This window comes from Phacochoerus africanus, chromosome 3 (genome assembly GCF_016906955.1).
Source record: "Phacochoerus africanus isolate WHEZ1 chromosome 3, ROS_Pafr_v1, whole genome shotgun sequence".
Classification (NCBI taxonomy): domain Eukaryota; kingdom Metazoa; phylum Chordata; class Mammalia; order Artiodactyla; family Suidae; genus Phacochoerus; species Phacochoerus africanus.
Window position 1 is genome coordinate 80,566,391 of NC_062546.1, and position 64,005 is coordinate 80,630,395.

Genomic DNA, 64,005 nt, shown 5'->3' on the forward strand with positions numbered 1-64,005 from the left:
CAAAGCCAAGGACATTTAGTTTCTCCTCAAGGACTATAGATAATATTCTGAGGCATATCCTTTGAGCTGTTTTGCAGATACTGAAACCTCCACCCAGGCAGAAAAAGTTAACTGCATACTGACCACAAGCACATACACCCCACACAGGTTGGAACCAGGTGGCTGATGGTATTAACTTCTGACTGCTTACGACTTTGATCATAAGACTGTCTACAAGTTGATCTTGTACTCTGAAACCTTGTCCCTCACCCTATCTTTAAAAACCTTTCCCTAAAAGTCATCAGAATTTAGGCTTTTTGAACATTAGCTGCTTTTGCTACTTGTTTTCTCCTGCAGTGAACACTGTGCTTTCCTTCACCACAACCAGTATTAGTAGATTGCCTTTAACGCACAGAAGTAAGTGGACTCAATTGGTCCAGTAACAAAAACAGTGTTGAAAGTGCTTACCCTAGGAAGGGGAGGGGGTGGGGGAGGGGGGAACTAGAAAGCTTTCACATATATATTTATATTGTTTGAATCTTTTACAACCTGTGTTCATTTACTTATTTTTAAAGGAGGAAAAAAGTTTGGTGAGGACCTAACTTGTGTTCCGCTATGTAAACAAATTTTAAGATAATTTGTAAGAAAGGCAAAAATGTGGACAAGTTTTTTCCTTCAGATGCTTTCCATTTCCTCTGCTTAAATTGCGTGAGAAGTTTGAGGTTTTTGTGTTATCTTTTATGGTTTTTAAATTTTTTGATATTTCATTGAACTATGTACTAATTTTATTATCACAGATAACCCAGTTACATATTAAGTGTTAGTAATCACCTAGTATTTTATAACCTCAGTTGTCGTTATAAAGTAAGTATTCCACATACCTCCTAACAGTTCCTTGAAGATGGAGCTGGCTTGGCATTTAGTCTCTATTGTCCTCCTAAGTTTTTCTTGCTGGGGATTAGACTGGGAATCTGATAGAAACTTCATTTTAGCTGCTGGTCCTCTAACCACTGACTTGCTATACGACCTGAGGGGTCCACTGGGACACCAGGATTCTCACCTTGGAGCAGGAGACAAAGGTATTTATGTGTGTCGCCAGCCGCTGCCTGCTTTCTTGCCAGAGTATTTTAGCAGTGTTCGTGCCAGTATGATCACCCACTATAAGGTATTTCTACCTTGGGCACAACTTCTCCCAGAAGGAAGCTCCAAGAACCCAGACAAGGGAATGGTGCAGTGCTACCGGCAACTCCTTGAGGCCCTTGAGACTGCTCAACTTCAGCCCCTGGTGGTCCTGCACCACCAGACCCTCCCTGCCAGCACCGTCCAGAGAAGTGAGGCCTTTGCTGATCTCTTTGCTGACTATGCCTCCTTCGTCTTCCACTCTTTTGGGGACCTAGTTAAGATCTGGTTCACTTTTAGTGACTTGGAGGAGGTGATAACAGAACTTCCCCACCAGGAATCAAGAGCATCACATCTCCAGATCCTCGCTGAGGCCCATAGAAAAGCCTATGAAATTTACCATGAAAAATATTCTTCTCAAGGTGAGTACACATAACCCTGATGGCTGACCCACTGCCAGTCTTCATGGCCCACCTTCCCCCACCCTCCTTAAAGCAGGACTCAGCAATTCTTCCCACTTACCTTCATCAGTCCCCTCTTCTCTATTCATTAGTGAAAAATTAATACTGTGCCAAAGATTTCCCAGTGGAGGTACATAGGTGGGGGTGGCTTATAATGGTCTTTTAGGTTCCCACCATGTGAGTAGATCATAATGTTTAAAATATACTCTCATTTTTATACATAGTTTATTTAATTTTCACTATTAAAATTTTTTTTTGCATTGACCATTCCAATGCATAAATGCTTGTTTAATTTCTGAGAAATTATTTGGGATAGATTCTTAGAACTGAAATTCGTGGGTCCAAAAATGTGTATTCCTTAAAACTTTAAATCATGTTGCTAAATTATTTTCCAGAAAAGTCAGAGTAGTTTATCCTAACAGTTATAAAATTGTTCTTCTGACCCTACTCAGCCTGTTTTCAATGACGTCATTACTTTTATTGTTGGTGTCAAAATGGAAACAATCCATAGCCAATCTACAATAAGAATAGAAGATAGTTTTATTCGAACCAAACTGAGAACCATATCCTGGGAGGCAGCCTCTCAGATAGCTATTGAGGAACTGCTCCAGAGAAGCCTGGTTTTCATTACAGTTTTACATTTTGTCAGAACAAAGAACATCAACCATAACAGGGCTGCCTTTCTTCAAAGTTTTGAAAAAAGACAGATTAGCATATACACAAGCAATTCAGTATGGTCTTGCTGCCTGGGAAGGAAGCCTTATCATCCATGTGGTGTTAGCATTGATGTTCCAGGCAGGGAAGCATTCATTTCTATTTTCAAAATGGGCATTGTTCACATCTTCATAATGCACTCTATTCTTCAGTGGTTAAAGAAGGTATATAATGTATGTTTATAAACCACAAAACAAGCCGTTCTAGTTAGCATAAAGTTAAATCATGTATAAGCCTGAATAAATTCTCTATGCCTCAATACATGAAAATTTCTTCTGTCATTAGTATCTTGACAGCTGAAAATTAATATGTCCTTATATTTTTTATTTGCATGTATTTGATTATAGAGCAATTAAACACTTTCTTCATGTTTAAGAGAAAATCAAGCAAGGTAAGAAAGAGTGTGAGTGTGGTGCAGCTGTTTTAGATATTGTTGTCAAAAAGACTGTCCTCAGGCCACCTTCTGAGCCAAGTGGAATGAGGGAGGGAGCAACCATGGGATCTGGAGGACTGCAGGCCTTGGGATAAGTGCAAAGCCCTGGTGAGGGAACGGTAAGAGGTCCTGCCAACAGTGTCATGAACTGTAGAGCGTGGAAGATGAGGAGATGCCAGAGTAGAAACTGGATTCTTTGGAAAACCTATCATAGGGTGAGTGAGAAAATAAATGAATGTTTGTTGTTGTTGGCTTTTATATACATATAAATATTTATAATTATTTATATGATATAGTATTTATATATAATTATATTATTGTACTATATTATATATTTAATATATATTTATTGTATTGTAACATGTTTATATAATATATAATATATAAATAAATGTTGAAGCTTTGAGTAAAATGAATTTTGAAAGAAGGCAAAGCTGAACTTGGATCATTTGAAATAAAGGGAAATCTATCTTATTTGAGGACAGATTCCATAGAATTATTTAAATTATAAAACTAGGTGTACATGTTTATAGAAAACTATATATACTGTATGTGCATGTTTATTAAAATGTGTTGCACATCTCATTTTTAATCTCCACTGGGTTACTAAAGACTATTTCTCTCTCTCTTTTTTTCTTTTTTTTGTTTTTTTTTAAGGCCACACCTGTGGCATATGGAAATTCCCAGGCTAGGGTTTGAATCAGAGCTGTAGTGCTGGCCTATACCACAGCCACAGCAACACCAGATCTGAGCCGCGCCTGTGACCTACACCACAGCGTATGGCAGCAGAGTATGGATCCTTAAGTCACTGAGCAAGGCCAGAGATCAAACCTGTATCCTCATCAATATCAGTCTGGTTCGTTACTGCTGAACCACAATGGGAACTCTGACTATTTCTCTTTTAAAAACATATTTCCCTTCTCTTCTTTTTCTGTTCATTCTTCCCATTTTTCATTTCATGTTTCATCAGTGTCGATACATTATCTGCCCTCAATATAATGCAGGATGCAAAATAAATCCTCTTTTTTATTCCAAAAAATAGTTTTCCTTCTTTCTCTCTCTCATTCTCCCCTCCCTTTTCAGTGCGATCCTATAGTTTTGTTGTTTTTTTGTAAAATATATTATTTAATATACACAAGAAAGATATATAACATATGTTGGTTAAAAGCAAAATACTATAACTTTTCAAAGGTAGGGATATTGAATAATACACCCCAAACCGAGAAGGAACTTTGAGACTGGAAAACAAAGCAGACAGCTCCATAAAGTGCAATCATGATGCTTATTGTGGATAACTTATATACAGGTGAGGCCTAAGTGAACAGTGATCCAGAAGCATTCTCAGCTGCCCTCCGAACTGCTGAAAGGGTTTCAGGGGAATTTAGAAGGGCCTAAGCTAAAGGTAGAATCTGTCTATTAAAAAAGAAGCATGTCTGACAGGAACAAGGTTTTTTCCTCCTCCCTTAGAGGGTCTATTGCCCATTATTCCTCATGGACCTTTAAGCACCTGCATTACCAAAAGGACATTCTAATAATACTAAAGACCACTGAATCATATTCTTCAAGGGATGAATTTTATGATATATCAATTGTATTACAATTTTAATGTTAAAAAAATAAATGGGAGGTTGAGGATTTATAAACAAAACAAACCAACCATCTACAAATACCTCTACAAATACATCTACTTGTATGTTCTTCCTTATCTCAGCTCCCATTCTCCACCCTACCCAGGTTACCACTATGCTAAATATTCTGTCCATCTTTTATTCCTTTATGGCTTTTCCTCCCATTTGGTGTCTGCAATAACTTAATGGTACAACGCCAAACATTTTAAATAAAAATATTTTAATTACAGAAAAGGTGGTTATTAGCAAATAAATTTTAGCAAAAACATTCCCTGTGTTTAAAAATATGTTTAAAAATTAAATTCCTGCTATACAGTGGGAAAAAATTTTTTTTAATTTAAAAAAATTAAATTCCCTTTTATTGCTGATTAAAAAATGAGCAATGTGAATGTAGTTCTGCTTTTTCCCTACGAATTTTTTAAATAAGGGTATGATCCTTAGATAGTGAAATGCACAGACCTTAATTTTACAGTTTGATTAGTTTAGAAAATCATGCACATCCCTGTAACCCATACTCTTATCAAGATATAAGACATTAACACCTACAAAAATCCCTTTCCCAATCAATAGTATCCCTTCGTAATGAATCTCTACCTCTAGGAACAACCACTGATCAGATTTCCATTAGCATAAATATGAATGAAATCATACAGGACTTAATTTTTGTGCTTGTCTTGTTTCATTCAGCATGTTTGTGGAATTCATCCATTTTGTTGCTGTAATTAGTAATTACATTACTTTGGTAATTTGCTCTTTGTTTCTTTCAAGTCATATTCTATTGTGGTTGTATCAGAGTTGAGGGTCATTTGGGCTATTTTCAGTTTTTATATATTATAGATAAGTTGCCATAAATGGTCTTGTACAAGTTTTTGTATGAACACGCATTTTCATTTCTCTTAAATAAATAAGTGGGAGTAGAATTGCTAGGTCATAGGGTAGAGATGTGTTTGACTTTCTGAGAAACTACCAGTTTTCCAAAGCACTTGTTCCATTTTTCATGCCCACTAGCTGTGTGTGAGAGTTTCAGTGGCCTCACATCCTCACCAGTGTTTAGCATTTTCATCTTTTCTATTTTAGCCATTCTGATAATATTGCATTGAGATTTCAGTAATTTTTAAAAGCATAACTTCTATCTCAAGTGCATATATGCTTAAACAATGTAGTATTCAATTTTGCTTGGCTTTGTTTTGAGCACCATGAAAAAGTATTGTACTTTTTGTAGTCCTCTAGAATATCCCTTTTTTTGCAAACAAAATGGTTTCCAAGGTTTATTCACCTTGTTGAATATAGCTATAGTATCTTCTTTTCACTGATATATAGTATTTCATTGTGTGACTAAGCCACGTTTTATTAATTCATTATCCTGCTTACAGCCATTCTCACTGTTCTTAAGTTTTGCTGTTTTGAATACAGCTGTTATGAACATTCTTGCACGTGTTTCTTTCTATACATGTTCTAGAATTTTACATGTGTGTTAATACACATGTGATTGCTAATTGCAAATGTTTAGCTTTAGGAGATAAAGTAAATGGTTTTCCACTGTGGTTGTACCAATTTACATTTCCTTGGGCAATGTACGAGTTCTTGTTGACCCCATCCAATATTTGTAATTGCCATAATTATAAACTTTGCCAATCTAATGGATTTTAAAATATGTCTTTATGATCTCACTTACCTGATTCCTATTCAGATTGAGCAGGTTTTCATGGGTTTATTATATATTTGTTTATTATATATTTGTTTCCTCGCCTATAAATTTTTTATGTCCATTATCTATTAATACATTGACTTGCTGGAGTAATTTATGCATTCTTTAATTTGTATTGGTTATATGTGATGATAATATTTTTCAAATTTTTCTCTTTCTTTTGTTTTTTCAATCTTTTTATGGAGTCTGATGAACAGAATTTCTCTTAACACAAACTTATCAATCTTTTCTTTGGGTTGATTTTTTTGATATATTTTTATTGGCACTTGTTATAATTATTTAAATTCATTTCTTCATTGTTTATAATTTCTAGTTTCCAAATGTTTTTACCCCTTTCCCCTCCCCTGGTGAAACTTGAAGTTCTTAGGTAGTTATATATCTTTTCCTCACCCAATTTGGAGGGGGTCATTTTGTGTCATTGCTATGATATTTCTTAATGATTTAGGGGCAATCATTAAAAAGTCAGAGATGGAGTTGGCTGGTGAACTAACAGGATTCTGCATTTTCACTGCTATGGCTCAGGTTTAATCCCAGGACCAGGAACTTCAACATGGCACAGGCACAGCAAAAAAAAAAAAAAAAAAAAAAGGTCAAAGATAATCTGAAAAACTGAGAACCATTCTTAGTTTGTAAGAATTTTTTTCCTTTCTAACAAAGTTTTTAAAAAGTAAAACTTTATTTTTTAGAATAGGTTAGATGTATAGAAAAATTAACAGGTGATTAGGTTCCTATATGTCCCTCTTCCTTAACTTTCTCCTAATATTAACATCTTACATTATTATGGTATATATGTTATAATTAACAAACCAACATTAATGCATTAGTATTGTAATTATTAAATAAGTCCATTTTTTACTCAGATTCCCATAGTTTTTCCTGAATGTCTTGTTTCTATTCCATCATTTCATCTGGGATACCATATTACATTTAGTTGTCATGTCTCCTTAGGTTCCTCTTATCTGTGACAGTGTCTCAGAACTTCTTTGTGTTTGAAAACTAGTAGATGGTTTTGAGTAGTCTTGGCCAGGTATTTTGTAAGGCACCCCTTTTTACAAAGTATTTCATTGAGATGCAAATACCATGCGTTTACATACCATGCAATTCACTCACAGAAAGTGTACAACTCAGTGAGGTTTTAGTATATGCACAGATGTGTACAACCACCACCATTGTCAATTTAGAATACTGTCATCAGCTCAAGAAGAAATCTTGCATCCTCTAGCTATCACCTTCTTATCCGCTCATTTTCCTCCCCCATCCTAGCCCTAAGCAACCACTAATTTACTTTCTATCTCTGTAGATTTCTTTGTTTTGGAATGAAATAATATAATATATAGTCTTTCATGACTGCTTCTATTTGGGATTTGCTTTGTGTTTTCTTTATGGTTAGACTGGGATTATGAGCCTGACGGGGGAGGATAACAGATTATATGCCATTTCATCATGTCGCATTAACTGTATGTGCCATCAACATAACTTATGACTGTTGCTGTTAACCTTGATCATCTGGCTGAGGTAGGGTTTGTCAGGTACCTCCACTGTAAAGTTTCTCATTTTTCCTCCTCTCCATAATGTACTCCTTGGAAGGAAGTCACTATACATAGTCCCTGCTTAAGGAGAGAGAGTTATGCTCCCTCTAATACTTTTTAAAGTTCTTTTATTTTTTTAAATGATTTTTATTTTTTCCATCATAGCTGGTTTACAATAAAAGTTTTTTTTCTAAACTAAGCAAAAGACTGAAAATTACAAATCACTGTTGAGAGAAATTAAAGAAAACAAAAATTAGTGGAAACACATCCCTTATTCATGGGCTGAAAGGCTTAATATTGTTCAGATCACAATGCTACCCAAAGTGATCTACAGATTCAGCGAAATCCCTATCAAAATATCAATGACTTTTTATTTTGCAAAAATATAAAAATCCACCCTTACATACATATAAAATCTCAAGGGACCCCAAATAGCCAGAATGATCTTGAATGAGAAGAACAGGGTTGGAGGGCTACATTTCTTGACTTCAAAACTTATTATAAAGCTACAGTCATCAAAACAAGGTGGTACTGGCCTAAGGATGGATATATGGACCAATGAAATAAAATATAAAGCCCAGAAATATACCTCACCTATACAGTCAAATGATTTTCAACAAAAGAACCAAGACCATTCAATGGAGGAAAAAGTCTTTTTCACAAATGGTCCTGGGAAAACTGAATAACACATATGCAAAAGAATGATGATGGTCCATTATCTTACATCATATACAAAAATTAACTCAAAGTAGATAAAAGACCTAAATATAAGAGCTAAAACTATAAAACTCTTAGAAGAAAACATAGCGGGAAAGATTTTATGACACTGCAGTTGGTGATGATTTTTTTAGCAATGACACTAAAAGCATAAGCAACAAACCATAAGGTAGATACATTACACTACATCAAAAGTTAAAACTTTGGAGCATCAAAGGACCCTATCCAAAACAAAGGACACTATCAACAAAGGGAAATATAGTCCATAGGATGGGAGAATATATTTACAAATATATTTGATAAGAGATGAATATCCAAAACATCTGAAGAACTCTTAACAATACCAAAACAAAAAAGCCTGTTTAAAAAAAACGGGCAAGGACTTGAATTGACATTCCAAAAAAGAGGCCAATAAACAAAGAACACAGGAGAAGATGCTCTACATCAACCAATGGTCATTAGGGTGCAAATCCAAGCTAAAATGAGACACTATCTCATACACACTATGATAGCTTTTTTTTTTTTTTTTTTTTTTTTTTTTTTTTTTTTTGTCTAGGGCTGCATTTGCAGCATGTGGAAGCTCCCAGGCTAGGGGCTGAACCGGAGCCACAGCTGACAGCCTCAGCAATGCCAGATCTGAGCAGCGTCTGCCACCTATACCACAGCTACTGACAACACCAGATCCTTAACCCACTGAGCAAGTCCAGGGATTGAACTGGCATCCTCATGGATACTTGTAGGGTTCTTAACCCGCTGAACCACAAAGGAAACTCCTGGTGGCTAATATTTTTCATTTTTAAAATTTTATTTGTTTATTTATTTATCTTGTCCTCTGTCCTTTTAGGGCCACACCCGCGGCATATATGGAGGTTCCCAGGCTAGGTGTCTAATCAGAGCCATAGCCTATGCCAGAGCCACAGCAATGCCGGATCCGAGCCACATCTGTGACCTACACCACAGCTCATGGCAATGTCGGATCCTTAACCCACTGAGTGAGGCCAGGGATAGAACCTGCAACCTCATGGTTCCTAGTCAGATTTGTTTCTGCTGCGCCACAACGGGAACTCCAGCTGATATTTTTTAAATTCACAGAATCCCAAATGTTGCTGAGGATAGGGAGAAATTATAATCCTTTTGCATTGCTGGTCAGGATATGAATGGTATTAGCCACTGTGGAAAACTGTATGGCAGTTTCTCAAGAATTAAACATAAAGTTACCATATGATCTAACACTTGTGGGTATATATTCAGTAGAATTGAAAGCAGGGACTTGAACAAACATTTGTATACTCATTTTCATAGCAGCATTATTCACAATAGCCAAAATATAGAAATAACCCAAATGCCCATGCAAGGATGCATGGATAAACAAAATGGGTAAACATAATACATTCAGTGGAATATTATTCATTTAATATTTAATGTTATTTTTAAAATGAAATTCTGACACATTTCACAACATAGATGAGATTTGAGGACATTATGCTCAATGAAATAAGCCAAACATAAACAAATATTTTATGATTTGACCTATATGGGGGACCTAGAATAACCAAATGTACAGTAACAGCAAGTAGAATAATCGTTAACTAGGTACTGGGAGGAGGGAGAAATGGGAGTTACTGTTTAAGATATACAGAGTTTCAGTTTGAGATAATGGAAAAATTTTGGAGGTGGATGGTGGTGACAGTTGCACAACATTGTGGATGTACTTCAAGCCACTGACCTTTTTTAATGGTAAATTTTATGTTACATGTTTTTACCCCAATTTTTGCAAAGTTCTTGTCTAATCTTTCTAAGTGTGTTAATATAAACCTCCTCTTGATGTGTTCAGTGTGCTACCATGAGAAGGATACAAAAGAAGATTCTTGGGAGAGAGTTGGAGGGAGGGGAAGAGAGTGAACATCACTCTCACAGGAAGAGTAGAATTGCACCCAGCATCCTCCACTTGCACAACACTGGGTCACAGTCTAGGGCAACACTAGTCACCCCAACAACCTCTTGAAGCACTGGCAGTGCAGTACTGGCCAGATTACTTTTATTGAAGCATTTGGGACCACAGGGAAAGGAGCAAATGGAAAGGGGCTATTTTGTGTGGACAACAGCAATGGTTTTTGTCTTTTTTTTTTTTTTTTTTTTTTTTTTTGCTATTTCTTAGGCCGCTCCCGTGGCATATGGAGACTCCCAGGCTAGGGGTCGAATCGGAGCCGTAGCCACCAGCCTATGCCAGAGCCACAGCAACGCGGGATCCGAGCCGCATCTGCAACCTACACCACAGCCCACGGCAACGCTGGATCCTTAACCCACTGAGCAAGGGCAGGGATCAAACCCGCAACCTCATGGTTCCTAGTCGGATTCGTTAACCACTGCGCCACGACGGGAACTCCAGCAATGGTTTTTGAATGAATGAATCGAGGTTATCCTTAGTGAGGTCTAGTCATGCCTGTGAGGGACATGAACTCACACAGTGCTATGCAGTGATTTTCTACACAGGCTTAAAAGAGTTAATTTTCAACCCATAGCAAATACTGGCTTTGATTTCTGAGGACAAGAACCCTGATCTCTAACCATATCCAGCACAAATAACAAGATAAATTATCTTACGCCAGAGCAATTACCACATCCCCCTTTTCAGTTACATAGAAAATGTGAACTGCAACCTAAAAGAATCTAGCTTTGAGTAATCTGCATTTTACATTATTTTAAGAAGTACGGTTTGCGCATGCACTGGGAACAAGTTGGGAACTGTATTTGGAAGTTTAATTATTTTGTATGGTATGAAAATTTCTGGAATTTCTGGTACCTCTGTTCACTCTAACTCTAAAAAGATCTTGGAAAATCAAATAGAAGTGATTTATCAGTCAGTGGTGCTTGGGGATTAGCTGTACGTTTTGTGTCATGGCATTGATCTAGAGATGATACTAAATTGTACATTTTTAAATGTTCAGCACAGGTTGAGAAATATGTTCTATATGTGCTGACACAGTGTTAGACTAAAGCATGGAAATCTGTGGAAGGTGAAATGGCTCCATCAGGCACAATCATTGAATAACTGGAAAATAGCATTATCTTACCAGAATAAGGACTAAATGTCTCTGAGTGATATTCCCTGCTCAGAGGATTTCAAAGTTCCATTATGCTTATCAAAGTAAGCACTTTGGTAATTGGCAGTGGTTGTTGGTAGATTCATTGGCTGGGGAGATCTTTCCCCTGTAGAGAATGTGGATGTAGAAATGAAGTCAGAAATACAGCCTTACTGGAGTTCTTGTGGCACAGTGGAAATGAATCTGATTGGGACCATGAGTTTGTGGGTTTGATCCCTGGCCTCACTCAGTGGGTTAAGGATATAGCATTGCCATGAGCTGTGGTGTGGGTCACGAATGTGGCTCAGATCTGCTGTTGCTGTGGCCGTGGCTTAGGCTGGCAGCTTTAGCTCCGATTCAACCCCTAGCCTGGGAATCTCCGTATGCTGTGGGTGCAGCCCTAAAAAAACAAAAAGAAAAAGAAATACAGTCCTTCAGTTTAAGTCTCAAACTCTGCTTTTATTCCATTTTTGTTTACTCTTTCCAAAGCACAAATCTGAACACTTGCTGTGCACTCAGTCTGCAGCTTGTTATTTGGAGGGACTAGTTTAAGTTTTGCTCCTCAAGTAGCACACAATCCAGCAGGGTAAAAATAATTAAGTGAATCGTAGAGTCAGATGACACTGCCAACAAGTCCACAGTAGCATGTCTCCCACTGCGGTCTAAGCACCACTGTATCAGAGACACCCAGGCAGCATGTTAAAAGGTACTCCTGGGCCCACCCCAGTCTCCTGATAGGCAGAGCAGGTGATTCTGATGCACACAGGCTTGAGCAGCACTGTTAGGTGATCAAGTGTCAATGCAAGTGGGTATAAGCTGCACATTTTATATCTCCTTTGTGTTCCCCTCACTGTGCAGTAAGGGTCATACAGTTAATAAAGACAAGTAGCAGAGGTCCCCTAGAGCACCTTGCCTTTCAAAAGTCTCTCCCCACGTGAAACCCTTAGCTGTTTAGACCAGAAGTTCCTAAGCTTTGGTGTGTATCAGAATCACCTGGAGAGCTAATAAAGCACGCAGAAGCCAAGCCTCATTAGGAACTCAGGAGGTGGTTCTCTCCTTTCTGCCTTTCACCTTATAGGGTGGGGTAGCACGAGGCAGGGCGGGCTGGGACAGGTGTGAGGGAGGGAAGGGAACTGCTTTTTTTTTCTTTTAAAAGACTGTAGGTATCCTGCATTCACCTCAGCCCTTCCTCTGTTGGTCTCAGGCGGAAAGCTCTCTGTGGTCCTACAAGCTGAAGCAGTCTCCCAGCTCCTGCCAGAACCATCCACGTCTGTCCTTGCCAAGGTGATAACAGCCTAAAGAAATAGCATCTGTAACTTCTCAGGAAAGTTGTGGTTTTAATTTCTAAAAGCAAGAAGTTTTGTTTGTTGGCTTGAGATTCTTAAATGTCTTAAAATTGGCCTCTTCTGAGTGTGATACCTTCTCTAGATTTATAACACATTTAAAACAAAATCTTATTTGTTGAGCTCAGCTCTTGCTTGGTCAACTGTGAACTTTCGATACGCAAAGTCAAATGCCTGTTTGCTCCTTTTTTTTTTTTCCCTGTCTTTTTAGGTCCACACCCGCAATATATGGAGATTCCCAGGCTAGGGGTTGAATTGGAGCTGTAGCCACCAGCCTACGCCACAGCAATGTGGGATCTGACCCTCCTCTTCGACCTACACCACAGCTCATGGCAACGCCGGATCCATAACCCACTGAGTGAAAAAAGGGATTGAACCCATAGCCTCATGGGTCCTAGTCAGATTTGTTAACCGCTGAGCCACGAAGGGAACTCCTAAGTATAATTCTTAAAAGAAAAGTTAAAACATCTAAAAACTAAACAGCTTTGGCCCTTGTAACATTGGCATCTGGGCAATGCAGAAAGCCCTCAGAAAAGAGCTTTTTTCTGTAGTTTTGTGGCACTGACAGTGCTTTACAGACACTTGACTGCTGTATGACAGCCACTGGTAATCTGTGCTATGACGGAGGCCCAATATGTCAGGATCCAGGAAGTTAAAATCCAGACTTGATATCTGTAAAACTAGCTCCAAGACTGATTGTATGGCCAGAATGCCTATTAATTTACAAGGGGTGATAACTGCTATTAAGTGTGAGCTCAGGAGATGAATGTTCTTAGCAGGAAATTATAGACTTTGAACAATAGCCTTTGAACTGGTCTCTCCTGCCCCAGGTCATGCCAGGCAACGCTTCTGGATCATCTTCCAAAAGCAGTTTTTTGTTTGGTTTTATTTCAATTACCTACTGAGAAGATGCACGCCCCTGAGTTAGTGAAATTCCTCGGGGTCTTTCAGAGTGCAGCTCATTCAGGCTCTCCTGTGCTCTCTCTGGCCTCGCCTCCTTTTTTCTCAGCGTGTATGCTATGCTTTCTTTCTGCTTTCCTGCATTCCCTACCTGAAGTCCTACTTATCCTCCTAGTCTTCCTCAAATCTCTTCTAACAAAATTCTTCCCATTTTTCACATCCATGTGAGTGTGCCTCCATCAGCAGGCCTCTGTTAATAATACTCCCTCACTGAATCTGGCATGGTCTCTCCCCACTGGGAACCCTTAGCTGTTTGTTTAGACCAGTCAGATACAAGCCTTGGTTGTATCAGAACCACATGGGGAGCTAGCAAAGAACACAGAGGCCATGGCTTAATGTGGAGGGACAGCCCTGGTTCCCTCCCAAGTTCCAAGGTGAGTCTAATCCCCACCACGATTTGAGGACCACTGGTGTGGACTTTTCTTATAGCACTACAATTAGAACAAAACCTCAGACCCCAGGATCTGCAGAAATTACTCACTGGCCTGTGGGTGGCTAAGGGCTCTACTGCCTCCATCCTGCAAAATGGAAAGTCTATGAGGAGGGTGGTGCCCAGGGCAGCTCTGGCCTCTGACTCCCTTCCTTAGTGCTCACCCACTTGGTGGAAACTCACCATTTCTGGCATAAGATACTTCATTCAGTCACACATGCCTTCAGTCATACACATTTATTGAGCACTTCCAGTGTACCTATCACTCTGCTGGGTACATAGCTGATATATTCCCCACAACACATAGGCACCCCCCCCACACACAATCAAAATGTGTCCCAGCTTTCCCTCATTATGCTTTTCCATTGGAATGTCCAACTTTGGGGTTGTTTGTTTGGGCTGCACCTATAGCACATGGAAGTTCCCCAGACCAGGGATGGAATCTGAGCTGCAGCTGCAACCTGTGGCCCAGTTGTAGCAACAACTGATCCTTAATCCACTGCCCCACAGCAGGAACTCCTGGAAAATGATCCTTTGGAATATTCCATTTAGTAATAAGGAAAGGAACAAAAAAGAATCCTTCTGAGCAGTTTTGTCTTGAAATTGTTTATGCTCTAAAGACCCGGTTTACTTATTTCTAGGATGCAGTTGATTTTCTCTCTCTTGATTTGTCTTCTGAATGTCAAGAAAGTGAGACAAGTTTACCACAGAAGCTGAGAAAATTGCAGGTAATTTGAACTATTTTCTATATTGATGATGAATGGCAAAGTTCCCGAGAGCATATTAGATATTTGATGCTTGAGATGATGGGTAAATTGAATTTCCACCAAGAGGCATCGACTTGCAGAGCTGCCTCTGGGGAGATTTCCATAGACAGCCTCACTAGACAGTCTTCCCTGGAAAGGATAATGAGGGTTGGCTTGTTAAGGTAAGTATTTCCATGGATTCTCTGCTCTCTTATATAGCAAGCTACAGAGAATCAAAATTCCAGCATTCATTCTGAGATTAAAATGGGACATTTCCTGGATGGTGGTCATGTAAATACGCACACACACTTTTCGCTTTTTAGGGCCGCACCCGCAGCATATGGAGGTTCCCAGGCTAGTGCTCTAATTGGAGCTACAGTTGCTGGCCTACACCACAGCCACAGCAATGATGGGATCTAAGCCTCATCTGCGACCTACACCACAACACCGGATCCTTAACCCACTGAACGAATCCACAAATTCATGGTTACTAGTCGGATTTGTTTCCACTGCACCACAACAGAAACTCCTGGTCGTGTAAATATTGACCCTAACAAACCAAGCTTCATTATGCCTCCACTCTCCCCAGAGTACCTGCACACCCCTCCCTTAGCCTCAGCTGCCACTCCCTCTGGCCCAGAGGTGTCTTCAGACCTGAGGAGCCACAGCACACGCACAGGTTCTGAATCCTTCAGGAGGTGCAGATCAGGGTCCCACATCCCTTTATCACAAGAGGCTCTGCTCACCAGGGAGTGCCCCACTCAGCAGAAGGCTCCTCCAGCTCTCCAGTCCTGTGATAGATAGCTCAGGCTGCCTCAGTATTGACTTTTCAGGAAGGAGAGAGCCCTGGGATCCCTTGGTAGTTTGGCTTTTCTGCATTGACCCGGCACAGGGAAAGGACAAACAAGGCTGTGTGAGTTCCAGCTTCACTAAGTGGTCCTGAGCAACTTAGCTTATCAGAGCTCAAGGCACCTCTTTGTTACCGGTAGCTCTAAGAAAATCAAGAACATGCCTGGCTCCTTTTTAAGTAGTTGCTGTTGGTATTTCACGGTGGCCTTTAACGACTCAGAGCAAGGAAAAACTAGTGTGGGAAAAATAACCAAACCCAACCTTCCCCCAAAAGGTAACTTAAAGTGAAGTCAAACAGCATGTCTGCCTAAAGATGTTTCTTTTGACACTGAAATGGCTAGAAATGGGAGAAAAAATCACAGCTGCCCCCGTATTAAGGAAGATCGCTCCTTTTAACTTTCCTCTTGGAAAATATCAGACCTGGCGAAAGGGAGAAAGAAAAGTATGATGAAGCCATCCCCAGGTTCAAAATCTACCAACTCCTGAATGATCCTATTTCATCTGTACCCTACCTTCTCCCTCCCAAACCAGAATGTTTTGAAGCAAACCCTGGACACCCATAAATACAGTGATGGTGGCAAGTGATTAACCTTCTTGTGGCAAGCAGGCCCCTGACATGAGCAGACCACCTTGTTCCTGATCCTCATACTGTGTGCCTGGTTCTAGGAGGTACCTCGGAGCCTGAGATGATGGCCTAGTGAGCCTGTCTCTTTGGAATTCGGTCGGGAGATGGCCTATGGTACTGAACAGTGTGAAGACTTTTTTTTTTACCCTCAGAGTCTAGACCAGCTCTCCTCATTGACTGAGAGGATGAGCCATCATTTCCAAATCCAGACTGCGTGTTGCGGCTTCTCATCTTGAAAATCTGTCCCTGTTAACAAAAGCCTTATTCTAGGCAGCTTCAGTTCACTTGCTGGCCTGTATCTTTTCCAGACCATTGAGCCAAATGTGAAACTTTTCATCTTCAATCTGAAACTCCAGGACTGCCTCTCCACCAGGAAGAACCCAGCCGATGTGCTCTTCAGCCTTCTCAAAGGTGAGTGGACCATCACTGGAGAGGTTTGGAGTGGCGCTGGGAGCACTGGCTGGTGAGGTAGCTATCTTGAAAGGCTGGATTTCCAACAGGAGGAGTGGCTGGAGGAGGGCTCGCCTGAGAGCACACTCCAGATGAGTTTAGTGTCCCTGGCCTTCTTAGTGTTGGTCCCTTAGCTCCTACTGGCCCAAGAAAGAAGAGAGGTTCTGTCCAAGGATGTTCAGGATGCCTTGGTCTTAAGGAAATAAAGACCATCAGGCCTCAGATGTCGTGTGTAAGCATGCCAACTGCTCGGTGCCTGTCTGTCCTCTGCCATTACCCCTCTGTCTAAGGTCTCTCATCTCTGCTCCCCCTTGGCAGGACTGCCTCCCCACCCCAGCCACCTTACTTGTTCATGTCGCCATCACCTGATCAAAACCTTCAGGTGTAGGGCCCACAGCTCATGGTCCATCTCCTCGGTGTCTTTCAGTTCAGACTCTTGAGCGTGAATCTGACTGGCAGGCCATGCATCACAAGATTTCTCCTGGTCCAGTTCAGTCAAGGGAAAGTGGGGTAGGCCAAAGCCTCAGGGGCTGAGGACCACCAGACCCTCTGCAGGAAGGGGCTGAGCGGCACACTCCTGGGTGCCCTGGTACCCAGTCCAGTCTCTGTGTGAGGTCCGAATATAGGAGAAGTTGGTAACCAGGGCTGAGCTGGCTCTACAGACCTCATGAACCACATCCATGGATGCCGCTTAACCTTCCTTTCAACTCACCTTTGATGGCATAACGAATTCTGTTCTTAAATTCCACCCCTTTCTAAATGGTTAATGTGCTCAGTTTTATGTTTATGCATAGTTTAGCACAATAAAAAAGAAAGCCTCCCCTTGCTGATGTCTTGAGTTCTTCTGAATCAGTTGTTCTCCGTGTTTGGTCTCCAGACAAGCATCATCAGCATCACCTGGGAGCTTGTTGGCCCTTCACATTGTAGAGCCCACCTCAGATCAGAAACTCAGATAAGAAATAGAGGAGAAACGCTGGAGCAGACCTAGCAATCTGTGCTTAACAAGCTCTGCAGGTGATGCTGATGCATGTGGAGGTTTGAGAGCGACTGTGAACTAAGCAGGAAAAAAATCACTTCTGCCCTCCTTACATCTTAAGCCCGTGGAATTTTCCACAGGGGCTTGGAATCATTGCTTGGAGTATGGTTGTGGTGTGTAAGTGAGGAAAAGTGTTGACGGCAGTCATGGTATTGTTGGTTGGTTGTGAATTAAACTCCTTCTCTTACAGCCCTAAATGAAGACCAAGTGTTCACCATTGGGTTTGATATTAATACATTCCTGAGCTGTTCTTCAAGTTCCAAGAAAAGGTAATGTTAGATTTCCTGTGGACTCTCAGTAAGTGGTATTTGCAGACTACCACTTGCAAATACTGTTCTTTGACACGAATGATCTCAGGGGACTGTGGCCATTCTCCTCTCGGGCCAGTGAGTTTATTGTGGCCGTTCTAGAGGTCCATCTTCAGGGCCTCACATGGCTCTGACATTCTCACCAGTCAGTCAGTCACCTTGCAGTTCACCCAAGTGCACTCAGCCAGCAGAACTGAGGTTTGAGCCCCTGCCTGCTAGTTGAAGATCTTGTTGGAGGCAGCATGAGACTGTGGGAAAACAGGCTGGGTTAATGATAGATCCACCCATCTCTGAGGTTACATGATCTGAGTAAGTGAAGTGAGCTCTCTGCCCCATTTCTTCACATGAAATGTGAAACGATTTCCCAATGAGGAGACAAGGTAGACCGGAAAGCTAGCTATGCAGCAGGGCAGAAGTCCAGTTTGACCGTTTCCAGGACGAAGTTTTTAAATTAGCGTAGGGTTGGAAATAATTTCTTAGCACATGACCAAAGTACCAAAGTTTGTAAGTGCTATGCTAAAAGAAAAATTTAGAGCAGACTTTAGGTTATCTGTGTAATTGTATCACTCTCATGTTCCCGTATTCCACTGTGCTTCTCAAGTCAGTGAGAAAAGGATGGTGTGGAAGCCAGTGGATTTCCCCGCACCACTTTTCTAGTAAATGCAGATGAGTTTATGTTTTAGAAAACAGGAAGAGCTTGGGTTGTGAAGCCCAGACCACACTTCATGGCAGGGAGGTCCCTCTGTAGCGTCCCTGTCCTTTCTACCAGTTCTGCACCCTGAACCAACCTTGAATAAGTGTCAGGCCCTCTCCATATGATGGCCCTAGGACAGGGAGATGCTCTTGTACTCTCCCCTCTTTCCCATGCTTGTTCCCTTCTCCAGGCCAAAGACACCCACCTATACCAACCCTTCCTCAAGGTTGCACTCTACTGGTGTAACTTGTGCACGTTATCATACACTGTTTTCCAGCCTGGGGGACAGGACTCAGGGAGGGAGGGGGGGAGGGAGGAGAGAGAAGGAGAAAAACAGACTAGAATTAAATAGAATATATCAGATGTTATTGCATACGAAAGTAGCATTTTTATATTGTGTTTTATTTCAGCTATATTTCTGATATGTGTCTTTCAGGTATATTTAACTGAAAGAAAACATAAAAAGACATCTATGCACATAAATGTTTTCACCTCTACACACATACAAAGTGACATGTGGTTAAAAGCACAAACGCCTTGCTCTACCATTTGCAACCTGTATGATCAAGGAGAAGTTCTCATTTAAAAAAGAAAAAAGATGTATGTATGTTTACATGAGTATATGAGTAAAGGAAGCCTGGAGATGGACAGTGGAGAGTGCGTAAAATCAGCAGGAATCTAGGCTCCTACTTTGGTGCTTTGTCATCCTTAAAAACATTTCTACCTCGTGGTCCAGAATGGGTGGTTGAGCTCATGCCATTAAGGACATACTCAAGGCAGCATGAAGAAGAAAGGAAGTTGTAGGCAGGGTTGATGTTGAAGTGGTCCACAGTTCGTTTACTGAAATACTCTGCACAGGATGGGAAATAGTTGCTGGCCGCATGATGCCCAGAAGTTACTTATACCTTCAAGTCTCACTTTCCTTAGGAGGATTATTGTAATTATAGTACCTATCTCATACATTCATTTTAAGATGGAAGTGAGATTCTATGCATTTATTTTTATTACAGTGATGAGCACAAAATCAAGAGGCTCAGTAGGAGCTCCCACCAAAGTGCAGCGGGTTAAGAATCCACTTCCAGCAGCTTGGGTTGCTGCAGAAGCGTGGGTTTGACACCCAGCACAGTGCAGTGGCTTAAAAGGATCCGGTGTTGCCACAGCTGCGGCTTGGATTCAGTCCCTGGCCTGGGAACTCTCATATGCCACTGGTGCAGCCATAAAATCTTCTAAAAAGAGGCTTGATAAGTTGAGGTTATTGGTATTATTCTGTTTTATAAAGCATACATTATAAGAAGAAAAATCTTCGTCACCGCTCCGGATAGTCTTCAAAGGTGATTGAATACAGAGAACCGTAGCAACAGTACAGTACTTTTTCTGATGTTGGAGCAATGATAACTCATCTAAGAAGGGGCAAGGATAATAACTTTCCCACTTACCAGTCAAATCCTGCCCCCGACTTTAGGGATATGGCTTTCGACTTAGAGTTTCCAGAATCTTTCCTGATTAAGTAGATTGCTGCCATTCGTCAGTATGGGCATTTGTAACTCAGAGTGTGCACTTACAATGTCCCTTTATGTCACCTTCCTCCCACAGCAGGTCTTGTTCTCTGACTGACAACCTGACGCTTCAGGCTGCCCTGCAGCTGGACCCGGAGACAGCAGTAGACTCCCCACCGCCCCGCTCGGCTTATCAGGCCGTCTGGGAGACGTTTGCCAACCAGTCCAGGGCAGAACGGGATGCTCTCCTGCAGGGTGTTTTTCCCGAAGGCTTCCTCTGGGGCGTCTCCACAGGAGCCTTTAACGTGGAAGGAGGCTGGGCTGAGGACGGAAGAGGGGCAAGCGTCTGGGACAGACTCGGGCACCAGGACACCGCCAAAGGCCAAGCGACGCCGGAGGTGGCCAGTGACAGTTACCACAAGGTGGACACTGACGTGGCCCTGCTTCGTGGCCTCCGGGCCCAGGTGTACAAGTTCTCCATCTCCTGGTCCCGCATCTTCCCCTCTGGGCAGGGGCACAGCCCCAACCTCCAGGGCGTCGCCTACTACAACAAGCTCATCGACAGCCTGCTGGACTCCCACATCGAGCCGATGGCCACCCTGTTCCACTGGGACCTGCCTCAGGCCCTGCAGGATCGTGGGGGGTGGCAGAATGAGAGTGTGGTGGATGCCTTCCTGGACTACGCGGCCTTCTGCTTCTCCGCTTTTGGGGACCGTGTGAAGATGTGGGTGACCTTCCACGAGCCGTGGGTGATGAGCTATGCAGGCTACGGCACCGGTCAACATGCGCCAGGCATCTCTGACCCAGGGGTGGCCTCTTTTAAGGTACTTCCCATCATGGCAGTGCCTATTCCTTGGAGGAGAGAGGATATGTGGTTGGGAAAAAGGTCATTTTACCTTCCCATCAGCAAGTCTTTCCTTTTGTTCCTTTAGAGGAGATCAGAGGGAGGGAAGGAACCATAAATTGTTAATAACTTTACTTGTCCAAACGCTGTTATGACATTTTAAAAATGGCTACTACATCCTCAGAACAGCTCTGATGGATGAGGGAAGGGGGCTCAGGAGGAGGAGAAGTTAAGTCGTGATGACATCGCTAGTGGGTTAAGCAGTTTGAAGCCAATATTTGAGCCCAAGTCTACTTGACTCCAAAGCAAGTTTTCCGTGTTAGCCAGGACTCTTAATTGCAAGTGACAGAAAACCCAACCCAGGACATTCCTTTATGGTGCAGTGGCTTAAGGATCTAGCGTTGCTGCCACTCTGGCTGAGGTCGCAACTGTGGCGTGGGTTAGACCTCTGGCCTGGGAACTTCCACATGCCACAGGTGTGGCAAGAAAAAAAGGAGACAGACAAGAGTGAGAAAGATTGAGGGAAAGGAAAGAGAAAGGGAAGGAAAAGGGAGAGAAAAAAAGGAAGAAAAAATAACCCAATTGACTTAAGCAAGGAGGGCATTTTTGAGTTTAGGAAACTTAAAAGTCGTGGTTTCAGGTGATCAAAATGGAGCTTGCTCAGGCTACAGGTGATGTTACCAGGACCCAATTTTTCCTCTTCTCTTGTTCCCCTCTTTGGCTTTATTCTTGAACCACCTCGTAGCCAGATGGCCTCAATCTTTCACATATTTCAAGACCAGCAGCAAGCAGAAAAGACAGCTTGCCTCTGTTCTGGCATTCCCAGTGAAAGTCTCCTCATGGTCATATTTCAACCCTGTACCAGTCACCAGGTCTAGGCTAGGGACCTATGTGACACTGATTGATTTTGTCTAAGAAAACTCACTTCCTGGAGACATAATTACTCACTTTCTGCAGACAAGGAGTTTGAGAGGGAAGACGGTTTGAGTTTACTGAGGATGTTAGTGATAGAGTCAAGACAGATTTCTGGGCTTGCTTTACTCCAGACACCCTGCTTTTGCCCAGTTTCTCATGGTATTCCAAGGAAAGGTGTTGACTTTTGTGAGACCATGAGTTAAATCTACACAAAGATCCTGGTTGTGATTTCTCCTTCTAGATTTCATTCCGTGGAATGGAGAACAGGTGGGCTAGAAAGAATTGTCCCCTCCTTTGTGTGTTAACTGAAATGATCCCCTCCCTCTACGGCCAATCAGTTGTTGATTAGTCAGTAAATAGTTACTGAGGCAGAATAGCACTATGGGTGACAATACAGGCCTAAGGTCAGACTACCTGTGTTCTCTCCCCTCTGGATCTTGTGTTCTTCATCTGAATTGTGATATCAGTAACTGTACTTGCCACATAAGTGAGGCTCACGGGAAAGAGGTCAAAACACCTGTTCTTGTTAATATGGTTGTAATGCTGCTGCTAGTGACCTGGTGATGGTGGTGGTGACTTGTCGACACTGTTGTGGATGTTGTTGACTTGTTCAGGCTGTGGTCCATGTTATTGATGTTGTTGATGTCAGCACTGTCCATGTGGTCACCTTGTTTACATTGTTAGTAAGTATCAGTCTTAGCTTCTTGGTGGTGGTGTTGACTTGTTGATGTTTTGCTGACATTGTTAACTTGTTGATGACCTGACGACATTAATGATGTTGACATTGTCAGCCTTACTGTTGTCATGAACTTGCCACCGTTTTTGACCTTGGTGTTAACCTGCCAACATTGCTGTTGTTGACTCGTCATGGGCTTGTGGGTGCTGCTGTTGTGACTAAGACCTGTATTTCCTTCTTTCTTCCTCAAAGGTGGCTCACTTGGTCCTCAAGGCTCACGCCAGGGCTTGGCACCACTACAACAGCCACCATCGCCCAAGGCAGCAGGGGCGTGTAGGCATTGTGCTGAACTCTGACTGGGCAGAACCCCTGTCCCCAGAGAGGCCCGAGGACCTGAGAGCATCTGAACGCTTCCTGCACTTCATGCTGGGCTGGTTTGCACACCCCATCTTTGTGGATGGAGACTACCCAGCCACCCTGAGGGCCCAGGTCCAACAGGTGAACAAGGGCTGCCCCAGTCCCGTGGCCCAGCTCCCTGAGTTCACCGAGGTGGAGAAGCAGCTCCTGAAAGGCTCTGCCGACTTTCTAGGCCTGTCCCATTACACTTCCCGCCTCATCAGCAAGGCCCAACAAGACACCTGCATCCCCAGCTATGATACCATCGGAGGCTTCTCCCAACACGTGGACCCCACGTGGCCCCAGACCGCGTCCCCTTGGATCCGTGTGGTGCCCTGGGGTATAAGGAGGCTGTTGCGGTTTGTATCCTTGGAATACACAAGAGGAAAAGTTCCAATCTACCTGGCTGGAAATGGCATGCCCATAGGGGAAGGTGAAGATCTCCTCCATGATTCTTCGAGAGTCACCTACTTCAACCAATATATCAATGAGGTGCTCAAGGGTAAGCATGTGGATATGCTGCTGATTGGAACATGGGTGATACTTCATCAAATCTTCAGAGTTTTGTTTTATGGGACTGACAGTCTCCCAAGGGAATGAGGCCAAAAAGTAGAATTGGTAGTAATAGCGTGAGTGCTTCACATCAGCCTTCTGATTCACTCTCTCCCTCCAAGGCCTTGAGTCTTTGCTTTTATACTCCTGTTCCCTAGAACGCTCCCTTCTACGCTCTGCCCATCGGAGTCCTATCCATCCATCAGGCCTCATCATCTCTCAGTGCATTCAGTTAACAGATAACTATGGAGTGCTCACTGCATGCCAGACATTGTGGATGAAAACAGGGGTACAATATTAAACAAATGCCATCTTTTCCTAGAGGGGACTCAGAGGCCACAGAGGGACTCAGACGGAAAAATGATGATGGCATTACAAGGTGGCTTGAGGACACTTAGGATGGGACTCCAGCCCATCAAATCTTCCTTCATTGCTCCGGCCACATTGATCTCCATGTCCTTTCACTGGGTATAAAATCTGCATTCCACGTCATTCACTTTGATCCACTTAATCCGTTTCTACAGCCTCATTCTCACCTAACATACTGTTTCCTATGTCCTTTTATTCCAAGTAAAACAGAGTGGCAGATAGGTTTCATCTCTCATGGCCATCCTAATGAATTGATAGTAGCTAGTTGTCTGCCTAGAGGGCTACGTTGAGAAGATGTCAAGGGCTTGTCTAGAATCAAAGAGGAAGAGTTGGTGAGTGTCACCTGCCGTGGCACTGCAGTGAGGAATGGAGGCCGACATCCTACTGCTGGTCAGGTCAGCCATCCTCTCTTATACTTTGTGTGTGCTCTTCTCAGCATCAGGGAATCCCTTTCAGACACTCTCTCAAGTGATCCTTTGTGAGTAAGTAGGGGCAGATATTATCTTCACGGGACAACCGTGAAAACTGGTGCTCTGAGAGATTAAAAGATGTGCCCAAACATCCGGTGAGTGGACCCACAATCCTTTCTGTTTCTGGCTTAGCTCTCTGTTCTACCCACTAACCCTGTGAGACTTTTAATTGTGTTCCTAGAGCATACTATAGCAGCCTGGGACAAAGTAAATGCTTACTAAATTGTTTATTGAGTGAATGGGCAATACTGCCTAAATCTTAGACTGTCATCTATATCATTGCTCTGATTGTTGGTTGGCTCGCTGGACCATTTTTCTCTAGCCCAGAAGTCCCAACTCAAGATGTTACTAAAGACACTCTCCTTCTAGAAGCTCTAAGGGAGAATCCTTCCTTGCCTCTTCCAGCTTCTGGAGGCTCTAGGCCTTCCTTAGCAGGGTGTTTATCACTGTAATCTCTACTTTCATCTTCACATGGCCTTCTCCCTTATGTCGTTTATAAAGACACTTGTCATTGAAATAAGCGCACACCTGGTTAATCCAGGATGGCCTCATTTTGAGAATTCTCCACTTGGTGAATTACAGCTGCAAAACCTCTTTTTCCAAATAAGTTTACATTCTAGGGTTAACATGTGGACATATCTTTCGAGGGACCACCATTCAAGCTACTGTATCAGGGAATATATTTCTTTAGGCTTTATTTCTCCTTTTTAAATCAACTACATCTACATAGGAGACCCTCCAAGACCCGCAAGTAGATCTGGCCCAGATGCTTATGGTGTCCCTCTTTGCCCTAGGACCCAGTGCACTGTAGACTACCAAGGTGAAACCTTGTGACCACCCCTCCAAGAGCAGAGTCTCTGTTTCCCCCGTCCTGTTGAGTTTCTATGCTCAAGCCCTGCTGGCTTCCAATGCCACATGCTCGTGAGGTTTCTCTTCCCAAGGTCAGACACCCAAGCCGGGGAACCTGATGTGCGGTTTGGAGCTACCACTCCTCTGGAAGAGCCTCTGCTATATAGTTATTTTCCAATTTGTGGGTTGCTCACACAGCAGGTATGGGGTTTCTTACATCACAAAACTCCCTTGCGTGAGCACCATCTCACTGTGGCTTGTCTTTTGAGTGCAGGATATCTTTTTTGGTAGTTTACAGTCTATTTTGTCAATAGTTGTTATACATTTAGTTATAACTTTTGTGTTTTTTTTTCCCTCCACCATCTTCAGGGATACGATAACCTTAGGCTTTATTTCTCCTTTTTAAATGGAATATGGGATTATTGTAGTCAATATTGCTAAACATAAAGAAGAAAAAAAAGCACACTTTTTTTTTAAAGATTCGATGATTCATGTATTCTGTTTTAAACCAAGAAGTCCTGATACTAGCAGGACTGAGATTTATGGCCATACATGTGGCCTAATGTTTTGGACAGGTTTTGTGCATTTTTCATTTGCTCATTATGAGGAGAAAAAAAGGTTAATATTTTGAAGATAACCCAAGTTACCTCCAAAACTTTGATGTCTAAAGGAAAGCCTTTGAAAGCCCATGTGCAATTATGTAACCATCTCAGACCCCAAGCAATCCTTCCTTCACCAGCCCCCTTTTTTTTGCCAGGCACAATCATAATTCTTGACAAGCAATGTATGTGACCTCCCGGGATTTGCCTTTCCACGCTTCCCCCATTTGATTGTGGAATACCATTCAAGTGCTTCTATTTTTGTTTTTGTTTTCTTCAGAGGTTTTTTGTATTTCATTGATGCCTTCTTTATATTTTTATTTTTTGTTTTTTGTCTTTTTAGGGCCGCACCCACGGCATCTGGAGGTTCCCAGGCTAGGGGTCAAATCAGAGCTGTAGCGGCCAGCCTACACCACAGCCAAAGCAATGCCAGATCCAAGCTGCATCTGCAGCCTACACCACAGCTCATGGCAACGCCAGATCCTTAACCCACTGAGCAAGACCAGTGATGGAACCTGCAACCTCATGGTTCCTAGTCGGATTCCTCATGGTTCTAGTCCTCATGGTTCTAGTCCGTTGCACCATGACGGACACTCAACGGCTTCTTGAATCTGTATCTCCTCGGCCACAGTGCTAGCAAACCCCAAATTAATGTCTCTATTTTAAAAATATTAAAAATAAAAAAGCAACATCCGTAACAAAGACTTTACAACAACCCCAATTTTGTTTTTCTCCACAGCTGTCAAGGAGGACTCCGTGGATGTTCGATCTTACATTGCTCGTTCTCTCCTCGATGGCTTCGAAGGCCCCTCTGGGTACAGCCAGAGGTTTGGGCTGTATCACGTCAACTTCAACGACAGCAGCAGGTCAAGGACTCCCAGGAAATCTGCCTACTTTCTCACCAGCATGATTGAAAAGAACAGTCTCCTCAGCAAGGCAGTCAAAGAACAGCCACCACCCAGTAGAGCAGACATCCCCCAGAAAATCAGAGCCTTCGCTTTTCCATCCGAGGTGCCCTCCAAGGCTAAAGTAGTTTGGGAAAAGTTCTCCAACCAGCCCAAGTTTGAGAGGGATTTGTTCTACCATGGCACGTTCCGGGATGACTTTCTGTGGGGCGTGTCCTCATCAGCCTATCAGATTGAAGGAGCTTGGGATGCTGACGGCAAAGGCCCCAGCATCTGGGATAACTTTACCCACACCCCAGGGAGCAATGTGAAAGACAATGCCACTGGAGACGTAGCCTGCGACAGCTATAACCAACTGGATGCCGACCTGAATATGCTTCGAGCTTTGAAGGTGAAGGCCTATCGCTTCTCCATCTCCTGGTCTCGGGTTTTCCCAACCGGGAGAAACAGTTCCATCAACACACGTGGGGTCGATTATTACAACAGGCTGATCGACGGCTTGGTGGCAAACAACATCTCTCCCATGGTGACACTCTTCCACTGGGACCTGCCCCAGGCCCTCCAGGATATTGGAGGCTGGGAGAATCCTGCCTTGATTGAGTTGTTTAACAGCTATGCAGACTTTTGTTTCCAGACCTTTGGTGACAGAGTCAAGTTCTGGATGACTTTTAACGAGCCCACGTATCAGGCGTGGTTGGGGTATGGCTCAGGGGATTTCCCCCCAAACGTGAAGGACCCAGGCTGGGGACCTTACAGGATTGGCCATGCAATCCTCAAAGCTCATGCCACGGTCTATCACACGTACGATGAGAAATACAGGCAAGAGCAGAAGGGGGTCATCTCTTTGAGCCTCAGTACACACTGGGCAGAGCCCCAGTCGCCGGGGGTGCCCAGGGACGTGGAGGCAGCTGACCGGATGCTGCAGTTCTCACTGGGCTGGTTCGCCCACCCCATTTTCCGCAACGGAGACTATCCCGACGCCATGAAGTGGAAAGTGGGCAACAGGAGTGAGCTACAGCACTTAGCCACATCCCGCCTGCCCAGCTTCACTGAGCAAGAGAAGGCCTACATCAGGGCCACGGCCGACGTCTTCTGCCTCAACACCTACTCCTCCAGAATCGTGCAGCATGCAACACCCAGGTTAAACCCGCCCTCCTACGAAGACGACCAGGAGCTGACGGAGAAGGAAGATCCTTCCTGGCCTTCGACAGCAGTGAACAGAGCTGCATCTTGGGGGATGCGAAGACTGCTCAACTGGATCAAGGAAGAGTATGGTGACATCCCCATTTACATCACGGAAAACGGAGTGGGGCTGACAGATCCGGGAGTGGAAGACACCGATAGGATATTTTACCACAAAACCTATATCAACGAAGCTTTGAAAGGTACGTGAAGGTTCATGTCCCCCTTATAGAAGCATCCAATATTCATATGCCGTGGCCTGAAATGGCGGGGCAGAGTGGATTACAAACCACGGTCAAATCTCTGTTTTGTACCCTAATTCCGTGAGTTGTTCCCTGTCAGGGGTTACCTCTCCCTTTGAAGAAAGCGATGGCCACCTCCCCAAATGTACACACAGAGTCCCACAAGAGTATTTTCATGGGCCCATTCATTGATTATTGAGCAGCTACTATGTGACAAGTTCTGTTCTGGGTGCTGGGGAATCTAGCAGTGAACACTGCAAATAACTCTCTGCTGACACAGAGCTTATTTTCTGGTGGGTTCCATGTGCCCCAAAGCAATACTCTTCCCTGATTCACATTTCTGTGTTTGACTTCTAAACTGGGCTGAGACTCGTGAGTTTCAGACATGTCCCTTTACCCCAACGAAGAATTTGATTTTGGAAAGATCAGGCATTAATTCTTGCTGTGGGGGCATCCGTGCTGACACGAAGAAAGAGACTAGTTGATCTGTCTCTCAGGACCGACCTAACTTGTGTGTGCAAATTGAAGGTGCAGGGCTCCCTGAATTGAGGAGCCAGCCCTTGGCTGGGCTTCCAGGGGCCCCTGCCCTCCTGATATAAAGCTCTCCACTGCTCGCTCTGGAATGTTTCCAGCCTACAGGCTCGATGGTGTCGACCTTCGAGGCTATGCAGCATGGTCTCTGATGGACAACTTTGAGTGGCTGAACGGATACACAGTCAAGTTTGGACTGTACCATGTTGATTTCAATAATGTGAACAGACCTCGCACTGCAAGAGCCTCCGCCAGGTACTACACAGAGGTCATCACCAACAATGGCATGCCCCTGCCCGAGGAGGATGAGTTTCTGTATGGCCAGTTTCCCGAGGGCTTCATCTGGAGTGCGGCTACTGCTTCATATCAGGTGAGGAGGAGTTAAGGGCAATTCAACATCTCTTGCATACCTACTGTGTGTCAGGCCCTGGGCTTGGGGTAGGGGTGGGCAGGCCCGAGTGGGGGATTTCCATAGACCTGTGGCAGGAAACGCAGGTGCCTTGGTGGGAGTCTGGGAAGCCTCCTCCCAGTCAGCCTGGCTTCTCCACATCCCCAAATTCAGGTAGGCCAGCACAGATACAAGGGCTGTGCTGAGATGGGTGTTAGCAGGCCAGATGGAGCAGGTGGGGCCTGGCAGAAACGCTTAGGCAAAGACGTGTGGATATGACGATTTTCAGCTTGGATCCCTTTATTTCTCACCTAGGCTCCTGCAAGCAGATAATTTGATCAAAGTGGCTATCGTGTGGGTGTGGGCTTTTCTGATGTCCTAATGACCTCATACTGTTTGTCACTTTATTCATGCTAAATGAAGTTCATTAATGCAGAAAATATGAGAATTTCCTTTTTTTTTTTTCAGAAAAGTAAAAGATATAAAGTGAAGAGTGACTTGCCCAGGCAGTTAGGGGTGGGTCCTTGCTTTACCTATGCTGCCTCCATTTATTTTCTTTGATACAGGAGTGGGGAGTCTGTGTGCTCAGTGTGCAGGGGGCGGGGTCAGTGGTGTGAGCTGACAGGACTTTGGGTTGCTCAGCCTTTGGGTTTTTTTCTGGATGACCTTAGCTGCTAAAAACTTTGCTGAGGAAGGTGAGGGTAGCTGCCCCCAGACGACCTCACTACCAAAGTATAAGGAATTCTTAGACCAATTTCTGCCATGTTAACTCAGCACACAAACACAGAAAGTATCCATGACTTCTTTGCAGAACAGATACTGACTCATGGACTTTGAAAAACGTATGGTTTCCCAAGGAGACAGGTTAGGGGGGTGGGGGGATGGGCTGGGGGTTTGGGATGGAAATGCTATAAAGTTGGGTTGTGAGGATCACCGTACAACTATAAATGTAATACAGTTCATTGAGTAATTAAAGAAAAAAAGAAACTATTCATGTATCCTGTTTCGTGGCCTGAAGAAAACCATAGCTCTTGGACCTCTCTGGTGCTGAGGCCAACGCTATACATGAAAGTTCACTTGAGGAAATGCCAAGATTTCAGAGACCAGATCCTGTTACTCTTCCTTTACGCAAACAGAATCCTGTTCCCAGGTGTTCTTCATCTTGGCCCAGCTGACATTTTTGCCCAATGTCAAGATGTTGTGGGGCTTTCCTGAGGCCTCTTCGATGTTTAGCATCATCCCTGGCTCTGCCCACTAGACGCCAGCAGACTCCTCCCCCAGTTGTAACAACCGAAAATGTCCCCAGACATTGCCAAGTATCTTTTCAGGGACAAAATAGCCCATGGGTGAGAACCCCTACCCCACAGGTTTATAGCTAGACTTGTTCATTCTAGGACTATGGTTAGGGATTTATTCTATGGCACAGGCTACAGGCCTGGATCAGTTACTACTGTGATAGTTGACATGTGATTTTCTATGTTCTTTAGGTGGCATTCACCAGAAAGGTCAAGCTTTGTGTTTTCTCCCACTTATTTAAACACATATTGATCTATATCATCAGTATGGCCTCAAGAAGTCCTTTTTTCCCCAGTGGGTTATACTTTTGCTTTTGCTGTTGTTATGTATTTAGATGCTTAAATTGTCCCATATTTTGCTGGGTGGATTGTGGTTTAACTGGATCCTGGGTCATTTGGACATGACCCATTACTCTTTGACTACCTTCCTAATTCTTTCTGGTGCAACAAGATATTTTGGGCTCGTATCTTTTTGCCCCTTCTCTATAAGCAGCCATTTCACAAATGAGACCTGGATCCTGTTATTGGATCTAGGCATTTAGGGACCAAGCTCTGAATGCTAAGTGTGCTCACTGTTACTGAGGTGTCATTACTTCTAGGTCTTCTCAGTGGACAGAGCTAGGTAACACATGTATGTATGCACACATACATGTGCACTTACATGTATTTCCATGTCTACCCACGTCTTACCTATGTTACGAACAATGAGTTCATTTTGATACATCCAAATCCAGTTCAACTCCACAGGGTTGATAGAAGCCTTCCCACTTTTCATGTTTGTTTCTCCTTTCTCCAGTGGTGAGAAATCTTGTTCCTCATGTCGTCAACATAGTCACTTATGTGCTCAGTCCCCTTTCATTAATTAGTCTCCCAACCAGCTAACCATCACCTCCATCCACATGGCTCACACAGGGTGCCTTCCTGCTGACCCTGGTCTCTGCCACTTTCACAAACACTGCAGGCCAAGCCTGAAAATGCTCTTTTTTTTTTTTTTTTTGGAGGAGGGTGGGGCTGTGGCTTGCAGCAACAGCTTGATGTGTGAGATCTTTGCCCAAACCAGGGATTGAACTTAGACCATAGTGGTGAAAGTGCCAAATCCTAAAACTAGGCCACTGGGAAACTCCCCTTGAATATGCAGTTTTGGTTAGAATGCCAGTATTCTATCTTACTTGCGGCCAGTCACATAGTATCACACCATATATGCGAAGATGTTTTCATGTAAATTATAGAAACTGGACCTGTCAGACTGCCTAAGCTCAATGGTAAGCATTTGCCCAGTGGCTTGTGGTCAGTCTCCCCATAGATTAGGTAGGAGGAGAAAAAGGAGGCACAAAAACAGTGACATGTGTCCTGACTAGAAACTCTGGGAGTTCCTGCTGTGGCGCAGCAGGTTAAGGATCCAGCACTGTCTCTGCAGGGGTTCAAGTCGCTGTTGAGGCACAGGTTTGATCCTTGGCCCAGCATAGTGAGTTAAAGATTTGGTGTTGCCATTAGCTATGGTATAGGTCACAGCTGTGGCTCGAATATAATATCTGGTCCTAGAACTTCCACATGCTGTGGGTACAGCCAAAAAGGAAACAAAAAGAAAAAAATCTGAGTTCCTGTTGTGGCTCAGCGATTAATGAACCTGACTGGTATCCATGAGGGTGCAGATTTGATCCCTGACTTCACTCAGTGGGTTAAGGCTCCGGTGTTGCCATGAGCTGTGGTGTAGGTCATAAATTTGGCTTGGATTCTGCATTGTTGTGGCTGTGGTGTAGGCCAGCAGCTCCAGCTCCGATTGGACCCCTAGCCTGGGAACCTCCATATGCCATGGGTATGGCCCTAAAAAGACAAAAAAAAAAAAATTCTGCCTCCACACCTCACCTGGCATCACTGGGATTTGTATAGCCACGATTGGAGTTGATGCACATGGAATTGTTCATTCAGACTTATAGTGTGTACCTACCATACACCTGACACTGCTGCATTGACTGCCAGGCTGTGAAGATGAGAGACACAATGCCTAGACCTCAGTCTTGTGAAAGTGAAGCCAGTCAGCAAGCCCATAATTGCAAAGAGCAACATGACAGTGCTGTGACATATAGAAAGTGTGTACAGGAAACTTTAGGAGTTCAGAAATTGGGGGTGGCCAGTAAAAGTAATGCCCCCTTACTTCCTGAGCCAGAACTCACCTGCTGACCAGGGAGGGCTTGACTACATGACTTAATTAGAGCATGTCTTTTTGTCTCGAGATCGAAGGTGCATGGAGAGCAGATGGCAAAGGACTCAGTATTTGGGACACGTTTTCTCACACACCACTGAAGATTGAGAACGATGACGTTGGAGATATGACCTGTGACAGTTATCACAAGATTGCTGAGGATGTAGTCGCCCTGCAGAACCTGGGTGTGTCCCACTATCGCTTTTCCATCTCTTGGACTCGCATCCTCCCTGACGGAACCACCAAGTACATCAATGAAGCAGGCCTGAACTACTATGTGCGGCTCATTGATGCCCTGCTGGCTGCCAACATCCAGCCCCAGGTGAGGTTGGGCCCTGACCAGGCCTTGGCCAAGGCCAAATGGGGGAGCCAGCTGGGCTGGGGAGCACATTTATTGTGTAAACAAAGTGCTGTCATCAAATTTAATCTTTAAATTGTCAGTAAAGATTTTCATCCTGTTGCTGACCCCCAACCATCCATTCCCTTCCTTGCAGGCAACCAGGTTTTCTGGGTTCTCCTGTCCTTGTGCATCTATAGACAGCAGATGTGTGTATATGAGTATGCACACGCCTCTTCCCCTCATTTTTCATAATGATGTGACACGTGCAGTTTGGTGCTTCCTTTTATTTAACAGTACTTTTTACAGATATTTCTATATGCATACATAATTTCCTCATACGTTTGGTTTTTTCAGTCATGTGGAATTCTCTTTGTACCTTACTTCTCTAATTACTTCCCTGTTAATGGACACTCTTACACTGTTAAAACGAATAGTACAGTGAGTAACTGTATGTATACAATTCCGCTGCGGTGGAAGTTTATCTGTAGGGTATGGTTCTAGGAGCACTATTGCCTGCCCCAAAATGCATGGGTTTATTCATTTGTTTAAAGTTTATCTTTTTTTTCCTTTTCTTCATTTTTTATTATTTTTCTTCCAGTTTTATTGAGATATAATAAAGTACTGTATAAGTTTAGGTAGTATAGCATAATGATTTGACATGTCAATAAGTTTAGTGAACATGTATCATCTCGTATAGTGTTAAAAAATAGAAAACATTATATACTGAGTTCTCATCTCAAGGAAAAATACTCTCTTAACAACTTTCATGTATAACCTAAAGTAGTGTTAGTTATATTTATCATGTTGTACATTACATCCTTAGTACTTAAAGTGCATGTGTTTTCTGGGGTTTTTAGTGTTTATTTCCTGTTTTGGGTTTTTTTTATTTATTGGAATATAGTTGACTACAATGTTGTATGTTTCAGGTATACAATAAAGTGAATCAGTTACATATATGTATATATATATACACATATATATATACATATATACTTTTTCAGATTCTTTTTCCATATAGGCTATCAAAGAGTATTGAGTAGATTTCCCTGCGGTATGCAGTAGGTCCTTGTTACTTATTGATTTTGTATATAGTGATGTGTTATGCCAACCCCAACTTCCCAATTTATCCCTCCCCCAGTGTTTCCCCTTTGGTAACCGTATGTTTGGTTTCACAATCTTTGAGTCTGTTTCTCTTTTGTGATTAAGTTCTTTTGTATCATTTTTATTAGATTCCACGTATTAATGATCTCATGTGATGTTTTCCTTTGTCTGACTTAACTTAGCATAATAATCTCTAGATCTGTCCATGTTGCTGCAAATTACACAGTATTGTTCTAATTTTATGGTCGACTTATATTCCATTCTATATATGTGCCACATCTTCTTTATCCAGTCCTCTATTGGATATTTAGGTTGCTTCCATGTCTTGGCTATTGTAAATAGTGTTACAGTGAACATTGGGGTGCATGTATCTTTTCAAATTATGGTTTTCTCTGGATTGATTGTAGATATTCTATGTTTAGTTTAGTTTTGTTTTTTATGCTTCAAAGACACAAGTCTAGATTTTTATTGAGGACAAGGCCATATGCAAATCGGAATGTTCCCTAGAAATGTCACCTGAGTAAAAAAAAGGACAAGTGTCCTTGGACTTAAGAGGTCATTGATGATCCAAAGAAATGTTTCAGGGCAAAGGGATTAAAATTGAAAGTCGAATCACCATAGATTGTCACAAATTTAGCAGCATGTCACCAGGAGTTAAGTATGCAGGAAAACTAACAAGCATTTTAAAGTGGCAGAGAATTTAAATATTCTTTTGTAAGCTGAAGAGAGAGGCTCAAGAATTTAGTTTACTATATTAGAGATAGCCAAAGTGGTGGAGAAGCCAAGTATAGTTCACCTCTTTTTCTCTGCTAAGAAGCAAAAGAATTTCCTGAAGGGCTGTGTTCTGAGTGCTTTAGCTAACTCTTAGGACCACATAAGTTTTTAAAAATGACATCTGTCCCCAGTATATTAAATAACTATTATCTTCTTTTGTTCTGCCAATATGTAGATCAATGTGAAGGTTCAGGTGTCCTCCAGAAGTTCTTGCGTTCTTACCAGATCCTCTTTACCCTCTTTGCAATGTTGGCATCAATAGCTTTCCTCTTTCTAGGTAAGGAGTCCTTATATTCAGCACCATGGACTTTTGACTTGGAAACTGCCTTCATTCTATTTCACAAATTGCTCCAAATGACTCTAGAGTCCACTCTTCTGGATGCCCCTGAATACGTGAGGTAGGAACCTTCTAGGAATAAAACAAGACAATAAACAGGGTGTATCCAAAATGTGTTTATTGGGATTGTTTCCCATTCATCTTGATTCAGGGTACTTTTAGTGCTGCTTCCGTCTGAAGGAACATCCTTCTGTAAGCCTTGCTTTTCCTCCTGTAGGCTGGCAGAGGACAGCAGAGCAGCCAACATACAAAACTACTGTTTGTGCATGGCTAAAGACGGTGGTGATTTTATAGCATCCTGGGCATTTCACATCCATGAAATAGGAATTGGGGCTCTGCACCAGGCACTTCTTGTGTTTCCTCTTCTCCTCTTCTGGAGAGGAATGAAGGAGATCCTTTGCGAGAGGCATGTTCTCGTAGGGACGTTGTCACCACCAGAAAGGGCTGTTTAGTTTTTTAGGAGTGGGATTGCTGGATTGATTGTATGGTAGTTCTATTTTTAGTTTTTTAAGGATCCTCCATACTGTTCTCCATAGTAGTTGTATCAGTTTATACATTCCCACTAACAGTATGGGAGAGTTCCCTCTTCCCCACACTCTAACATTTACTGTTTGTCGACTTTTTGATGATGGCCCTTCTGACTGCTGTGAGGTGTTACCTCATAGTTTTGATTTGCCTTTCTCTAATAATTAGTGATGTTGAGAATATTTTTATGTGACTTTTGGCCATCTGTTTGTCTTTTTTAGAGATACATCTATTTAGATCTTTGGGCCATTTTTGATTAAGTTGAGGTTTTTTTTGATGTAAAGGTATATGAGATTTTTGTATATTTTGAGATAAATCCCTTGTCAGTTGCTTCTTTTGCAAATATTTTCTCCCATTCTGTGAGTTATCTTTTCAGGGTTTTTTTTTAAGTTTTCTTCTTTTGTCTTTTGACCTTTTAGGGCCACACCTGCAGCATATGGAAGTTCCCAGGCTAGGGGTCCAATCGGAGCTGTTGCTGCCAGCCTACAGCAGAGTCACAGCAACACCAGATCTGAGCCACATCTGCAACCTACGCCACAGCTCGCGGCAACACCGGATCCTTAACCCACTGAGCGAGGCCAGGGATCAAACCCTCAACCTCATGGTTCCTAGTCAGATTCATTTCTGCTGCACCACAACAGGAACTTCTCAGGGTTTTTTTTATGTTTTCTTTTGCTGTGCATAAGGCTTTAAGTAGATCCCTTTTATTTATCTTTGTTTTTATTTTCACTACTCTGAGAGGTGGATCAAAAAAGATATTGCTGGCCTGCCCACTGTAGCATAATGGGTTAAAGATCCAATGTTGTCTCTGTGGTGGCAAATATTCAGTCCCCAGCCCAGCACAGTGTGTTAAGGATCAGGCATTACTATAGCATTGGAGTAGATTGCGGCTGCAGCTTGGTTTCAATTCCTGGCCAGGAAGCTCCATATGCTATGGGTGTGGCCAAACACACACACACACACACACACACACACGATATTGCTGAAATGTATGTCAAGGTGTGTTCTGCCTACATTTTCCTCTAAGAGTTTCATAGTATCTGGCGTTACATTAGGTCTTTAATCCATTTTGAGTTTATTTTTCTGCATGATATAAGAAAATATTCTCATTTTATTTTTTACATGTACCTATCCAATTTTCCCAGCACCACTTATTGAAGATACTGTCTTAACTCCATTGCATATTCTTACCTCCTTTGTCAGAGATAGATTGACCATAGGTGCATGGATTTATTTCTGGGCTCTCTATCCTATTCCACTGATTTCTATTTTTGTGCCAGTACCTTACTCTTTTGGTATCTGCAGCTTTGTAATATAGTCTGAATTCAAGGAGCCAGATTACTCCAGCTCCGTTTGTCTTTCTCAAGATTGCTTTGGGAGTTCCCATCACAGCACAGAAGAAATGAACCTAACCAGGAACCATGAGGCTGCCGGTTCAATCCCTGGCCTTGCTCAGTGGGTTAAGGATCCAGCGTTGCCATTAGCTGCAGTGTAAGTTACATATGAAGCTAGGATCCTGCGTTGCTAGGCTGGCAGCAATAGCTCAGATTAGACCCTTAGCCTGGGAACCTCCACATGCTGCCCTCAAAAAGACGAAAAAAAAAAGAAAAGGAAAAAAAAGAAAGATTGCTTTGGCTATTCAGAGATTTGGTGTTTCCATACAAATTTTAAAATTTTTTGTTCTAGTTCTGTGAAAAATGTCGCTGGTAATTTGATAGGAATTACACTAAATCTGAAGACTGTCTTGGGTAAGTTGATTCTTCCAATCCAAGAGCATGGTACTTCTATTAGTTTGTGTCATCTTTGATTTCTTTCATCAGTGTCATATAGTTTTCAGAATTACAGGTCCTTTGCCTCTTTAGGTAGGTTTATTCCTAGGTATTTTATTCTTTTTGATGCAATGGTAAATGAGACTGTTTCCTTAGTTTCTCTTTCTAATCTTTCATTGTTAGTGTATAGGAATACAAGTGATTTCTTTGTATTAATTTGGTACCCTGCTACATTACTGAATTCATTGATGAACTCTCATAGTTTTCTGGTAGCATCTTTAGGATTTTCTATGTATAGTATCAGATTACCTGCCAACAATGACAGTTTTATTTCTTCTTTTCCAATTTGAATTACTTTTATTTCTTTTTCTTCTCTGATTGTCATGGCTAGAACTTAAAAAACTATGTTGAATAAAAGTGGTGAGAGTGGACATCCTTGTCTTATTCCTGTTCTTAGCAAAAATGCTTTCAGTTTTTTGCCATTGAAAATGATGATAGCTGTGGGTTTGTCACATATGGCCTTTATTATGTTGAAGTAGTTTCCCTCTATGCCCACTTTCTGGAGAGTTTTCTCAGAAATGGGTGTTGGATTTTGTCAAAAGCTTTTTCAGCATCTATTGAGAGGATCTTATTTTTTTTACTCTTCAGTTTGTTAATGTGGTATTATCACACTGATTGATTTATGTATATTTTAGAATCCTTACAACCTGGGATAAATCCCACTTGATCATGGTGTATGATCCTTTTAATGAATTGTTGGATTCGGTTTGCTAGTATTTTGTTGAGGATTTTTACATTTATGTTCATCAATGATATTGGCCTGTAGTTTTCTGGTTTGGGTATCAGGGTGATGGTAGCCTCATAGAATGAGCTTAGGAGTGATCCATCCTGTGCAATTTTTTTTTTTTTGGAATAGTTTCAGAAGGATAGGTGTTAAGTCTTCTCTAATTTTTTTTTTTTTTTGTCTTTTTTAGGGCCACACCCATGGCATATGGAGGTTCCCAGACTAGGAGTCAAATCGGAGCTGTAGCTGCCAGCCTGCACCACAACTCACTGCAACACCAGATCCTTAACACACTGAGCAAGGCCAGGGATCGAGCCTGCATCTTCATGGATAGTCAGATTCATTTCAGCTGAGCCATGATGGGAACACCTCTTCTCTAAATTTTTTATAGAATTCATCTGTGAAGCCATCTGGTCCTGGATCTTTGTTTGTTGGAAGTTTTTAAATCACAGTTTCAATTTCAGTCCTTGTGATTGGTCCATTCACTTTTTCTATTTCTTCCTGGTCTTGGAAGATTGTATCTTTCTTTTTTTTTTTTTTCCTTTAAAAAGTCATAATTTCTGGAACACATATACATATACCTATGCAAATAAATCGTAGAGAAGCCTTTGTGTTCTTATTTGACAATGCTTCCAGGTAATTTAACATATCAAATGCACTTAATTATTGTAATGTCTCCCTTTTTATAAGGAGAGAGCACAAACCTTTTGCTATGTTTCTGGAGCCCTCTGGAAAATCCCAAAGTTAGTTTGAGGTCAAAAAGATTTTGCTGGAGTTCCCGTCGTGGCGCAGCAGTTAACGACTAGGAACCATGAGGTTGCGGGTTCGATCCCTGCCCTTGCTCAGTGGGTTAAGGATCCGGCGTTGCCGTGAGCTGTGGTGTAGGTTGCAGACGCAGCTCGGATTCCGTGTTACTGTGGCTCTGGCGTAGGCCGGTGGCTACAGCTCAGATTCAACCCCTAGCCTGGGAACCTCCATATGCCGCGGGAGCGGCCCAAGAAATAACAACAACAACAACAACAACCAACAACAACAACAAAAGATTTTGCTTAGAATTTAATTTGGGGAAGTTTATCAAAAATGTCAAAAGCTTTTAAAACATTTGGTCACGTTGCTGTGGCTCTGGTGTAGGCCGGTGGCTACAGCTCCGATTCGACCCCTAGCCTGGGAACCTCCATATGCCACGGGAGCGGCCCAAGAAATGGCAAAAAAAAAAAAAAGACAAAAAAAATTTGGTCAAATAGGATCATAGGTCACTATGAAACAAAATATATTTATTTAACCATAGTGACAACTGAAGACTATGCAGGCAAATACAGAAAGTTAAGTCATTATAAAACAAAACCTAAAACAAAAAAAAAACAAAACAAAAAACCCCTTAGCTTTTTAATAGAAAAGATTCAATTTTCTTAAGTAATCAAAGACTCAGTGAAAAAGATACAGGTAATTATTTTGTCCAGATACAAAACTTTTGTTTTCTAGACAGATCACTTACTTACAAGGTAAATAAAAACTTTTGTTTATAATTTATTAAAAGCATACCAACAATCCAATAAAACTTGTTCTTTCATCAGATGGAAGAAAATCGTGTTTTATATAAGTACACTATTGATATTCAAGCTTATTTTTAAAATCCTTACAACAAATTCATTTAATCTCATCCAGCTTGACCACATATAAAATTCCTTTCCTCAAATTTCTTTTTTACAAACACTCTGCAATTTTTTTTTAAATTATTTATTATTATTTTTTTCCCACTGTACAGCAAGGGGGTCAGGTTATCCTTACATGTATACATTACAATTACATTTTTCCCCCAACCTTTCTTCTGTTGCAACATGAGTCTCTAGACAAAGTTCTCAATGCTATTCAGCAGGATCTCCTTGTCAATCTATTCCAAGTTGTGTCTGATAAGCCCAAGCTCCCGATCCCTCCCACTCCCTCCCCCTCCCATCAGGCAGCCACAAGTCTCTTCTCCAAGTCCATGATTTTCTTTTCTGAGGAGATGTTCATTTGTGCTGGATATTAGATTCCAGTTATAAGTGATATCATATGGTATTTGTCTTTGTCTTTCTGGCTCATTTCACTCAGGATGAGAGTCTCTAGCTCCATCCATGTTGCTGCAAATGGCATTATGTCATTCTTTTTTATGGCTGAGTAGTATTCCATTGTGTATATATACCATCTCTTCCGAATCCAATCATCTGTCGATGGACATTTGGGTTGTTTCCATGTCCTGGCTATTGTGAATAGTGCTGCAATGAACATGCGGGTGCACGTGTCTCTTTTAAGTAGAGTTTTGTCCGGATAGATGCCCAAGAGTGGGATTGCGGGGTCATATGGAAGTTCTATGGATAGATTTCTAAGGTATCTCCAAACTGTTCTCCATAGTGGCTGTACCAGTTTCCATTCCCACCAACAGTGCAGGAGGGTTCCCTTTTCTCCACAGCCCCTCCAGCACTTGTTATTTGTGGATTTATGAATGATGGCCATTCTGACTGGTGTGAGGTGATATCTCATGGTAGTTTTGATTTGCATTTCTCTATAACCAGCGATGTTGAGCATTTTTTCATGTGTTTGTTGGCCATCTGTGTATCTTCTTTGGAGAAATGTTTATTCAGGTCTTTTGCCCATTTTTCCATTGATTGATTGGCTTTTTTGCAATTTTCTTTTTTGAATTTAGATTGTGTTCTATTTTTCTCTTTCTTTTTCTGAAATAACAAACTCATTTTAGGACAAAATTCCTTTCCTTTCCCTCCACAAAACATATCCACATTCCTCATGGTTTTTTTGTTTTTGTTTTTGTTTTTACTGAAAACACACTTCTCTCTTGGCATACAGGGATGTTGCCCCTATTATTTCTAGTAGTTTTAGTTACATGCATTAGAATTTTTAACCATTGGTAAGTTTAATTACTAGTGAAAGTAAAGAAACAGTTGTGACTGTCCCTTAAACTAGCATTCTGTGCTTTGGTAAATTTATAAACATGTTTTATAATCTCATTTTCAGAAACCTGTGCTTTCTCGTAGAAAATTTTTCAGTGTGGCACAAAACATGCTTATTAATAGACCCAAATATATTTAATTCTTTGATAAAGGGAAGCGAAACTGGATAAATCTGTGCTCAGTAATATTTCAGTATTTTGGTTCATCTGGAAATAATCTGGATATGTATCATTTAAATTAGCTTTAAGATGTTCAGCTTCTTGAAAAGATTTGGGGAAACTGTTTTAAAAGTTTTTTTTTAAATCCTACTTTCAGCCATTTAATTTTCTTGTTCTTAACAATTACATTAAAGTTACCCACGAAACTCCATGAGATATCAAAGTAAGCCATTATCTCAAGCTATTTTTCTTGCTGTCAATTTTTGTAAGACATAATTTGAGCTTATTTAACCTTTAGTAAGCCTAGGTAAAGTAAAAATTTTATGTCTAAATTATGTTTAGCATCAATAACTCTAAAGATGTTTAATTAAATAAAAAACTTAAACTAGCTTTTACCTCAGATCATGTGAATCTGAAAAGCATTTGAGTTTTTATTATATGTTTAAGAATATTATGAATATATAATTCATATAAGTGCCTACTTTTCTTTAGGCCATTTAAATAGAACTCTTTTGTAAATTAATTTTGGCAATTTGGAGGTAGAAAAATATCATACATATACATATATAGAGAGAGTCGTGAATATAAAAATGCAAGCAGAAGAGTTCTCATTGGTAATGAACCCAATTACTATCTATAAGGATGTGGGTTCGATCCCTGCCCTTGCTCAGTGGGTTGGGGATCTGGCATTGCCATGAGCTATGGTGTAGGTCACAGCCATGGCTCGGATCCCACATTGCTGTGGCTGTGGCATAGGCTGGCAGCTGTAGCTCCGATTTGACCCCTAGCCTGGGAACTTCCATATGCTGTGGGTACGGCCCTAAAAAGCATAAAAATAAATAAAATAAAAATGCAAACAGAGACCTTATAGCTTCCATTCTAAAATTTTACCATGAGATAGGTATTTGTGGAGAAGATGCCTAGTTTTGTTGTTGTTGTTGTTATTTTTGTTTGTGGTAGCCTTTCCCGAGAACAAAATTGTACTCACCCAAGTCCTCAAACTGGAGTCAGTCCAGGTTAAATCAGACCCACTCTAATCCTAGACCCACTTCAGTTCTTAAATCCAACTCAGTCCAATCCTAGACCATGGCTTTTAAGTCAGACCATTTCAACCTCAACCAGTAACTACCCAGTAGTTTTCAGTGTAGAATTTGGGGAGCGAGAAGCAGACAGCACCAGCTAACCTCAGAAATGAGAACTGCAGACTGATTTCAAACAGATGGAATCTGGGGGTCTGGGGACAAAACCAAAAGCTGGGGTTTCTAACCAAATAGGCAAAGCCACAAGACTGTAGTCTGACACAAGAAAGGGAATATTTGTCCTTAAGGGATAGGCTGCCATGAATTATTTTGGGGTAAGGGTCTGATAAGTATCTTAAGCCCATAACTGGCTCCCTACACCCCTGTCATCCTCACCCACCATCTTCTTTTGTATTTCACTGCAGACGGTTTTTAAGGTCATGTCTTGAACCATTTCAGGGAGCTACTCAGTGTTCCTGGGTCTCTCACTTGTTTACCATAGGTATATGTGTTATTAAACTTCTGTTCATTTTTTTCCCCTGTTAATCTGCCATTCTTATTACAGGGTTGTCTCAGTTGAGAATCTAAATCCAATGATTTAAAACAATGATTTCTGAGTCCTCCAGTCAGTTTATCTGGGCCTGGCTCTGCTGATCTTGGCTGAGTCATCTGCATTCGGCTTTGTCTGACTTGGTCTCAACCTTGGGCAGTGGAAGCCAATGGAAACAACCTGTGTCTGGTCTCAGCAAGGCTCAGGTTCTTTATTCCTCCATGAAGAAGTAATTCAGTGAGAGACAAGGTGATAGGCAAGAAACAGATTTGTTAGGATAGGATACTTGTAAGGGAGGAAAGCAGGAAGGCAAAGAAGCTCTGGAAGATTGTATCTTTCTAAGAATTTGTCCATTTCTTCTAGGTTGTCTGCTTTATTGGCCTATAGTTGCTTATAGTGGTCTCTTATGATCCCTTGTATTTCTGTGATGTCTGGTGTAACTTCTCCGTTTTCATTTCTAATTTTATTGTTTTGGGTCCTCTGTCTTTTTTTTCTTGATGAGTCTAGATAAAGGTTTCTCAATTTTGTTGATCTTTTCAAAGAACCAGCTTTTAGTTTCATTGATATTTTCTATTGTTTTCTTCATTTCTATTTCATTTATTTCTGCTCTGATCTTTTTGATTTCTTTCCTTCTGCTAACTTTGGATTTTGTTTGTTCTTCTTTCTCTAGTTGCTTTAGGTATAAAATAGGTTGTTTGAGATTTTTCTTGTTTCCTGAAGTGAGCTCATATTGCTATAAACTTCCCTCTTAGAATTGCTTTTGCTGCACCCCATAGGTTTTTGAATTGTTGTGTTCTGTTGTCATTTGCTTCTGGTATCTTTTTTTATTTCCTCTTTGATTTCTTCAGGTGATCCATTGGTTGTTTAGTACCATGTTGTTTAGTCTCCACATGTTGGTGTTTTTTTGCAGGTTTATTCTTGTTGTTGATTCCCAGTCATATAGTATTGTGGTTGGAAAAGACGCTTGATATGATTTCAATTTTTTTTTAATTTTCTGAGGCTTTATTTGTGGCCCAGAATGTGATCTATCCTAGAGAATGTTCCATGTGTGCTTGAGAAGAATGTGTATTCTGATCTTTTTGGATGGAACATTTTATAAATATCTATTAAGTCCATCTGGTCTAATGCGTCATTTAAGGCCTGTGTTTTCTTTTGATTTTGCATCTGGATGATCTGTCCATTGCTGTAAGTGGGGTGTTAAAGCCCCCCACTATTATTGTGTTATTGTCAATTTCTCTTTTTAAAGCTGTTAGCAGTAGTCTTATATATTGAGGTGCTCCTATGTTGGGAGCAAATATAGTTACAATTATTATATCTTCTTGGATTGATCCCTTCATCATTATGTAATGACCTTCTTTGGCTCATATTTTTTATTTTAAAATTTATTTTGTCTGACATGAGTATTGCTACTCTGGCTTTCTTTTGATTTCCATTTGCATGGAATATTTTCTTCCATCATCACACTTTCAGTTGTTATGTGTCCTTAGATCTGAAGTGGGTCTCTTGTAGATGGCATATACATGGGTCTTGTTTTTGTATCCATTTAGCCAGTCTATGTCTTTTGTTTGGAGTCTTTAGTCCATTTACATCTAAGATAATTATTGATATATAAATTCATATTGCCATTTTGTTCATTGTTTTGGATTTGTTTTTGTTGGTCTCTTTTTCTTCCCATCTTCTCTTGTTCTCTTCTCTTGTGGTTTGATAACTGTCTTTAGAGTTGTGTATGAATTGCTTTTTCTTATTTATGTGTGTATCTATTGCTGGTTTGGGGTTTTCAGTTACCATGAGGTTTTGATATAGGAGTCTATATATACACAAGATTGTTTTAAGTTGCTGACCTTTTAATTGCAAATGCATCTCCAGTGTCATGCCTTTGTACCCACCTCTTCTCACAGTTGCTTGTTTTGATATCATATTTGTGTGTGGATGATCTCGTACCTTTACTATATGTTTGCTTTTACTAGTGAGCCTTCTCATTTGTAATTTTCTTGCTTCTGGTAGTGGCCTTTTCTTTTCTATCTGGAGAAGTTCCCTTAGTATTTGTTGTAAAGCTGTTTTGGTGGTGCTGAATTCTCTTAACTTTTGCTTGTCTGTAAAGCTTTTGATTTCTCCTTCAAATCTGAGAGTCTTGCTGGGTAGGGCATACTTGGTTGTAGGGTTTTTTTCCTTTCATCACTTTTAAGTATATCATGCCACTCCATTCTGGCTTTCAGAGCTTTTGCTGAAAATTCAGCTGACAGCCTTATTGGGGTTCCTTTGTATGTTATTTGTTGCTTTTCCCTGTTTTCAATATTTTCTCTTTGTCTTAATTTTGGTAAACTTGATTAGTATGTGTCTCAGGATGTTCCTCCTTGAGTTTAATTTATATGGTATTTGTTGTGCTTCCTGGAGTTAAGTGAATGATTCCTTTCCCACGTTAGGCAAGTTTTTGGCTATTATCTCTTCAAATAGTTTATCTGGCCCTTTCTCTCTGTCTTCACCTTCTGGCACCCCTATAATGTGAATGTTGATGCATTTAAGGGTGTCCCAGAGTTCTCTTAGACAGTCATTTCTTTTCATATTTTTTTCTTTATTCTTTTCCACATCAGTGATTTCCACCAGTCTGTCTTCCACCTCACTTATTTGTTCTGTCTCCTATAAACTGCTATTGGTTCCTCTAGTGAATTTTTTATTTTGGTTATTGTATTTTGGATCTCTGCTTGTTTAATCTTTAAATGTTCTCTTTTTCTGTTCAGTGTTTCTTCTCATTCATCAATCCTTGCCTCCAATTTTTTCCAAGATCTTGGATCATCTTTACTATCATTATTCTAATATCTTTTTCATGGAGGCTGCTAATCTTCACTTCATTTAGCTATTTTTCTGGGATTTTGTCTAGCTCCTTCATCTGGCTTATATTTCTCCACCTTTTCATTTTCTGTAGCTTTTCAATCTAGTCTCTTTTTTGCAGGCTAGAGAGTTGTAACCTCTCTTGCTTCTGGTGTCTGTCCCCTCATGGGGGCAATTGATACAGGGGCTTGTTACAGACTTCCTCATGGGAGGGCTTAGTGCCTGCCCACTGAGTCTTGTCAGTAGGTGGAGCTGAATCCTGTCCCTCTGGTGGGTGGGGCTTTGACTCTGGGTGTGATTAAAGGCAGCTGTGTGCCTAAAAGGACTCTGTTTGATGAAGGCCAAGGCTGGGTTCCCACCCTGTTTGTCGTTTGGCCTGGGGCTTCTCAGCCCTAATGGGTGGTGACAGATTTTTCCAAAATGGTAGGCTGCAGGGGAAGTCATGTCAATGAATATTCCCCGGACCTCTACCTCCAATGTCCTGCCCCCACAATGAGCCACAGCTGCCCCTTGCTTTCCCAGGATACCATTCAAGACCCTCAAGTAGGTCCAACCCAGATTCTCAGGGAGTCTCTGCTTCACTCTGGGATCCAGGGCACATGGAATCTTGTGTGTACCCTCAAAGAGTGGAGTCTGTTTCCCCAAGCCCTGTGGAGCTCCTGACCACATGCCCCACTGGCCTTCAAAGCCAAATGCTTTGGGGATCCTCCTCCCAATGCTAGACCCCTGGGCTGGGGAACCTGATGTGGCATTCAGAGCTCTTACTCCTGTGGGAGAGCCTCTGTGATATAATTATTTACCAGTCCGTGGTCACCCACCTGGTGAGTATGGGATTGCTTGTATCATGAAAGCACCCCTCCTACCATCTCAATGTGGCTTCTTCTTTGTCTTTGGGTGTAGGATATCTTTTCAGGTAGTTTCCAATCTATTTTATTGATGGTTGTTCAGTGATTAGTTGTAATTTTGGTGTTTTAGTGAGAGAAGGTGAGCTTAAGCCCTTCTACTCTGCCATCTTGTCCCAGTCTCCTCTGAGAGCTGTTTTTAGTTTGGATGCCTGCCAACTCTGCTCAGCATATGCTGTACTTTATCCCTTGATAGGAGGTAATGGTTGACACCAGAGGGCAGTGGCTGGTGCCTAGTTACAGGCCCCTCTGTAGCAGTAGTGGGGGTAGGCTGCATGCACACTCTCAGGGATGTGGGGGCAGAAGTCTGGGCCCAGTTGGGAAACCCTTGGTAGCAGCAACAGGCAATGCTTGCTCCTGGAAGGTGGGAGGAGGGATCAGTGCCTGGTTTAGGGGCCTTCTGGGGTGTTGGCAGTGGTGGGTTGTGGGCGCTCCTGGGAAGGTAGGGGCAGTGACCACACCCACTCCTGAGACCCTCAGTGGAGGCAGTGGTGTCTTCCCACCTCTGGAGTCTGAGATGTCAGCAGTAGCTAGCACAACCCCTGGAGCTAATGCAAGTGGTGCCCTGTGGCCTGAGAACCCCCACGTGGAAAAAGAAGCACCTCTGGTGGTCCTGCCCCTCCCCTTTCATGCTCCCCAACAATGGCACCCTGCATCTCTAGAGGGCCTAGGCTTCTTCCTGCATTACCTCAGTTATGGCACACCACACCATAGACCCCTCAGGTTGTCTCCATGCAGTCAACCTAGTCCTCTCCCCTGGTCTGACTTTGAAGCCTGAGCCTTAGCCCAGCACCCCTCACCTTAGCAGACAACATCTCAGGATGGCATGCACTGGGCAGTGGCACCAACCAACCACCTATGCAGGGCTTCTTCCTGTTTTTCCTCCACAAAGTGGTTGCTACAATCGCCTCAAGGCTCCAAAGCTTCCTCTCTGTCCTGGCTGGTCTGTCAGTGAGAGGCCTTCCTGGTGTGCAGAAACCTTTCCTCTTTCACAGCTCCCTCCCAGGGGGGTGGCCTGGTCCTGATTGCTTTCTCTCTCTCTCTCCTTTTTCTTTGACCTTTTGTCCTACCCAGTTACATGGAGATTTACTTGCCTTTTTGGAAGTCTGTGATCTTCTGCCAGCATTCAGTAGATGTTCTATGAAAATTGTTCCACATGTAGATGTATTTTTGATGTACTGGATGGAAAAGGTGTGCTCTGTGTCCTACACCACTGCCAGCTTGCCCCCTCCTCCCAAAAGTGTATGGTTTTTAAGCTTTGAGTTACTACAAATAATAATACAGAAGCTCACTTGTGGGCTTAATTTACTGTCCCCAAAACAATCAAATTTTATTTGAGATTCCAACACTTTTCCTTTTCCCCTGGGCAACTTTATAATAAAGGGCTGCAGGGCACAAATTCTGTGAAACCCTGTTTGCTCTGCTGTGGTTGGAGATTATTTCACTGTAGTGAAAGCATATTCCTTTCATTACATCCACCACTTCCCACCCCCAATGAAAATATTTTTTCAAATAAAAGTCCAATTTGGACTTCTCACACTGATAACACTGCAGGAGAAAACCAGCCATGAAGGTTTTATCAAGGGGAACATGCGTACTGGCTGTGATGGAGAGGAGGTGGCTGGGGGCTGCTTGCAGGACCCCAGGATCTGGGTGGACAGGGAGATTAATGACAAACAACAATTCAGAACAGCATCAGAAAGAACACAACACGGGGCTAAATGATTTCGTAGCTCTTGATGGCATGGAGACACTCCAAAAAAAAGGGAAAGTGATGTGGCCAAAAAAATCTTCAAGGAGGTGTGGGTCTAGAAGACATAGGAGACTGTGGATGGGAGGGTGGGAGGGGAAGGGCATTTCAGGCAAAGGGGGAGAGACTGGGTCTGAGCTGCCGATGGTGGGAAGGCCCAGTGTAGACTGAAGACAGTGGAGACCCCAGTGTGGCCAAGATGGGCTGTGTCAGGAGCATCCAGGGGAAGACCACGGGAGAGGAGAGGCCACCACATGGACATGGCCAGAGGGGCCCCTCTCCAGCAAAGTGTTCCCAGCTCCACAGGAAGAACCTGCAGACACACTGGATGTCCTCAGGGAGGCCCTTTTGCTAGCAAAGTGCCTCCATCCTCCTGAAACCCTCAGAGCCTCAGACTCTCAGTACAGTCTATCCAGGAGGTTCTGATGCTTAGCATTTCTGACCCCTACTACAAGCATAGCTAATGCTTCCTGAAGGGCTGGCAGGATGTCCCCCACTCTCCACGTCCTCTGCCATGTGATTTCGGCCTCACAATGTTTCTGTCACATAGAAGTCTTAGTGCCTGAGCCCAGGGTCACGCAGGTGGGAGACGGCAGAGCTAGGACCCAAACCCAGGCTTCTCTGATCCACACGTATGAATTTACCATGCTTCAACACTGCTGCCCTCCCCATCCTGCCAAAGGAACTGTGAGGCTCTTTTGTCTTGTCCTTCGTCCTCAGCGTAAGCAGTAGCAGTATGCTGGCACATACAGCATCACTGATGGAAATGCCGATTGTGCTTTTTCACAGGTGACCATTTACCACTGGGACCTGCCCCAGGCACTTCAGGATGTTGGAGGCTGGGAGAATGAGACCATTGTGCAACGGTTTAAGGAGTATGCAGATGTACTTTTCCAGAGGCTAGGGGACAAGGTGAAGTTTTGGATCACACTGAATGAGCCCTTTGTTGTGGCTCAGCAAGGCTATGGCTATGGAACATTTGCTCCAGGTAAAGGTCCCAAAGCCTACATGTCAGCAATTTGGAGTCTGGCAGTTTTAGCACCAACAAGATATGAAATCCAGGTTGCCCTGGAGGAGGTGGCCATAAAAACCTCAAAGCAGTGCTTCAGAATCCCTGCCTCCCACTTAGGAGGCAGCAGAAGTTTCCTCTTCTGATACCAGTTTTGCTGAACATGAACTTCCCATATCAAGACCTCCAGATGGTTTCATTTTCTTTTTGTCTCTATGCTTCTGCTGCCTCAGATGGGAAGTTCCCTGATACCAAGGATGCAGGCTAATCAATACAGGAAGGGACAGTTCATCAGACTGTACAGATCCATAGTGTTTTTGCAACTCCAGAAGGCAAAAGTTCCCAGTATTTGATTGGGCTGACCTGGGCTTAACCTGACTGGAACCAATGTGAGGTTGCCATCCGTCTTAGTGTGAACATTCAAAAGTTCTGCTACAGACATACTGGTCTCCTTAATTACGGAGAGTTGTCCTGGGCCCTGCTGGGCAACGTGTAAATACGGTATATGCAACTTATTACTTTTCTAAGACTAAAAACCTTTTAATTCCAAAATACATCAGACCCTGAGCATTTTGAATAAAGGCCTGTGGACCTGTACTCCTCCCCTGAGAACCCTTGAATTTTCCTTTTCTCTGGTTCTGAGCCTTAGAGAATAAATTTGTATTGATGTACGTGATCCCTTGGGATTATGAGTAAAAGCTGTAAAGAGCCATGGGGAGATCTGTTTTGACTCGTTACCAGACGTATCTCCCGCTGGTCCTTGATTGGCGCTTTGGTATTCTGTTCCTTCAGCAAATGAGAGGCAGCCTCTCTCATAACATTTGGTCTCAAGGAATCTCTGTTGTCAGCTGCTTGCATCAGCTGCACTCTCTGATACTTACCTTCACTGTGGGTGCCCGAGAAGTGCCAGCATGTCACCTTCTGAGGCCCACACTCTTCTGGGTACTTGGCCTGGGACAGATGAGCTGCTCTTTGGGTGAGGGGTACAGAAACCAACATCTATCAAGTGCCTTGTCTTTGCCAGACACTATAAGACTGGGCGATTTGCACACACGTCTTCATTTTTGTCTCACAAGAACTCTTTTAATTGCTGAAAGTCTGGATTATTCACCCAAAGTTACACAGCCAGCTAGTCAGAAGTGGAGTTGGGATTAGGATTCCAGTCTTCCTTAAGCCCAAATCTACAGTCCTTCTCCCAAATATGCGGAGTCCATTCATGGGAAGAAAGTGATATTCTTGGCCACACTCATTCTTCACCGACATCTTGTGTATGTTTCTAGGAATCTCCTCTAGGCCTGGCACTGCCCCCTACATTGCTGGCCACAACCTAATAAAGGCTCATGCTGAGGCCTGGCACCTGTACAATGATGTGTACCGCGCCAGTCAAGGTGGCGTGATTTCTATCACCATCAACAGCGACTGGGCTGAGCCTAGAGACCCTTCCAACCAGGAGGATGTGGAGGCAGCCAGGAGATACGTTCAGGTCTGCTTTGCATCTGGGCACTGTTTTTACTCTTGCTCTTTTCCCCCTTGCATCATAATCAAAATGAGGTACAATGAGATTGCAAGGGAAGGATTTAGGATTTAGGTGCTGTTTTGTTATTACCTGATTTTGTGAACTTGGGGATATCCTGTAATGCTTTTGTACCGTAGTCTTCTCATCTTTGAAAGGGAGGTGACCTAACTACCTCATAGGTTTGCTATGATGAAAGTTCATTGGGGTTGAGTTTTCTTTAAAGTCTTAAAAGGTTATTATACATGTAGTTCTTACTGGATGCAACATTGGTCTGAAGCTAAATAAGAGAATTCTATCTCTTCAGTCTGTAGTTTGACAATAGTAGCTTCAGAGAGTTGGGCTGCAGTGTCATTTCACCTCCAGGTGTCACCATCTAATTTTATTTTCTCTGCTTGATTCCTTAAATAGGGAGCTTTAGGTTCTTTGACACCCAACAGAGACCCTAATTTCTAATTCCATTGTTTAATGTTAAGGGCATGTAACTGTTGGTCATGGCATTTTGCTCCTAGGAAGAAGAGACAGAGGTAAGCAGGTGCCAACAACATGGCTCACCCTTATTTCAGTCTGGGTCCCTGAAAGAGGAGAGAGAAAGGAAAACCAGCACTCTTTGTGGCATAGCTTTTCCCTGGAGCCTGCTAGTGTCTCTGAGGGGTTGGAAGTCACCCTCTCTGGTATCTCGGGGTCAAGAATGAAAGGCAGGGGTCTTTCTCTCCAGACTGGTCCCCACTTGTGGCTCTGAGGAGGAGCCCACAGATTGTGTTATTCTCAAAGGACACCAGTGGCCTTGGTTTCCCAAATTCTTCACAAGGGAACTTGACAAAGGGGTCAAATTAATAAGGGCAAACAAAAGCTTAAGATCCCTCGTTGCTCGCCAGCTGGGGGCAAAGCCTTGGAGCAAAATTAATCCATTCCTTCATTTCAGACTCACAGACTGGTGAATCAGAGCAATAATTCCCTGTCTGAAATCAAAACAAACCTCACGAAAGGTTAGGCCATAGTGTCATTATCACAGCTTGCTGGCGAACTGTGATACTGCAGCCCAGGACTCTGGTACACACATCCCCTAGTAAAATCAGACGCCACAGAGAGAAACAATTTCTTAGCCCAGAGTGCACTGCAGCCTCTTTTACCAGAGCAAGTGTGTTCCAAGCCTCATCTCTGACTGCGAATGGAAGGCAGCCCTCACCCCACCTTTCAGGCAGCGGCCAGCAGGTGAGCGGTGGATGTGGGGAGACGGAGAAGCCTGTCAGGGCCAGAACATCACAGCACTTGGGTGCCACCTGTACCCACTAAGGGTAAGGATGGCCTAGACATCATTCAAGAAAAACTGACTGGAAAGCTCCCCGCCTTAGACCTGGCGAATCCGGAGCCCGTGAAGAATCATCTTCTACCTGGGCAGTCAAGGAGTCTTGCCCCTCTGCCCTCCCCAGAAGGTTCTGGTGGGCCCTGAGTGTGAAGGCAGGGGAGGACCTGCTCTGTGGTAAGAGAGGGCATCAGGTCCTGGAGGCTTGGATTCCCCCTCTTCTGCGGGACCCTCCTCCAGGCTTCCAGGCAGCACTATCAAGCACAGGGCCCGGGCTTGGTTCTGTTCATGTCCCTCAAGCTGCAGTGGTTGAGAACACGGCCCTCCCACAGTGGGCTCCCAGCAGAGCGAAAAGACCCGCGGGCATTTAAGCGGCAACAGGGGAACAGCCACAGAAGTGCTGCGACGTTAAGCCTGGGTTGGGGAGAAGGGGTCCTGGGGTCGGTGACTCCTGAGCAAGGAGGCTGCTGTCTCCTGGAGGAGCCTCTTAAGGCCAAGCCTGACTGTCCCTCTAACCCCACCCACAGTTTATGGGAGGATGGTTCTCGAATCCTATTTTCAAGAATGGAGATTACCCCGAGGTGATGAAGACACGGATCCGGGACAGGAGCTTGGCCGCAGGCCTCAACAAGTCTCGGTAGGTCGTGGCGCCACACCCTCAGCCGTGAGAGGGTCGGGAGGAAGCAGCCTGTGTGGTGCCCAACTGAGGCTCCTGGGTGGATGGCAGAGTACCCAGAGTGTGGCTCTTGGGGTCAGAGAGGCGGGACTTGGGCAAGTTACTATTGCTCTGAGCTTCCTTGCTTGCTGGGAAGATTCAGCATGAGTGTGTATGTGAAGCTCTTAGCTCAGGACCTGGCACTGCTCTGACAGGCTGTTGAGACAGAAGGCAGTTGCTTTTTTATTGTTATTACTCTTCAGAATGGCCAGGAAATCCATCTCTAGGGCCCTCACTTCTTAGAAACCCATTACCTCACTCCCACGACAAATTCCCCCCTGCCCAGCCATCCTATCTCATCACCCTAGGAGTCCTTGTGGGAAGCAATGAGTGACTTGTTGTCTATCCGGGTGCTTTTTGTCATGTGGCCACCAGGCGGCAAGGGTTTGCACCAGAGTCATCCTACCTCCTGTCAAGGAAGTGATGGCCACGTCAGCAACAGCTAACATTCATCCGTCTTCCACTGGCACTTCTCCTAATTAAGGATGCGCGAGCTGAAGCACATAGATCAGGGCAAGATCAGCCAGCGCTTAGGTGATGGAGCTGGGATGTGGAAGCAGGCTGCCCGACTGCAGAGCCCATGCTCGGTTTCAGGGCCATCCAGCTGGGATTAGAGGTGTGGGGAAGGGAAGGGCAGGCAGTAACCTGGCCTCCTGGGACTATACCCACAAGCTCCAAGCTTGCTCATGTGTCCAGAAGAAGGGGAGGCTAAAAGGAATTCAAAAGGCAACGCTTCCTAACACAGCCTTTGAGTCTTATGCAGCCCAGCTGTGAGGATGAAATCATCTGTTCCTGCCCTTACAGAACACACGTGGGCTGGCCTGGTTAGGGCAAGCCCCACTGAGCCGCAAGGCGTGACCTGTCAACCCCCGACTCCAAGAAGCGAGTGAACACTTCAGTCCATGGATGTAACCTTGCTGAGCATCACTGTGTCCCCAGGCAGGGCCAGGCCTGGCAGGATACATGCCAGGAGAGTTCAGATGAGATGAGGGCAGGCTGGGTAGACCCAGTTGACTTCATGGGCAAGGCAGGTCATCAGCTAAGCTGGGCCTTGACCATGACCAGCATTCTGGAGAGGAGAGGACCTTCCATCCTAGTGGGGCAGGGGGTGGATGTGAGCCCGGGCCCAGAGGCAGGAATGCGTGGGTACCTGCAGCTGGAGCTGGGGAGACTGGCCCAGCAGCTGTGGGAGGGTCAGAGCCACATGCTGGAGAGTGCCTGGAGGCCACAGAACCCGAGGAGCCACTGCTGGTTCCTGAGCAGGGATGTGAGGGGGCTGGGCCTTAGTTTTGTCCCAGTGTTTCCCAGCCTCCCGGGAAGGAAGGTTAATCCCCCAGTGAACAGTAGCAGAAAGGTCAGGATGAAGTGCCAGGCGCCTAGGAAGGGCTTTCTCTAGGCAACTCTCAATTTGCACCATGTAGTCAGACAGCACTTGGCTGAGAAGAACCTGGAAGTGCTGCACACACATGTGCATGTTAATCAGGAGAAAAGTCTCACTAAGGAGACGTGGAGAATGGTCCACCCGATGTTTAAAAAGAAAGTGCAGCGATCCCACATGAGCAGAAGAGTCCAGATCTCAAAATTTCAGTCAATTTATTGTGTAAAAGAATTTCCCCTACTAATAAGGATGGACTTTGGAGAAAAGAGGCACACCTTAACAAACCACAGTAAAAATTTCCAGCAGGAAGAGAGAGGGTCTTGTTAACAGCAGAGGGAAGCGAGGTCTGTGGTCTGGTAGAAGGAGGCTCTGGTGCTTTTAGCAGCAGAAGCAGGGTCTATCCTTGGTCCTGACCAGCTAGCTGCCCTGTAGTCACCTCTAGCTACTGGAGTATAGCGTCCTGCACCGACCCTGCCCCAGGACATTCTCTTCCAAAGCCCCACACCCTTAATGGTTCCTTCCACCTAGGCTGCCCGAGTTCACAGAGAGTGAGAAGAGGAGGATCAATGGCACCTATGACTTTTTTGGGTTCAATCACTACACCACTGTCCTGGCCTACAATTTCGACTCTGACTCTTCCATCTCCTCCTTTGATGCAGACAGGTAAGAGCACCTGGAGCGATTTTTGGAAAAGACAGTAAACTGCCCCTTTCCTTTTCCTTGGAGGCCTGTATAGCCTCGGAAAACCAGCTCCTGATGCTGTGTACCCTGGAGTTTGCAAAATGAGCCCTGTCTCCTGAGATACCTCTATCAGTCAGATAGCACTCCAGGCTAGGATTTCCCAGGTCCTTTCCATTAAGGCAGACACACTTCGAGTTTTACAAAACATTTAAGGAGTTTCTGTTGTGGTGCAGCTGAAACAATCTGACTTATATCCATGAGGATGCGTGTTCGATTCCTGGTCTCCCTCATTGGATCAGGGATCTGGTGCTGCCATGAGCTATGGCGTAGGTCACAAATGAAGCTTGAATCTGGCATTGCTGTGGCTGTGGTGTAGGCCGGCAGCAGTAACTCCGATTCGATTCCTGGCCTGGGAACTTCCATATGCCAGAGGACCTAAAAAGGAAAGAAAAAAAAAAGTTTAAGGAATTCTCACTGTGGTGCAGCACAGGTTAAGGATCCGGAGTAGGTTGCAGCTATGGCTTGGATTTGATTGCTGGCCAGGGAACTTCCATGTGCCACAGGTGTGGCCATGAAAGAAAAAATTTTAAATAATATTCTTGTATTTTTTTTCTAAATTTGTCAAAATAACTAGTATCTTTTTTTTTTCTATTGAAGATAAAAGTTAAACTATTATTTCTGTATTGCAAAAAAATATATGTTCACAGTAGAAACATTGGAAAGCAGAGGAGGAAATTCCTGTGGCATTTCAGAAGTGTTTGTGTGTTCGGGGGTATAGTGCCTCCCTTTTTATATATTATATGTAGTTTATATAGTATATAGTTATACATTTATATAAATATATGTTGACTTTTAATGGAAAAATACAGGATTATATGTATACACACTGTTTGTTCCTTTTCTGACAAGCATCCTTCCGCATCAGTACGTGTGACTCTGTCCAGGTTCTTTCTTTGAAAACAAGTGCAGACAACACCACTGCGTCCTGCAACCACCAGAGTCAGGCCTGCCAAGCAGGGCCGAGAACACTCCCCTATGGGCCCCGTTCAAGCACCCACTTGACTCTTGCTGCCTCATGGGTCCAGGCACCTGTGCTCCAGCTCATGAAATGCCCCACATTCAGTTCAGCTGAGCAAGATAAATCCAGCTACTGACAAAACTACAGTTTTCCCTGAAGGATTTGGATGTTAAATATCTAAATGGCTGGTCCTTCTTTGATATGCATGACTCTCAAGACATTCCAGGTTCTGTGCCTCCCCCCCCGCCCCCCCCCCCAGGTCCCCACCAGTGACACTCCTTTGGCACAAGATGACGCCCTCTCCTTGCCCATCGCCAGAGAGAGAGGCAGGGTCTTGGGCAGCAGAAGCAGGCCCCAGCCTATCTGCCCCAGCACCACACAGACAGCAGCCCAAATACTGATGCCTGAACCTGTACATGTGGCCTCTGTGTGGCACTGACTAGATGCAGGTTTCTCAAGGGAACCCAGCCTCTGAAGACCTAACACTCACATCCTATGGGAACCTGTGGTGAGCGACACCCACACATATAGCCCTTTCACATCCAGTGTGAGGTGCGGTCTCTTAACAGAGAGCCATGGAGGGTCAGGTCCATGAGTGGGACCATTCCTCTGTGCAGGCGGAAAGCTACACAGAGAGTTTGGGGAGGCGGTCCAAAGTGACCCCAGCCTTGAGCAGTGCCACCAGAACTAGTGAAAAGAGAAAAATTCAAGGCAATTTGGCTCCTCTGGGTTTAGTTTTGACCCTCAAGTCTAGACAGAAATCTGAGGTTTTTCCTCATATAAATCCTGCTTGATGTTTCCTGCAGAGGGCCTGTTGGGATTTACAAATGAAGACCTAATCCTTAGTGTTTGAACTTGTAGGGGAGTGGCCTCAATTGCAGATCGATCTTGGCCAGACTCTGGCTCCTCCTGGCTGAAGATGACACCTTTTGGCTTCCGGAGGATCCTGAACTGGTTAAAGGAGGAGTACAACAACCCCCCGATTTATGTAACGGAGAACGGGGTGTCCCAACGAGAAGAATCAGACCTCAATGACACTGCAAGGATCTACTATCTCCGCAGTTACCTCAACGAGGCACTCAAAGGTAGGACAGGCTCACCCCTTCCTCCAGTGGGCACATTGCATGGACGGAAACATCTGCGAACATGGAGTCAGGGTGGTACTGCTTCCACCAGCCCCCAGGTGAGAAAGATGAGGCTTCCAGCTCCTGCTGAGTTTAAACCTTTCTTTGGGGTTGCACGCTGGGATTTTTCCTTCCTGGATTTAAGCCCAAGCATGCAAACTCAGTTGCCTGATACAGCTAGACCAGGTTCCTGCCCAAGCATGCAAACTCAGTTGCCTGATACAGCTAGACCAGGTTCCTGCCCTGTCCTTGGCTCTGCTTGCTACCCTGGTGTCCACGTTCCTGAACAGCAGTGCCCTCCTGAGGAGAGTTTGGGCAGGGCCAGGAGGAATGGGCTGGAGGGGTTGTCCATGGGGTCTTTTGTTCCCCAAGCAGAAAGTTGAGACCCTTAGCTCAGCAGAACAACTTGGGATGGGACTCTGACAGGAAACAGTAAGAAATGCTGAGTAAAAGAAAGTGAGCAATGGGGCAGCAAAGAGGCACCATTAGATCAGAAAATCTTGTTCCAGCTAAAATCTTTTCCAGGAGCCATTTCTTTTCTACAGGGGAGAGCACTAACACTCTAAGGCAGCCACCAAGACCAACATCCCACGATGTGAAGACAGGATCATGGAAGTCCCAGTAGGATTAGTCAGCCCATGTTCCTGACGCTCATTCTGAGCTAAGCCTTTTCTAGAAAAATGCAGAAAGTTCTGCAGAAACACCCACAGAGGACCCGCTAACAATTCCCACATATTCTCTCAAAGAGCCGAGAAAAGCTCCCCTTGCCCTGCAAGTGGTCACTGTGGGAGGGCTGTGGGCAGCCACGGCCTCAGTCGGCCTGGTGGAAAGGGATCTTAGAAGATAAGGGAAGCTCACGCAGGGCCTCTGTCTTTGGGCAGCTGTGCAAGACAAGGTGGACCTTCGAGGATACACGGTTTGGGCTCTGATGGACAACTTTGAGTGGGCCACAGGCTTTGCAGAGAGGTTTGGTCTGCATTTTGTAAACTACACTGACACTTCTCTGCCAAGGATCCCCAAAGCCTCGGCCAAGTTCTACGCTTCCATAGTCCGGTGCAACGGCTTCCCTGACCCTGCGGCAGGGCCACACCCTTGTCTCCAGCAAGAAGGTGAGATGTGGCTCGGGGGAGGGGTGGGGTGGGGGGCAAAGGCAGAGGGTGAGGAGTGAAGGGGCCTTTCTCAACCGGTTTTCTTTAGTTTATTACCCTCATCTCTGTCTGTCCATCCCCTTCAGTCACTGAACCAATATTTATGAACTTTGAAGGCTCCAGACATTCTGAGGATAGAACAAAGAATTTAGGGTCCAAGTTACATGTAGAAACTAGGCCCTGGTCTGGGAACAGCAGGTTTAGGTTCTTGTGCAGCCCTCCCACTAGCTTGCTGTGCAAGCTTAGGCAAGAAGCTAGGTTAAGTGCTGGGCCGGTGCAAGGATCACATACAGTGACCTTAAGAATTCTGTGCGTGGCACAATGTATGATGCCCAATATTTGCTGAATGACTGAAAAAGCCTAAGTTACTACACAATGAAGACACCACTATCCAGTTTAGATTCTGCTCTAATCACTGACAGAGACGGTTAAAAGCTAAAACTACATGACTTCACTCGGCTGCTGCTAACTCAGTGAAAACGATGCACACTGTTACCTCAGCCACACCCACACCTTGGGTACCTTGGTAGCTTCTCTATGCAAGGATCTGGTTTGGGCTAGATCTAGGTGAAAGGCGATCTGATAACTGTGTCCGTACTGGTGCACTCACCACCCTTTCTTGTCCTCTCCCTAGGTGCTGAGCCCACCATCAGCCCCATGAGCCAGGAGGACGTTCAGTTCCTGGGGCTAACACTGGGTACCACAGAGGCCCAGACGGCGCTGTATGTACTCTTTGCTCTTCTGCTTCTTGCAGTCTGTGGTGTGGCATTTCTGTCCTACAAGTACTGTAAGCGCTCCAAGCAAAAGAAAACACAACCAGGTGAACAGGAATTGAACCGTATTTCTTCATTCTGACCCACAAGTTCCCACCTCCTCCAGTTCTGCAAATTAGGCCTACTTTCTTGGCAAGCCTTTGCACCCCCGGGACCACTGAGGATCTTACACTCTGCTCCTACCAGATTGCTCTGTAAAAGCCTCTGCGCTGTTAGAAATTAAGTGACTCTTGTTGAAGGATTTCAAGGCCCTGATTAAAATGGAAATACCCCCATCTTGCCCCAGAATCAGGAATTCATTTGGGCATGAGATCACCCTGCAAGTGGCTCCTGTGGGAACGTGTAGGTACTGAACTCATCTCTTGGTTCTGTGAGCCACTTAATTCAGCTCAAAGGAGCTGTTTTAAGTGTCCGAGATTTTAAAGGTGAACACATGAGTAACAACCACACCTATCCCTTCCCTTTGCAAAAAAAAAAAAAAAAAAAAAAAACCAGCTGCAGAAGTTTTCGTTGTCGCTCAGCAGAAACAAACCTGACTAGTATATCCTGAGGATGCGGGTTCAAATCAATCCCTGGCCTCTCAGTGGGTTAAGGATCCAGCATTGTCGTGGGCTGTGGGGGAGGTCGCAGACAGTCTTGGATCTGGTGTTGCTGTGGATGCGGATGTAGCCGGCAGCTACAGCTCCAATTTGACACCTACCCTGGGAACCTCCCTGTGCCGTGAGTGTGGCCCTAAAGAAAGAAAGATCAGCTGCAGTGTCACCTCTTGTCCTCTCTCTTCAAGTTCCCTCCCAGTCTATTACTCTGTGTTCCTTTTTTTTTTTAATTTTAATTTTTTTTAATTATTTATTTTTGTCTTTTTTAGGGGTGCATCTCGGCATATGGAAGTTCCCAGCCCAGGGGTTGTCCTACACCACAGCCACAGCAACACCAGATCCAGGTCCCATCTGCAACCTGCTACACCACAGCATGGCAAAGCCGGATCCTAAACCCAATGAGCGAGGCCAGGGATCAAACCTGTGTCCTCATGGATGCTAGTCAGATTCTTTTCCGCTGAGCCATGATGGGAACGCCTACCTTGTGTTTCTTAAAAAAGGCTCTGTCACCCACCCGACCCGTCTTGAAACACGGACCAAGGAGTCTAACACGTGCGCAAGTCAGGGGCTTGTCGGCCACCCACCCGGCCTGCCTTGAAAAAAGGCTCTGTTATTTGTGTCCTAGCTTTTAGGGGTGTTTCTCCCCCTAATTTCTCCCCATAATTTCTCCTGGAGAAATTATGAAGTCACTCAATCCCTTTGGGGCTGTAAGCTTTCCCACCAGACCCAGACCTTCTGCTTATGTTACATATTCCTGGGGACACGGACACCATAACAGATAAAAAACAATGACCGTTGAATGATCCTTTATTCTCCCCATTGCCACTTTGTACGTCCTTTCTGCCTCTCCCCTGTCTTTAGGATAACTTTTATGGACAGTCTTCAAGTATATGAACTGATCTTGGTTCGTTTAGCCTGCTTCCCTTCTTTCTCTCTCAATGTGTGATGCTTCTGAACTCCTTGGAAGTCCTGACTACCCCATATTCCTTTGTGTCTTTGCAAATGCTATTCCTTCTGCCCAGATGTCCTTTCTTTCTAAAAAAGGCTTCAAGTCTCAGCTCAAATAATGTACTTTCCCCTCTGGATGCCCCCCTGATTTCGCCAGACGAACACTCCTTCCTCTACTTGGCCTGTAGATATCCCCCTTTATCCCTCCACCACATTACACTGGAACTGCGTATTTCTCTATTAGCTTCTTGAGGCTAAAGGACCATGTCTCACTGTCTCTAGCAAGCATGTGTGGAGACAGGGCAGAGGAAGTACACTTGCTCCTTCTGTGTGTTTATTCACAAAACCCTTTCAGAGTAGTGATGGGTCTCTATCAATTCCCCTGGAATAATGCGAGTGAGACAATCAGAGTATGGAACACTTTAAAAACTTACTTGGTTTATGTATTCTTTCTAGACATACGGGAGAAAGTTTTTGAAAAATTGTTTTAAAAATTAGGAAAAAATAGAGTAGTGTCCCACTAGTTTTAAAAGGCTGATCAAGAGTTGTATCTTGTAAGCATTTGTTACCTGAATTGTTGTTTCTGTAGAAAATTGACATCAGAATGTTCCTCTGCTGGGGGAGGCCTTGACCTGGCAGTTAGAAACATGTGGTGCCCAAGAATTTTTCTCCCACTGATAGGAAGAAGTTTATCAGAGGGAGTAAGCATGCTGCTAAAACTGAGATTAGAGACATTTCTTAAGCAGAATTGCTCAGTATTATAAGCTCTAAATTACACCTAAATTAATCTCAAAATTCAAATGCTGTTTTCGTAGGGGGAAGGAGTGGACAACATTAAAAAAATTTTTGTTTAGCTTTTACATGAGATAACTTGTGAAAAGAGCCAGGATAAATCTGTAGGGGGAAAGAGCATTAAAATAAAGCTAGTTATAAAAGTTATAAAATGTACTTTCAAAGCAGAGAGAGAAAAGAAGAAAAATTAACAAATGAAAAGAGAGCCTAGACAGAGACCGAATGCATATGGGAATAGAGTGCATGAAAGAGGAGGTCTGCCAAATCAAGGTGGGGGCAAAGGGGAAGATGAACCATTTCATAAATGGAGGAGGGTCACAGGTTAGCTCTTGATGTTAGCCACAGGTCAGAAAAAGGAACTAAATCCTTTTCTTGGATACCAGATTTAAATGTTAAAAAAGAAAAAAAAGAAAAAGAAAAAGAAAGCATGGGAATGCTAGAATACATGAGTAAAGTTTTTATTTTATTTTATTTTATTTTATTTTATTTTATTTTTTGCTTTTTAAGGCTGCACCTGTGGCATATGGAAATTCCCAGGCTGGGGTCAAATTGGAGCTGAAGCTGGTGGCCTATACCACAGCCGTAGCAATGCAGGATCCAAGCCTCATCTGTGACCTGCACCATAGCTCACGGCAACATCGGATCCTTAACCCACTAACCGAGGTCAGAGATCAAACCTGCATCCTTATGGATACTAGTCGGGTTTGTAACCCACTGAGCTACAACAGGAACCCCCTACATTACTTTGTGAAGTGGGAAACGTATCTTCTAAGCAAAACTTAAGACCCAAAGGCCATAAAGAAAAAAGCTGATAAATATGAGCACATAAAATTTGTGCCAAGAAATTACCATCATATTGATCAAAATATAAACAGGGAGAAAATATTTACAGCATATGCTAGACAAAGGGCTAGTTTTCTTCATATACATGAAAATTCTTATAAATCAATAAGAAAAAGATGAAAGAACCAAAAGAAAATTGGCAAACAAGGCAGTTCTCAGGAAAGTGAATCAAAATAACCACTAATATTAAAAGATGTTCACTTCCATAATGAACACAATACATATGAAATGTATAGTTTTTCATCTATCTATCATGCTGACAAAGATGAAAAAGTGTAATACAGTATCAGTAAGGATGTGGGGAGATCAGCATTCTCCCAATGGGACTATAAACTCAAAGCCTGTAGAGGAGACAATTTGGCAGCATCTTTTATGGTCTAAACTGTAAACACCTTTGACTCAGTGAGTGACAGTTTTATTTTCACAGCTAAAAAGATACTTTCCCAAAATTGTTCACTATTTTTGTTTTTCCAATGCTTACAATTAAAAAAAAAAACAAAAAACCACAAGAGACTGGATAAACTTATCAAGTAAAATGCTGTGTAGCCATTCATAAAGAATGAGGTAGCTATGTGTTGACGGGGACAGATCTTCAAGACTGCATACATAGAGGAGTTCCCATCATGGCTCAGCAGTTAACGAACCTGACTAGCATCCAGGAGGACACAGGTTTGATCAGTGGGCTTACTCAATGGATTAAGGATCCGGCGTTGCCATGAGCTGTGGTGTAGGTCACAGACACGGCTCGGATCCTGCGTTGCTGTGCCTCTGGCGTAGGCCAGTGGCTACAGCTTGGATCGGACCCCTAGCCTGGGAACTTCCATATGCCGAAGTTGCGGCACTAAAAAGACAAAAAAATAAAAAATAAAAAATAAACTATACATGGAAAAGCAAGGTGCAGAGTGTATGCATGTATCTATAATCTCATCTTCAAAAGATTATATATGCCTAAAATTTTTCTGAAGATTACAAAAGGTGTTAATAGAGGTGATTTCTGAGGACTAGAACAGGGGGTATAATGCAGGAGGGAGACATCATTTTACAGCCTTCTATATACTGTTTTAAATTTACCATGTCCATTTTTTTAAAATATAAGATTGTTAATCATGGTTTTATATACATTTCTCTAAGATCTGCATTTGATTTTTTCAAGGCTTTCTTAAATTACATCCTGCTATATTTTTAAAGATAACAAACCTTTACCTAAATGGGATGTTTGCTGGAGATGTTTCTTTTTCAGACTCAACCTTTGAAATTGTGGAAGTAGTATCATCATAGAAAAATGACGAAACCTATAAAGATACAAAAAGAACTAAAATCTAAACTAAAACTAAAACTATTCTTATCATTGTTAATGTTTCATGTGTTTTCTCTTTACATTGTCAATACATACTACTATCTATATATAAAATGTGTTTATAAAGCTGAGATCACATTGTACCTACCACCCCGTATTCTGCTTTTTTCTCTGAATAACAGGTACTGAATAAATATGTTAGACTGAATTGCTGAATTAGTATTATACCATTTCTCCTTAGCAAAAGGTACTTGTGCAGAAGCAGAGTTCCCTGGTGGTGCAGGGGGTTGGGAGTCTGGTGTCACTGCTGTGGCTTGGGCCACTGCTAAGGCCCGGGTTTGATCTCAGGCCTGACCA

General features: G+C 43.3%; 2 protein-coding genes across 2 annotated transcripts; one reads left to right on the forward strand and one right to left on the reverse strand.

The window, feature by feature from the left end:
• The first annotated feature begins 880 nt into the window (after positions 1-880).
• LOC125122986 (lactase-phlorizin hydrolase) lies at positions 881-59,414 on the forward strand. The gene is made up of 17 exons (XM_047772031.1): positions 881-1,520; positions 12,576-12,655; positions 14,746-14,832; positions 16,633-16,735; positions 18,001-18,079; positions 20,406-21,132; positions 22,996-23,641; positions 26,718-28,268; positions 28,940-29,208; positions 32,756-33,046; positions 49,297-49,495; positions 50,797-50,999; positions 52,863-52,972; positions 54,957-55,091; positions 56,989-57,212; positions 58,133-58,360; positions 59,034-59,414. Exons 1-17 carry the CDS (start codon positions 881-883, stop codon positions 59,252-59,254), a joined length of 5,793 nt encoding a protein of 1,930 aa, XP_047627987.1. The 3' UTR covers positions 59,255-59,414.
• On the reverse strand, positions 35,373-35,697 carry LOC125122985 (40S ribosomal protein S27-like). The gene has a single exon (XM_047772030.1). It carries the CDS (start codon positions 35,684-35,686, stop codon positions 35,435-35,437), a length of 252 nt encoding a protein of 83 aa, XP_047627986.1. The 5' UTR covers positions 35,687-35,697; the 3' UTR covers positions 35,373-35,434.
• Positions 59,415-64,005: the final 4,591 nt, after the last annotated feature.

Coding starts and splice junctions, on each gene's coding strand:
- LOC125122986 (XM_047772031.1), top strand. CDS start 881: ATGGAGCTGGCTTGGCATTTAGTCTCTATTGTCCTCCTAAGTTTTTCT. Junction 55,092..56,988: donor TCCTCCTTTGATGCAGACAG/GTAAGAGCACCT, acceptor TTGAACTTGTAG/GGGAGTGGCCTCAATTGCAG. Junction 58,361..59,033: donor CCCTTGTCTCCAGCAAGAAG/GTGAGATGTGGC, acceptor TCCTCTCCCTAG/GTGCTGAGCCCACCATCAGC.
- LOC125122985 (XM_047772030.1), bottom strand. CDS start 35,686: ATGCCTCTCGCAAAGGATCTCCTTCATTCCTCTCCAGAAGAGGAGAAG.